The sequence below is a fragment of the Zosterops lateralis genome (assembly GCF_965231275.1).
Source record: "Zosterops lateralis genome assembly, chromosome: 1".
Classification (NCBI taxonomy): Eukaryota; Metazoa; Chordata; class Aves; order Passeriformes; family Zosteropidae; genus Zosterops; species Zosterops lateralis.
This window is the reverse complement of record NC_139762.1, coordinates 101,038,720-101,110,808: the sequence shown is the minus strand read 5'-3', so window position 1 is coordinate 101,110,808 and position 72,089 is coordinate 101,038,720. Positions and strand designations below refer to the sequence as shown.

General features: G+C 40.6%; 2 protein-coding genes across 2 annotated transcripts in view; one reads left to right on the top strand and one right to left on the bottom strand.

Annotated features, from left to right (window-relative positions):
- Window positions 1-13,842: 13,842 nt before the first annotated feature.
- On the top strand, window positions 13,843-38,888 carry VAPA (VAMP associated protein A). Its single transcript, XM_083857281.1, has 6 exons — window positions 13,843-13,972; window positions 30,508-30,660; window positions 33,235-33,338; window positions 34,532-34,612; window positions 36,932-37,108; window positions 38,062-38,888. Exons 1-6 carry the CDS (start codon window positions 13,897-13,899, stop codon window positions 38,218-38,220), a joined length of 750 nt encoding a protein of 249 aa, XP_083713407.1. The 5' UTR covers window positions 13,843-13,896; the 3' UTR covers window positions 38,221-38,888.
- A 14,692-nt stretch (window positions 38,889-53,580) lies between these two features.
- Window positions 53,581-72,089, bottom strand: part of APCDD1 (APC down-regulated 1) — a gene marked incomplete at its 5' end in the record, with an annotated part of 24,818 nt that continues 6,309 nt past the window's right edge. The window contains 4 exons of the mRNA XM_083873066.1: window positions 53,581-54,951; window positions 56,971-57,292; window positions 66,633-67,164; window positions 68,762-68,945. Coding sequence (XP_083729192.1) covers window positions 54,503-54,951; window positions 56,971-57,292; window positions 66,633-67,164; window positions 68,762-68,945 — 1,487 coding nt within the window. The 3' untranslated portion in view covers window positions 53,581-54,502. The remainder of the gene's footprint in view (window positions 54,952-56,970; window positions 57,293-66,632; window positions 67,165-68,761; window positions 68,946-72,089) is intronic.

Sequence of the window (72,089 nt, the reverse complement as noted above, 5' to 3'; positions counted from 1 at the left end):
ATTGTGTAATGGGGTTCTTGGCCACCAGTAAGGTCCTCTTTTGATCTATTGTTTTTTGCCAGCTGGACCAGGGATAAAATCATTGCGTGATATAAATGCTCTCTCACTGTCCAAAAGTAAGACTTTCCACTAAAAATTATAAAAATCAATAGCTAGCCACATTTAGCAGGTTAAAGATGAGAAAGAAAAAGTAATAGCATGATGTGGCATAATACAGCTTTTTTCATATCTGGTGCTTTTCTTGTGTTTCACTTAAGAGGAGTCCTTATTGCAAAATGCCTGTATTTCTGATACTACCAAGTGAGTCTTGATGCAGATTAGTTTGCCTTATCACCTAACACTGCTGTGTATTTTGTTCAAATAGGAAGACATGCTCTTGATACTCATTCATAATCATTTTGTTTTCAAGATATAGCTGTAGAATTGTTTTGTAACATAGACATTGTGAAAACCTGAAGATAGTACACTGACAGAACTTGAAATGTTAGAGACCTGTACAAACTTGCATCTAGTGTCACACCAATTAAGTTTTTAATAAGATACCATTACTTAGTGTGGAGAATAGAATTTTGGGGCTTCTGTATTAAGCATTTAACAGCTTGGGAAGGATTTCTTTTTTCTGGCTGTTAAATTACTAATTTTTTATCCCTGAGACAGCCTGAAAGACTTAAAAAAAAAAAAAAAGTGCTTTCTTTGAAAAGTACTGACCTTGTTTTCTTAAAACCTTCCTGAGAACCTGAGCTTTCTCTCTTCCACCATCTGTCAAAAGTTTTTTGAGACACGTCTTATTTATGATTAAACACTCAACTGTTCTGTTTCCTACACTGGAATTTTAGAAAACAAAAATGCCTTTCCCCTGAAGTCCATTTAATTTACATTTATTTTACTTAGTCAGTGCTACTCCTGCTCCCTCCACAACAGTAAAATACATGTTTAAATAAGAAGATAAATACCTAACAACTAAATCTTTATTCCCCTACATCAAGTAGAGTACCCTGGGGAAATGATCTGTTACAGACTAAAACAGAAATGATCCCTATGCTTCAGATTACATATTGACAAGAACCAATCAATAAGGAAGTCAGCTTACATGTCTGAGAGATGCCCTTGAGGAAAATGAACATCACATTCCTTCCTCTTGGTCAATATAACATGACTTGGGGGGCAAGCAATAGCATTGGTGTTGCCAACTAAAAGTAAATTAAAAAAAATTTAGGACAATAACAACAGTTTCTCTTCACTTGTTTAATAGGGCTGAAATGTAGGTTAATCACCTTATAAAAGAAATCCCTGTTACCTGTCATCTTCAAAGACACTGGCAGCTTTGCTGATAAATATGTGTTCTCACAGGGGTTTAGCAAAAGAGGGAGCAATGGATGCAGCCTGGATGACACAATGCATTTCTGTATTCTAGCTCTGCAAAAAAAACCCCATATCATCACCAAACCTATAGAATCACTACCAATATCCAAGTTGTTGTGCGTGTTCACTCATCACGTGGGACAATTTTGCATCATAGAGATTTACCAAAAAAACCACAAAATGTGTAGAAGTAATCTAATAAGAGCTCTCCGAAAGAAGGACATTCCAAATAAAGATGTAGATTTTCTGTGCTATTTCTTGAGACAGTCAGAAACACAAATGAGAATTAAATAGCTTTTCTGGCAGCATTCCATTTAGAGATACTGTTTGTCCTATGAGTTTTGCCACACTCTGTAAGTCATTCCTGATTCTCAAGAAAAATTTGCTTTCAAGGTGGCAACCTGAACTGCCTGCTGGCACCCAACCAGCTCTCCTCCTACACTACAGCCTTTGATACCAGGATGGTTCTCTCCATAATTTCAGTAGAGAAGGGACAGAAGTCGTGAGATATGCTGGAAATATGAACTCATATTGATGTAGCAAAAGATTTCAACAGATTAACTTGTTTTCTTATGATAAAGATACCAGAAAAGGAAACAATTTTTTAATATATGTAAGTTTTTCACCACAGTATTTTTTTTTTCCTGCAATGTTTTAGGTGATGAAATTTCTGGAGGAGAAGTAGGTTTCTTGGAATGAGAATGAAGCCAGAATGTCTTGTTGATTACAAAATTCAGAAGAGGGAAAATAATATTTAGAACTGAAAAGAAGGGACAAACAACATGAAGATGTCCTATCCTGTGAGGATGGTGGGTGACATGGTGGGTGACAACTCCTCTAAGGTAATAAGAAACAAAAGCTATGTCTGAAGTACAAAATCTAGATTGGGGGTAAAAAGAGTATCACAGTGTAAATGGCCAGAGTACATATACACTCATTTCGTGGCACAGCCATGCCACCTTAACACCATTGTTACTTGAGAACTCTAGCTAATAAATAAGCATAAACAAACACAAGATTACAGTAGGTCAGGTGCCTGTGCACCACCTATTAAAAATTGATACCATATCTTTACCTGTGGGTATGCCTGAATCCACCAAGTGCAAAGTCCATGGAATAAAAGATGATACCCATTCATGCAGTCTGTGACACACCAGTTACTGAGTTGGAACTTTGGACAAAGGGCTTTGGCAAGTACATTCCAGTACATTTATTCATACACCCTGCCTGCATGGTTTAGCTTTCCATGATGTTTGATGTTTCCATGCTGTTTGAATGACGTCTTGGAATGATGGGTGATTTTGCACAAACTGTTTCAGAGAAGACTAAAGAAGAAAGGATGAGGTGGTCATAAACATATCCAAGTAGGTTTACATTGACTGATTTAACCACAGCATGAAGTATGTCCTTAAGTAGTTGCTGCTGGCAATGTAAAGGCTTTACAATAACACACCATCCATCACTGAAAGGTAAAATGGAGGGATTTTAAATTTAATTCTCTAAGAAGGAAATGCATGCCTTAGAAAATCTGCAAGGCTTGAGTCATCAAGTCATCACTGTCAGTGGGCAGTCTTTCAGACACTTCACCTTATCTCACTGTGACTCACACACCAGGGAAAGATGCACACCAAGGCAAAAAAATTGCACTCTCCCCTGTGTGATAGACACAGCTGAAAAAATTACAGGGCCTGAAGCAACTACTAGATTAGAAGGAGAGCTGCCATCTGAGAAGCCTGTTTCTCATCACATCCATGACAGCAAGGTAAGGATGTCTGGGAGCCACAAGTTTCAAAGCTCTAAGGAAGTGGTTATTTAGCTCTTTGGCAAAATGACTCAGCCCAGGTCTCTGGTAGTGCAGGACAGCCTGAAGTTATTGAGGCAGCTTTCTGACAGGTCTGCTTTCGAAGACAGCTAGCTTTCCTGGTGAAATGGCACCAGGATTCCCATGAGAAGTCCTCATTTTCCAAGAAGTTCAAGGAAATACATGATCCCCACCATTTTCAACCAGCTTTGGAAATTTTCCTTCCATTCAGTGGGACCTCCAAGCCATAACAAAATCCTGGATGTTAAATAAGTCCAATGTATATTTTAAGCCAGGCAGCCACAGGCAGGAAGTCAGAGTTCAGGAACTTGTGATTTTCTACTGGTATCTTCAGATCATTCTGGAAACGTAACGAGGCCATGTGTCAAGCTAGGCCATCTGATTTTATACACAACCATGTCATAGAAAGTGTGTGATGAGGAGATTGAAAAACTCCATCAAATTTTGTAGTTGTGACCATTTTAAACATAACCATTACTATAATGTCACAGTTGTCATTTGCTTGCATCTTTTATACTCAGAGCAGGTCTGTGGAGACCATGCATCAGTAACAAAACACTTCACTAAGTAAAAATATTGGACGTTCAATCTTAATGGGGGCTAAGCCAATAAGATTACTCTTTAAGCCATTTTCACATTCTGAGTTGGGTTTACAAGCCTGGAGTGCAATCTTCAGCAAATCTCAGGAGGATTGATCTGGATAACTTTAATGAAGAGCAAAGTATGGAACTCTATCATTATTTTTACAAAGTCACACTTTAATTCTGAGAATTAAACTCTTCTTTAAAAACCATCATGAATTTGGGAAAGCTAGTGTATTCCACTAACATCATCTGTGATATTTCTTTACCATTTTTTCCCTTTATATTTACTTAAAAAATGAAATGAAGTTTTCAATCTTACTTTGGTCTCTTAGAGTGAACTGGATAGAATGTGAAAATGGCCTAAGGAGTAATCTTATTAGGGCCTAGCCACCTCTAAGATTGAATGTCCAATATTTTGACTTGGTTAAAAGTTTGTTACTGATGCTTAGTCTAACAGCTCTCTCTGTCACAATTGTATAGTCTCTGAATAGCCAACAGGAGCAAAATGCAATGATTTCTTTTTCGCCTTTGATGCGATTTCATGTAGGGGCTAGTTTTTGGATAATAAAGTAGTTTTTACTAAGCTATTGTGAAAAGTTGGATTTTTTTTCTGTTATCATAATGAAGTGCTTTTTTTTTTTTTTTCACTCTCACTGTATGTATGAGAGAATGTTCATCAGTGAAAACAAAACACATTTAAATTTTCAGGCTTCAATGCTCCCAAAGGGTATGACAAAAAATGGTGAAAATACTGTTGGAGCCATTTATCTTCATTCTGAAATAATATTGTTGGTGCACAGGGGAGATTTCAGATGACTGGTAAAAAAGTGAATATGGCACACTGTAAAGAATAAATGCAAGGGGTTTGGATAATTATAAGCATCATATAGACCCTGGGCAAAATACTAATGAAAACAGATTATAATGACAGAAATAAATAGAAATTAATTCATAGGTAGTATCTTATGTAATGTTAATAAATACATTTTTGTGTGGGAAATAGATGCATTCAAGCAACAAGATGAGACTGAAATGCAGTTGCTTAAGATAGATGTATTGAGTTAATACACATGGGTTACTTTAAGTCATTTGATGTAGCCCTGCATGATAATCTGGTTAAAAAAATGCAGTACTATACAAAATCAATTTACCTATATCAAATGCTTTGGGAACCAATTAGCGGCCACATCAGCATGTTTCTACTCTCTTCTAATGGGTTATTTAACAGCTTCAAAAGAGCTAATACAGCTCAATATCTTTATCAGTGATCTGGAAGAAAACATAAGCTCTGCTGATAACTTTGCAAATTACAGCAGAATTGGTGGAAAGGAAAGAATGAAGAGAACAAAATGACATAAAGGTACTGAAGATATCTGGTATATTGAAGGAATCTGGTGCTTCAGATCTTAAGCATTAAGCCACTATTTAAAAATAGAATGAATCTCAATGTGGAAGATATACTAGCTGCTATCTTCAAATGTGGGATCCTCTGAAGCTCCTGCTGCTGGCCCAGAGAAGGAGAGTGATTAATGAATAGAGACTACACTCTGATCCACTGGAGCTTCCCATTATCCTCATTTCTATTACTTGTCTTACTCATGGAAGGAAAAAATGCAAGGAATGGCCTGGTATAGGAAAAAAAATCACATTCCAGATTTGCAGTGGCTAACTCTGGTTTTCTAATAGATTGCTATTAATTTATATTAATTTCTTTTTTCTTATACTAGGGAAAAAGGACGGAAAACCCACCAGCCTCCTTTGAAGAGAAAAGTAGGGGAAGTTTGCTGGCCTGGCTGAAAGCTGGTGAGAACACAGAGGCAGGAACAATGTGAATTAGGAGAGAGAGAGAGGGAAAAAACCCCACAAAATAGGACAGAATTAGTTGTGGGGTGATGGACTGGGAGCAGAAGAGTCTCTCTCTCACTGTAATGTGTTTCCCACTGAAGAGAGAATCAAAGACAGGAAACGTGGAACTAAAATAGAGACTGCACAGTTAAAGTCTGTATTAAAGGCATGATCACCAAATATTTACAAACATTTAACTTTATGAGTTGAACAGTGAAAGTCTATTTATGGTTTTGTCTGCAACAGGTATGTAGGCACAGGGCCAAGGTAGCAGGTGAATGGGTACAGTCTCCTAACCTTCCTTGCTCATGCTTGGTGTTGAAGGAGGAGAATGGGAAATATTCAGTTGTAGGTGGAAAACCCTGCACATGGTTGCAGTGTCCATAGCATAGGTAGAACTCTGTTGAAGGACAGAAGGGACTGGGTTTCCCACAGGGAAGGGGAGCATCAGAAAAAGATGACAGATTGCTGGCTGGTGAGTGCACGTGGGTGGAAAGGTCCCACATGAGCTAATGCAGGTCAGAGCATTGTTTGCTACATGGGGCTTTCTGCAGGCCTTTTTAGCAACTTCCAAAATGCTGTCAGGTATTCCTGATTGGCCTCTGCTAAGTGTTCATACCTCTTTTAAGATGACCCACCAAAGTACCAGAACAAAGTCTGAAAGACACAGCCCTGTTTTTGTGCAGTGTATCAATTACATATTGAAATCTAACAGGTCTTCATGGATATCATTTGTACAATTAAGCGATAAATAATTCAGTGTTTGGCAGTCAAAGACTCCATCCATAATAATACGCAGACTTTTTTCCCTTTTTTTTTCCCAGAATGCAAAGTAAATATTTCATAAATGATCTCTCAGGTAGAATGTTTGAGCTCCTGTGCAGACACAGAACTCATCTGCCACAAACAAGCCAGAGTGGGAGATGATTTTAGAAACCTTGTGTCTTTACTCCTAGACATAATAAATTAGTCAAAAGCAAAAAGTTTTCATGTGTGTATCAGCCCCACATTAGTAGGGGCTTCCTGCATCCATTAAAGAAGCATTAAGAGCCCTCGCCTGTTTCCTGCCACAAGACAAGGGAAACAGGGAAAGAATTTCCAGGAGATGCCACAATCCACAAAATCAGAGTGGCTATGGATGCCCACAGGAGCTGTGATCTTGCAAGTATCCAAGGTCTTAACTTTATATAGAACTTCATGTATCCAGTATTCCTCTCAATTGCATAGAAGTGCAATTGCAGAGGCAGACCTTTAGCTGGAATAAGTGCTTGTGATTTAACTGATCATTCAGAGTGGAGAAAAATCCTTATATTATTTGGTAACAGACTATGGGAAAATGGATATTTCCTCATCAGTCACTACGCACATGATTGAATTCACTGACAGCTTTAATGTCTCTCCTTCTTTTGTTCTACTCATTTTCAGGCTCTCAGATAATTTGATCTTTTGGCAGAGACAAACATTTCATTCTCATGTTCATGATACCTATTTATTTTTAAAGTGTTGTTAACATAGTTTCAGCTGTCTTGCTCTGTCTGGCCCTGCCTAATTGATGTAAAAAATAGCCGTCTAAAATGTTCTTCCTTGAGAAAAGTTGCTAATTCCCCCCTAGAGATTTTCTCCTTGTGTCTGCCTTCAGTCAATTCCACTCAATTTTGTAAGAAAAATCTAGCACTGCACCTTCAGAGTGTGTTTACTTTCTCTTGTAAAACCATTGCAAACTAATGTGCCCTGGGAAAAGGAGTTGGATTCTTCCCATTTGCAAATACCATTAACAAAATTGTGGACCAAATTCCATATGCAGCTCCAAATTACACACTCAATTAGGGCCTGATCCAATGCTTATGAAAGTCACTTGGAAAATTCCCTCTGATTTTAATGGGCTATAGCCCAGACCTTGGGAAGTGGACATTTCCACTGCAGATGATCAGTTTAATCTTTGAGCATGCTAGAATTCATGCAATGATAGACTCATAGGGCTGGAAGGGACTTCAGAGGTCACATCTCAAGGCAAGATCAGCTAAATTTACATCTCCCAACAGATGTCTAACCTGTTCTTGAAGGTCAGTGACTGGAACACCATAGATGATTGTGCTTCCAGGCAATCTTTTTTGTTAATTATCGTTACTCTTAAAAAGTCCTTCATACCTGCTCGTAATCAATTCTTGCTCTGATCTACACTCATTACTTCCTGTTTTATTCAAAGTAAATGAGAGAAGTCTATTTTTTCTCTTTGCAATAGCTTTGGATGTATTAGAAGACTATTACTGAATACATGAGACCATCTTTTCTTCCCTAGGCTAAACAACCTTGGTATTTCAATCTGTTCTTATGTTTCAACCCATCTGTTTTCTGGATTTTAGTCAATACAGGTCCTTTCTTCTGGACTCCCTTCACTTATACAACATATTTTCTGACTATTGTGCCCAAAACCAGACAAATCCCTTCAGCACAGGTTTTATCAGAGCTTTGTAAAGTGGAAGCAGTTCATGTGTCAGGCACAGTCTCAGCACAGTGCTTGTCTTTCACACGTTGATATGGCACTATTTGCTCACATTTACCTTGTGACACATTAGAACTGAAACTGGGCATAACTCAAAAAAATAATTTGAGGGCTTCCTGGGACTGCTGGGGAGATGCTGAGGGCAGAAGTAGCAATGCAGAGCTGCCACAGAGCAAATGAGAGGGGGAATTTGAATCCCAGTTGCCATAGGAGTTCTTCAAGCTGATATTCAGAAAGATCATGATATTGTTTGCAAAAATATCAGTTTGAGATGACCACAGGGCACTACCATGCTGGTTCTGCAGAATTACTTCTCAGGTAAGACTCTAATTAGAGTCTTTTAAGAGTCTTTAAGGAGGTTTTAAGACTTCTCTTCTGGAAGCAAGTTTCAGCTGTATACTTACATTTGTATACTTAGCTACAATTTTGATTTTTGGATACTTTTTAGGAAATTCTTTGATGATTTTTAGATATGCATCATCAGCAAACAACAGTCAACACACATAGACATAGAGTCTGTATTTTGTACATTGAATTGTCTCATTACATCCCTCATGAATGAGTATGAATGTAAGAATCAATTATTGAAACAGTATTCAAAACTCCACTTCCTTAAACACTTTTTCCCTCATCAAAGGACTAATGGCTTTTAACACATTTGAAATTGTCTGAGGAATCCTTCAGTTCTTTAAATTGTACTTTAAACCACAAAGACAAGACAACACTTCTGTCTTGCTCTTACAGAAGTTAATGGTCCAGAGAAATTTTGTGTTCAGTAGAACAGAATTGTGTCCAAAATATGAAAAGCACATTAAATTTCGTGCTATAGTTATTTATGAGAACGCCGTTATGTGTTATTGGCTTCTTTCTTCATGAATATTCAACACGTATTGTGTGTTTTTATAGTCATTTACTGGGGTAAAGAAATACACTGTAATTGAACCAAGCTGAAGATATTCAACTAAGATCTACTTTTCCATTCTGTGGCAACATTTGAATAGTGTCATAAAACTTCAATAATGGCATGGATTGTGACTTAACCTTTGATTTACAATACAAGTGGGCCTCAAATTATATATGGACCTCTAGCAGTCAAAGAAATGATGACTAGAGCTGCTGTAAAAACAGCTTTGTATTTCAGAAGAAAAACAGCAGCACCAATTTCCTTAAAAAGAAATTGGAACATATTCTTAGCTTTATATCTTTGCATTTTGCAATATTCACTGACTTAGCACAGGATGCATGAGATACTACACCGAGTGAGACCCAGAATTTTCCCACGAACACAACAAGTAATGCAGCACTTGGTTACTCTTTCTGACAGTCTCAGTAACACCAAGAACTGGCAAAGAAGGTTGTGATGTTGTTTTATTGCAAGACATTTTCAAGTTCAGAATTGGTGGGACTGACCAAAAAACCTGCACAATAAACAGTGGAAAAAGCTATTAAGACACTGAATCTATTCTATTATTTCTCAGGTACAGAGAGTGCTTATTTAATATTTAATAGCAAACAGTTTTGAAAGATGCCAAACTATCTTGAAACTGAAATATTATAACAATAATACTGAATTTTCAGAATGAAAAATATCAAGATCTACAAATACACTGGACAAATGTTGACCTCAGATTAAAAAAATATTATCCTTTTGCAAGCAGTGATGAATACACTAAAGGCACTTCTGGAATGACAATATTATCTCACTGAAAACAGTGACAGGAGTTCTATTGACTGCAATAGACCCAAGGTTTCATTCCTGAGCTGTGCTGTGAGGTGATAAAATGAAATAAATCAGATGTTGGAGAAGCTTGTCAGATATTGCTGATCAACAGCACAGGTGTTGTTTTAATATAAAAAATTACATCAGTCTGGATGAAATAGAAGCATTAGATCAGAAATGATACTAAATGCAATAAAACAGATCAATGCATTATTAAGCTTCAAAATGTGTTCAAACAACAACAAAGACCACATTGAAAAAACAGTGGAAATAGAGTTGGGAATTGAAGTATGGCTTTACTGGGGTCCTTTGCAGCCTTGGTGATGATGTGACACCCTCCCACAGCTTGGGGCTGTCCTTCATTCACTGCCTCTCACTATGCTGTTGGTAAGTATCAACTTAGTCTTCCCCCAACCCCTGATGTCAGTCCCATCTACTGCACAGCCATGTCTAAGAAGGTGTTTGCATGGGAAAAGCTGTAGGTCCTGGTATCATATTCAGGAGAGATCCAAACTTCTGGTTTTGCTCAATTCTTCTTAAACAAGAAGTGTGTACAAGAATTAGACGAGATACCTTGTCTTCTAAATTTCAATAGCAGAAGCTTCTTTTGCATTTGTACTCTTTACTGTTATTTTTTACCTCATTAAAAGGAGAAAAGACAGAAACTTTTGTGGCATTTAGCATTTTGCAGCCATTTCTCATGTATTGATTTTTTGCAATCTGAGACCCAGTTCTTCTGGTACATGAGCAGCAGGTAATTCTGGAGGCTGAATTACTGTTTCTGAGAAGGGTGCACTATGGCTTGATCTTTGCTTGATTCATGAAGAGAAACAGAGAAAGAGTGGAGATAACAGAGTTAACATTCTTCTTCTGTGTTAACATAAAAGGAGAAAAACCTCTGTTTTCCAGTTTATCTTCCAGATCCCAAGGGTAAGAATGCATAAACAGAGTGGAACACTGGTTTTGTTAACAAAGCCCAGCAGACCACCAGATAACAACCTTAAATATTACACTGTAAATAAAATATGTAATTTAAGATGCTGTTTTATGTGCATCATAAAGTAAGTCTGGAAAATACCTGCAGCCAGAGTAGTTGCAGAGCTCTAGTGATATTTTCACACATAGGTCATGTAACTCCACCTATTGAAGCCAATTCCAATCAGGTAAACCTGCTCTGAGGTGCTTTTCTAGAGCACTTTTTACTTGTTACTTCTTCAGTCAGTGATGGTAATAAAAGTCATGTGGGTTTTGGTGTTGGCAAGAGGGGTGTGGAAAAAAATAAGTAGACAGGAATGATGGTGGCAGGCCTGGAGGAGGGGCAGGCAGCTGAAATAGAGTGTGGAGGCTCCAGGGCAGAATTTGAATCTAAATTACCCAGAGGGTCTCCCCAGCCCAAGGGCCCCTCAGTCCTTCCTCCATGGTTTGGTATTCACCACAGTAATTATGTGATCTGCAAGCATTACCATGAAGATCTGATTTTGAATGAAAACCATTTGAGTCCTCTCAATGTATTTATTATCAGAACATATTTTTCAAGTGAGTTATTATGTCCCTATACGTGTTCCTAGCATACCTACACCAGATTTTGCAAGAGTCCTTCTGACTAAATTTCCATTACCTGTACTCCAACCTTGCATGAATACAAATATATATCCTACAGCCAAATTCTTCAGAAGCAGATTTAGGATGCAGAAATCGTCAAGGTTTGGATGGATTTTACTGTCTAACTGTTTTTTCTTGTTTGTTTGTTACTAGTGCATTCAAATACCCCAGGATGCACCATCTGCTTGAAAGTATGGTACTAATGAAAAGGCCCACTGTGACAACACTGTATCTGACAAAAAGTGTTAGCAAGGAGGATGGCAAACAACTCATGTTCCTGCCCACTAATAAATAATGGCTCTTATTTTTCATGCAGGTTTTGCAAGAGCTCAACCTCTCTCAACTTTTCACAGAATTGCAGAATTGTTAGAGTTGGAAGAGACATCTGGAGACCATCTGGTCCAGGCCCCCTCCTAATGCAGGGTCACCTAAAGCAGGTGACACAGGAATGCATCCAGGTGGGGTTTGAATGTATCCAGAGAGGGAGACTCCATAACCCCTCTGTTCCAGTGCTCGGTGACCCTTAACATAAAAAAGTTCTTCTTCATGTTGAGATGGAATTTCTTGTGTTTCAGTTTATGGCCACTGCTCCTTGTCCTGTCTCTGGGTGCCATGGAAAAAATTTGGCACCATCCTCTTGACACCCACCTTTGAGATACTTACATGTTTAATGAGATCCCTTTCAGTCTTTTCTCTAGACGAAACAGGCCCATTTATTCCCTGTTAATGTTCCTAAGGCTTAATGTAACGACAGTTTTCCTACTTTAGTGGTTTTGGCTGTTTTCAAAGGTAGAAGGTCAGATCCCAAGTCCATTTAGACAGGACCACAGCAATCCCAGCGAGGGTACCCGGCACCAACTGGGAACTGCCTCGCCCATGAACAGCACTGACCTGTGTCAGAACCACCAATGCCGCCGGGACCCACCACCCAGGCTCGCTCTCCCTTCTCCACTTTAGAGGGAATTTAGGTCAAGCCGCTGCCCCTGAGGCCCGAGGGGAGGGCGCCCACTGCTCTCCCTGCAAGACTACAACTCCCGGCAGGCCCCGCTTCCGCCGCGTGGCACGCCGGGTGCATCAGTTGCCTGGGCCCGGCTGCCCAAAGCGCCGAGCCGGCGGCGTCCGTCCCGCTCCCGCCCCAACTGTGTGTGTGTGTGTTCTTGGGAAGGAGAGGAGCGGGGCTGCTGCTTCTCCCCGCTCCGCTCCAGCCACCGCTGCTTGTGGTGCCGAGCTGCGGCGCGGGGGAGGACAGACTGGATCGATGAGCCGAGACCGGTGGTGGTGTGAGGTTCAACAAGACCAAGCGCCGGGCCCTGCACTTGTGTCACACCAACCCCTGCAGCGCTGCAGACTGCGGGGAAGACTGGCTGGAAAGGCGCCCAGCAGAACGGGGTCTGGGGATGCTGGTCAACAGCAGCTGAACGTGACCCAGCGTGTGTCTAGGTGGCCAAGAAGGCCAATGGCATCCTGGCCTTTATCAAGCATCATGTGCCCCGCAGGAGCAGGGCAGTGATTTCACCCCTATATATAGCCTTGGTGAGACTACACTTGGGAACTGTGCCCAATTCTGGGCCCCTCGATTCAGGAAAAACATTCAGGTGCTGGAGCATGTCCAGATAAAGGCGACGATGCTGGGGAAGGGTCTGGAGCACACGTCCTGTGAGGAGAGGCTGAGGGAGCTGAGGGTGCTCAGCCTGGAGAAGGGGCGGCCCAGGAGGGTCCATGTCTCTCCACAACTGCCTGAAAGGAGGATGGGGCGAGGTGGGGGCCGGTCCTTTCTCCCAGGCAATTAGCAATAGGCTGAGAGTACAAAACCCCAACTTCCACCAGGAGAAGTTTAGGTTGGACACTAGGACTAATTTCTTTACAGAAGGAGTGATTAGGTGTTGGAATGTGATGCCCAGGGAGGCGGTGGAGTCACGGTCCCTGGAGGTGTTAAAGAAAGACTGGAGGCGGCCCCGAGTGCGGTGCTCTGCCTTACAGGGGCTGTCCGGCCACAGGTTGGCCGCGATGACCTCGGAGCTCTTTTCCCGGCTGACTGGGATCCGGACTGGCTCTAGCCGTGGAGCGGGAAGGCAGGCGGTGCGGGCGCGTCCCTGTGTTTCCGTGCCCGTGTATGTCCCGCTCTCTGTGTCTATCTCTGGGACGGCCGCATGCGCACAAGGCAGGCCGGGCCGGGGGGGGCGCGCCGCCGCCGTCGTGCCCGCGCAGGGGGCGGCGCTGCCGGGGCGGGGAGGGCGCGGGGCCGCGCTCGGGGGCGCGCAGCGGCAGCGGCAGTGCCCGCCCTCGGCCCGCGCCCCGCCGGCAGCGCCCGCAGAGCCGCGCCGAGACACCGCCCGCCCGCCGAGAGGGAGCGGCGGCACCGCCGGCCCCCTCCGCCCCTCCTCCCTCTCCTCCGCCTTCTCCTCCGCCTCCTCCGCCCTCCCCCCTGCCCCTCCTCCCGCCGGAGCCAGCGAGCGAGATGGCGGCCGCCGGGGCTCTGGCGAAGCACGAGCAGATCCTGGTGCTCGATCCGCCTACCGACCTCAAATTCAAAGGTGAGGAGGGGGGAGCCCGGCGCGGCGGCGGGGAGCGGGGCGGCGGCGGCGGGGCGTCCCGTTCCGTTCCGCCCGGGCGCCGGGCCCCTCCGGGCGCCGCGTTCCCGCTGCCTCCCGCGGGCGGGCCGCGTTCCCGGGCGCTGCCCGCCCGCCCGCCGGGGGATGGGGGGCGCCGCCGAGCCGGCCAGCGGGATCGCCGCCGCCATCTTGGGATCCCGCGGGATCCGCCGTGCCGGTGGGATCGGCCGCCCCCTCCCTGCCCCGGCCCGGCCCCCGCCCGGCCCGCCGTGTCCCCGCCGCGCCCGCAGGCCCGGCCCCGGGGCAGCGCCGCCCGGGAACGCGGGTGCCGCTCTCCGCTCGCTGGCGGCGCGGGCTCCCTCTGGCAGCGGCGGGCAGGAGAGGCCCTGGGGCGGGCGGTGGGAGCGTTGCGAGGTTCCGAGCTTCACGGGGCTGCCCCAACGCCCGGCTTTGTCCCGCTTTCCCTCTCAGGCGCGTTGGGGCCCCGGTGTCCGGGCGGAGCCGGCGCGGCTCTGCACCGTCAGTGCCCGGCACCGCGCCCTCGCCCCGGCAAAGCGCTCCCCGCCCTTTCCCCAGAGCTGTCATGGCTCAGACGGGCTATCAGAGCCTGAACAGGGAGCTCGCCTCTTCCCCGGGAATGAGGGACACGGAATGCGTGCCTTTCGGAAGTTTTATGTGTGTTGCGTGCCGACCGCATGGCTGTGACTGCTGACGTGCCGCTGTCAAAATAGGTCCCCGCTAGTGCTGGTGTCGTGTGTGACCGTGGTTTTCTCTCCCCATGAATTAGATAGTTGTGAAAGGAGAGGAGCTGTCAGAAATGAGGGATCGTTGAAAGGCGAGGGCATGAAGAAAAGCATGACAGAACTTGTAGTTTTTGTGATGATATGTTACACCTGTAAAGGGCATTGAGAAAAATCTCAGAACCTTTCAGATTTGGAATCATCATTATTAGTTTTTTAAAATAGTTAATATTATGTGAACTTACATTTTAAAACGTTGTGACTGGTGTCAGCACATGTACGTGCCTAATATGTACAGTCTTCTGTTTTCCACTTTTAGTAGGCTCATTTTTCATTGTTTTAGAGGACAGAGTGGAATTTATGATGTTGTAAAAATCTTCCACGGACAACTAGAACAAATGAATGTTTGTATCAGAAAAGAACACTGTATTCCCACAAAATACCTTTGGTCAGGCCTAGCATTTAGATAAATTAGAAAACTATACTTGTTTTATTGATCTGTCAAATCAATTAAACCTCAACATCTTATTACGCATGTGAATTTCTTGATAGCTTCAATTTTAATTTTTTTTTAAATTGCACTTTTTATGCAGAGTCAAAACCCTTGCAGGAACTTGGCAGTTTCACTTCGGGTTTGTGTTGTTAAAATGCTGCTGGTCTGGCTGCGCTCACATTTCAGTGTGCTGTGTTCAGAACAGGTTGATGCAAGAACAGGTTGGGGGAAAATACATTATTTTAATTTTTTTTTTTAAATTAGAAAAATACCGTGTCTAATTCAAAGCCTGCAAATGTCAAGATGTCTTTGAGCTGGCACCAAGCCGTGTTGGTGTGATATGAAACAGTGTGTTGATAGAATAAATACTAGATTAGGAAATTCTGTCTGTGTGAAGCTGTTGTCAGTCAGTGATCTTCATTGTGCTGTGTGCTTATGCACTTAGAGCATGAAATGTGCATTCTTTAGGCATAAACTTTGGTTTCAGGCTAATGCATATATTAGGAAAATTTCTGTAGAGCAGACTAAGCAAAAACAAAATATGAAGCATAATGAGACTGCAGCACTCTCTATTACTGTACTATTGAAGTAATATACTATAGAAAGTGCTATCAATTGAGAGAGCATGGAATGCACTCTCAAGAAATATGTTCTGTTTATTACTTAGAGGTGTTTAGAATGGTTTGTGGGCCATAAACTAATCCAGTTCTAAAGTACTCTGTTGAAGAAGACAATATTGGCAGTAGGGAATTCTGAGTGTCACCTTTTGAAAAGTAATTGGTTAGTAAGAAAGAGAATATATGACTGAGAATAAATGTAGCATAGTGTAGGAAAAGCATAAAACTTTGTTAAAAGAATAAAATGACATTTTTTCAGTGCAGCAAGTTATTCAAAGTTATTTTATTGGTACAATCATATTTTTTATTATTATTAATACTGTTGATGCATATGTAACAAATCTTGTTTAAGTCTAAACATGTGAATTGAACAAATCGTTTTGTTGGTTTTCTTGCCTCAGAAAGTTATAATGGATTTGCTGACCTTTAGGGTAACGGTGAAATAGTGTGCCCCTTTACAACTATTTCATTAAAATATCCATAGTACTTATCTTAAGAAGTTGTTAACAAGGCTTTAAATTCGTCATTGCCTGATGAAATTGCTTTTTAAATTAATATAACCTAATTCACTCTGTCAGCAAAAATAAGGTCTGTAATACATTTATCCTTGAATTTTATTCAGCATGATTCAAGGGGAGCTCTAAAGAACATGTCCTGTGATAGCTAACACATTACATAGTTCCCTTAGTGTCCAAGATTGCAATCCTGTTTTTATAGTGCTTGTAGTCCTAGAAATTTCAGGCATTAATAGTGTTTGGGTCATGGTTAATTCCCTCTGTCCCCCTTTGGTAGGTAGATTTCTTTGGATTCTGAAATTATCAAGAATATCTTAAGAAAAACCACAAAACAAATAAGTATTTTTCATAGTGTGCAAATGTGACAAGGGGAAAACCCGTACATAAAAGTGATGAAACCAAGAGGCAGTTGATAAACTACGTAATATCGCTTTCAGACACTCAGTATGGAGCACTGAGAATTTGCCTGGTTGCAAAATTCTGGTCTTGTACCCAGGTTCTTCAGCCATATTGCTCCTGCAGGTTGGCTTTCTTTTGTATTCTAATGTATTTAGTTTAATTTCTGAAATCTGAAGTTGGAGTTTATTTAGGATTGGATAGGAAGAGTTGAAACACAATGACGCTTAAATGCAACCCATTTGGAAAGTGGAACATCTGCTTCTTACTGAAGTCTTCTTCATGTGACTCACACATGTAATCGTTGTTGGTAGCTCTAGTTTAGTGAAGATAATGGGAATCTGGAGTTGGTGTCCTGTGAGTAAATATGGTTTTTTAATTTTTTTTGTGAGATGTCATGTAGTTTAATAGCAACATTTGAAGTTTTAAGTTCAAAAATTTGTAGCATTTTTATGGGAACTCCTTCTTCCTTAAGCTGAAGAAGCCAGTTTTGAAATTTTAAGTAACATGGATTTAAATTGGTCTTGGTCTGTGGTCCTTTAAAAAAACCCAAACTTTAAAAACCTTCTCCAAATGTTTAAATCAGCCATAAGACATGCTTCTGCAACACCTAATTGAAAATCAACACTAGTTGATTTGATGAGCTTTGCAAGATTAGTAGACAGTGTTCAGAATTTGAATTTCATGTGATTCAGAAGTGTCTGACTAGCAACACAAGATTATAAAAATGCCTGAATAGTCTAAATTTATATTCTTTATTCAAGTTCTTGTTTACAAGTGTGTGAAGTCCAGTTATGTTATATTTGTAAAAACATCTCAAAATAATGAGCCACTCTTTTCCTTTAGCAGAAAGGAAAAAAATTGAAATGTGTCTGTGTGCAGTAGAATTTCTTTTTGATGGGTTGAGTTACTAGGAGAGATCAGTGTGACAGAGAATGTTTGATTTCTGATTGTTGATCTGAACCGTAGTCTAGAATAGTCAGTGTGTAAAATCAGCTGGTGTATGTTCAAATGACTTTTCATGGGAGGTAGAGAGCACTTCACTCAAGTATTGCGGCTTATTCTGAAATGCAGATTTCGACAACCTTTTAAATAATACAGAAATATTGCTGTAGATTATTTTGTAATCATTACACTGCTATTGGTAACACCGAAAGCCATGGGATATGTGTTGCTGCAAATCGAGAAGGTGGAATTTAGAGGCAAAAATAGCTCAATGTTAAATGCATCCCTTGCCCTCAAGGTCTGTTGCCAGAATTGGCCTATGATGCCTTTTGGTGTAGGCAGAGTTTGAAGTCCTCAAATGTGATCTTACTGCCTTACTTGTGTTTATCTTGATTATGTCAAATTTTATGCCTGTTTTCACTCTTTTCAAAGTACCAGTAAATTTATGATGTCCTGATTTTCTAAGATAGGTTAGAAAAAACGGTAATTGGGATGTCAATTTTCTGGTATATTCATTCAGGAACACTTTTGAAACTAAACAGTGGGAGTGTAGAGGGGGAAAAACTGGTTGTAAGTGATTACTAATATAGTTGTGACTTTCTGATACTTTGAAATGGTTCCATTTAAGTTAATATTTTTGCTGGCTGAGAATTGCATAATGGCAATAAAATGACTCAGTATACTAACACACAGTCTGACTTTTTTTCTTTTAAATACAAGAACGGTTCTTGGCCTTGTTTGCTCTTCCTGTATGTATAGTTCTATCCATTGTTTCATGGCTCAAATATAATATTTGTTAGTATTTTAATTTCTTTAAATTATACGTATTAATGAAAATCAAAGCACAGGATGATTTATGGGAATGTGTTGAGGAAAAAAAAGGAAGATAATGTTTTTTACCTGGTGTTGCTTATTAGGTGGTATTATGTTATACAATCGTCTCTACCGCTGTGCTAGACTGCATTTAAAACGGCCTCGTAAAAAGGGAGTTATATTGATCTGTGAAGTCAGGTGGATTATAGTGTTGGATTATATTTTGGCAGAACTAGTTTGTAGTTTGTTTTAAGATTCAGTTATGGAATATTTTCCAGTGGTGATAGAGGTATACAGCAGTGAAGATTTAGAAGCTTTGTCCTTTACCTGAATTTTATAGGGCTCTGTCTTACTTAATATTGCTGTTGCTTCACTAAACAGTGAAACACTATCCAAACCTCACATCTTGTCCTTCTAGTGTGTACCAATGATTATTGGTATAAAAGCTTCACCTTTGCATTGTAATTACTATAAAGTGCCTACTCATGCTGCTTGTTGATAGCATAAGCAGGTGTTCTAGATCACCACAAGACATTTTTATTAATATTATAAAAACATTCTGTATTATGCATGAACAGTGTACTGTTGTTCAAGGCCAGGTAGAAAAGTAGAAAATTTGAGAGGAGTTGTTTTATTGCATCTGTAAATAGGTCTGAATATTTAGTGCACTGACTGTCCATTGTGGAAATAGAAATTGTTCCTGGTTTGGCCTGACCATGGACTGCGAACATTTTACTTTCTGATCAACTTCGTCTTTGGGAGATATTTGTTAACCAAATACTTGTGACCATCAGTCACTAAAGGGTTTTACATGCTTCCCTTACGAGCCATGAATTCAGGTAGAAAAGGTTTCTGAAGAGAACTTGCTGTATTAGAAGTGGAAAACCAACTGCGACTAATTACATAAGTATTGCACTTTCCAGTTTGGAAGTTGTCAATTTACAAGGCTTGTGGTGTCAGATGAACCTGATAAGTGAGTGTAAGTTAATTTCTTTAAAAAGAAAAAAAAAAATCAGCAAAATGACTCTACGAAGATAATTTCTGATGTGGTATTTTCAAAAATAAAAATACATTAACACAAGTTAGAATTTTACTGATTTTGTTCTTATTAAGGTGGTAAGACTTTACTTGGGATGTGGTTATCTTGGCCTCTGGCTTCTCTTGCCTTTTAGTGTTGTTTTGGATTGTGTAAGGTTATTTCCTGGTATTTAAAATTATTTAGCAATGTAGATGTCATATTTCATTTTAGTATTTGAAAGTATTTAGAAATAGATGGTTATGTAAAGGAAAATAGATATTTTTCAGTTCATTTCTATATGAACAAGGTCTTGTGAATTAAGATAGTTTGCTGAATATTATCCTGCTGAATAGTATCCTGCATGTGTTTACTAACAAAAAAGAGGAAGAAAATAAAAAGAGAAATAGATGTTTGCATGAAATTTAAAAAAATAGTCATATCAGACTTTTCTCCCCTTTGTTTCTCAAAATGTGGTTTTACTTGGATTAAAAACTTACTCTGACACTTCAATGCTTGAATTGATCTGGCCTCAATAGTAAGCAAAGCCTTAGAGGAAAGAATAAAGACATTGGGGTAGATAGAACATGGAATAAACTGCAGTGTCCCAGATGGATGTGGCAGTCTGATCTGAGACCTTCTCTATCTGTGATATTAGGGATTGCCCTGACCCAAGTGCAGGACCTTGCTCCTGGCCTTGATGACCCTCATGAGATTCCCATGGGCCCACCCTTCACTCCTGTCAAGGTCCCAGTGGATGACATCCCTTCCCTCCAGTGAATCCACTGCATCGCTCCCTTGGTGTCCCGTGCAGACTTGCCAAGGGTGATGTCACTGCCACTGTCAGTGTCATTGATGAAGACACTGAATAATGTTGGTCCCAACATGCATCCCTGAGGGATACAGATACCACTTGTTGCTGATTTTCGCTTGAACATTCCAGCATTGACGCAGACAATTCCTTGTCCATCTACTGGTCCATGCATCAAACCCCTGTCTGTCTGATTTAGGGGTAAGAATTTTGGGAGGGACCATATTGAAGGCTGTACAATGTCCAGGTAGGTGACATGTAGCTCTTCTCTTGTCCATTGATGTCCCTATGGAAGGCCACTAGATCAGTCAGGCATGATCTGCCCAAGATAAAGCCGTGTTGGCTGTCACTAACTCCTTGTTTTCGATACATTTTGATATATTTTTGAGGAAAGTCTGTTCCATTTTTCCCTAATGACATTGGTATGGGGTGAGAGTGTGCTGGTACAGCTCACCGAGTAGGCAAGGTTAGGAGATGTGATGAATGCAAAAAAAATTTGGATGTGTGCTAATAATAAAACATTTTCTTAGAAGTGATGAAAAAGAAATAAAACTAGTGACTAGTACTTAATCATGGGTTTATTGTGAATGTGACAAGTCATGAAGTGGTGCATATACAGGACTGTAATTTTGTAGTGAGGAAAGCATTAATGTCAAGGTTTTTGGCTTTGATGAAGCTTCATCTGAATGCATCCCTGGCAACACCTAGTCAGATAAAATGAACCCAAATGGGAATGATGCAAAGACAACTTTATTAACACAAGTGAAGCAGAATAGCTTTAGCTTGTTAATCTTAGCAAAATGAAGACTGAAAGGGGATCTGATTGCCATCTATAAATACATCAGCAAGGTACGCACCGGGGAAAAGAAAATCTATCTAGACGAAAGGATAGGATTGGTGGAAAAATGAATTTGCTTCAAGTGGCTATGGATGTATTTGGATCATTAGAAATTTAGCTGAATCTGAATCATGTCAGTCTGAACCAATCTTCTAAAAATTATGTGGGCAAAAATAGTTTTAAACTCATCAGATACCATCTTACAAAATTATTAGTTTTGTGTGGATTTCAGGAAGCTTCTCCTAGGTCATGAGTTGACAATGTTCTTGAAAGTTTGGTAGGACATTCATGGTACACAGTTATGTACTTAAGCTAGAGCAGATATGTTGTGTTACATTCCAAGACATTAGAAAAGCTTGACTGAGATATGTTTAATTTTTTTTTCCTTTTGTAAAAAGGGATATTCATGAATTTAAAAATCATATACATGGGAGTAACTGCTTCATATGTGAAATAAACCTAATAATTCTAGTCCATAGGGGTATTACATTAATTTAACACGTTATCATGTTTAACACTGTTAAGGCCAGTAAACATAGTGGACCCTCTGAAAGTAAAAACTGTTTGCATTTTAAATTTGAATGTCCGCTAGCTGTCTACCAGGCGTGTTCTGGGTTATAGCTCAGGTTGGAACTCAGCTGCTCCTGTGGAAGTGACCTGACTGGTCCTGAGAAGCGTGGCTGCATTAGCTCTGCTCAGAACTGCGTGTGAAGTTGATGAGGAAGTGGAGTTTGTGGTCCTGCCTGATCGACAAGACCCACTAAATGCAACTTCTGTTCGAAGCAGGCGTTTGTTTACATGAATGACTGTAGGAAATGATTGTACTTGGCTTTCAGTGGCTTGGGAAATGGAGACATACAGCCTGTGCTTCCAGAGACTGAAAAGTCACCCTGGAACTGCAGTGATCTGTTGTTGTTTTGGGGAGGCAGTCCAGTGTCAGCCAGACCTGTCTGTAGGAGATTTTAATGTCTGATATACAAGTGTTTTGACCAGGCTCTGTGTTATGAGCTGAGGTTGGATGCCATGTAGCAGTCCAACAGATAAAACTGTTTTTGTTTTTTGGGGTTTTTTAAAAGAATTTCCTGGGCTTTTGTCCATGCTAGGAGACTTGCGAATTTGATTGATTTTTGAAGTTACTTTGTTACAATGTTGGGATACAGCTTGCAGGGAAACCAGTGAGAACCACAAGAGCTTTGGTGGTCTGTGCAATGTTTGTGTCTGGTCTCTTGTACCCAGTTCTTGGAGCACGCTGGGAAAAGTGCAAGGCAAGAGCTTTTGATCAGGTCTTCTGTGGGAAGACTGATTTTCTGTGTGCCACTACAGCTGTCATCTGAGATGATTACAAGTGTTCTGATTACTACTATACAGTTTGAAGAGTATCTTGTGTGTTGCAATGCAGATCAGTTAGGTGTATCCAGTGGGAGATTTCTTATAGGAGGATGCAAATGGATTTTAAGATGCTGGATATTTGAATATTTTAAGCAGCACATCTGGGTTTTTCAGCATCACTGAAGCCATTTGTAAGCTATAGCAGGTTAAATACAAAGCAAGTTTAAAGGGAAAACGGAAAGGGAAAAGTTGCTTGTTTATTTATTTCTGTTGATCAAATATGTTAGTATTCTGGAAATCTAAGAACCTCTGTAAATATCAAACTCATTAGTTATCCCATCTTATGCAAGCAAAGAGAATAGTTGCTCCAGCAGGAAGGGTTTATAGCATAGCCCTTACTGAACTAAATCTATACTGAAAGATTGTGTGTATATATCAGTTGCTTCAGGACTTTGGGGGGATAATTTGATGGTTTAAATGTTCAAGTTTAGCACCATTGAAATATTTCTGCTGTTCTTGTTTTTTCAGCAGTGCTTTGGCATGAATAATACTTTATGATTAGATCCTGAAGACTTTATCCTAGTAGAATTAAGAGCTACCAATTTTAGTATGCTCTAATATGTCTTCGGCAAAAATAACATAATCAAGTAAAGCTAAATTGCAAGTAAGAAATTCACAATATTATGGAGGTTAAGTTCAAGTTACTAACATCCGTTTGATGTTAGTAACCAGACAGTTCTTTAGTAATGGCATCCTTTCAATAGGAAAAATACCAAGAAAGGACATATATGACTTGGGCCTAGATTTCTAGATTTTAAAGCTTAAGCTAAACACCACCAGTAAGATCTTTGTATGAAGCTATTCTGTGTTAGAGCATCTTCTTACTAGTTATTGTTGTTAAGGCTAAAGAAATCATTGCCCATATTTAATGTTAAATGCAGGACAATCTACCTTTAGCCTACATTTATCTAATATATAAAGAAAATAATGTTCTCTTGACCAGAATTCCTGGTAATGATCTGTGACTGTACCCTTGAGATAGATGCTTACTGCATTTTTACTGTGGTTTCTTGGCTACTAACAATATTTCAGTCACAAGCTGGGGTGAATAAGGAGTTTTGATCCAAAAAAACCCCAAAAAAACCCAACAACAAAAACGTAATGAAATGTTTTGTCTGCTTTGAAATGTCACTGTGTTGTATTTTTGTCTTTTCTCTGACAGAAAGGCAGGCAAAAGGTTTCAGCTCCCATTTCTCTTACAGCAGCCCCCAGTAATGTGTGCCAGCATCTGCACAAGCACCTCTAATAAGCTGTGTAGCCGTATGCAGGCTCTGTCCCTTTGACAGAGGAAGATGAACTATTTTAGGATTAAGAAATGGGCATTGTCTCAGCATTTTTTAGAAAGAAAAATCTTACGATAGACACATCAGCAGCATGAATGCTGACAGCGTGTCATCGTGGAGAGCTCAGATAAAATCTGATGTTACCCCTTGTTAACAGTGGTAGCCTGGAATCAGCCCTCAGGAATTGTGGACATTGAGGTGTGTCAGCTTTCTTATAAAGCCTCTTTTGCATTCTGTATTTTACATTCAGGTTGATGATAAAATATAACTATTTCTCAAGTGCCAGGGTAGAATAAGAAATGAAAGATTCTGTAATGCTGTTCTAATATATGAATATCTTCCTGAGAGCCATGGTTATTTGTAGGTATAATTAATCTCTCACCTTCATCCAGTGATTATTCCTGATCACTCGTACCCATGTTTAAGTATTAATCCATAAAACCTAAGCTATTATGCTTCATAGACCATGAATAATTTTAATGTAGGTGATTTGTTAGAGTTAGGATTTTTCTTCTAGCTGGAGAAGATATTTGAATGGTCATGGCTCTGGTATTTCAAGAGGAAGGATTTATTTATGTTCATTGGCAATGCATGTTATATATTCAGATTTTTTTTCATAGAGGTCTGAATATTGATTTCTTCTAACGATTTATGGAAATAAACAACATTCCCTCTCTTTTGTGTTAGCTATGTCATCTATGCTTTTTTTCAGGAAGTACTATAAAATTTGATTTTGATCAATAAAGTGCTTTGTATATATTTAATATTAATTTTCTTATCTGATAGTCAAGGTAGTTTTGACTTGATACAGAACACAAGTATATCTCATTTTTAGATGTCTTTCCTTCAGTACCTCTGGTGGAAGATGATCTGGTCAAGGAATACTTAAGTAAGCCAGACATAGTAAGTCCAAGGACTCTGGTGGAATGCACACGAGTGCTGAGGGAGCTGGCAGATGGACAAACAAGCTGACAGGAACCTTGTGAAGTTCAACAGAAAGTGCAAAGTCCTGCAGGAGGGGAGGAACAGCCATCCAAGCAGCAGTGCAGGCTGGGATCTGACCAGCTGGGAAAGTGGCTTTGCAGAAATGGCCCTGAGTGTCCTGGTGGCCACCAAGCTGATCGTGAGCCAGCAATGTGCCCTTGCTATAGAGAAGGCCAGTGGTGTCCCAGCTGCATTAGGAGAAATGTTGCCAGCAGGTTGAGGGAGGTGATCCTCCCCCTCTGCTCAGCACTGGAGTGCTGGGTCCGGTTCTGGGCTCCCCAGTACAGGAGAGACATTGATGTAATGGAGAGAGTCCAGAGAAGGGCCACAAAGATGATAGACTGGAGCATTTTCCTTGTGAGGAAAAGATAAAAGAGCTGGGGCTTCTCCAGCCTGGAAAACTGAAGGCTTGAGAGAATCTTGCTGATGTATAAAATACCTGAAGGGAGAGTGCAAAGAGGATGGAGATGGGTGCCCATGAGCAGACCAGAGGCAATGGACACATCTTGAAACACAAGAGCTTCCCTCTGAACATGAGAAAACACATTTTTACTCTGAGGGTGACCAAGTAGTGACACAGGTTGTCCGGGGAGGCTGTAGAGTCTCTGTCCTTGGATATATTCAGGAACTTCCTGACCAGGGCACTGGGCAGCTCTGGGTATCCCTGCTGGAGCAGGGAGTTTGGCCCGTATGACCTCTAGAGGTCCCTTCCAGCCACCACCATTCAGTGATTGTTATGGCAAATGATGGGAAAGAAAAACAATTAAATTTTGGCCTTATTGAAAAGTTTTGTATTACATCATACAAACAGAGATTACATGGAGCTTTTTAAATTTAACTTTTCTTTACTCCATTGTTAAATTTTATTCTGGCAGAATGAGTATCTGAAGATCTTACTCTTTCCTCACAGGTCTATCCAAAAAGTCAGTTTTCTTGGTCTCAAAAATTTGTCTTGCTTGGTTTACAATATCACTATTAGTTTTTATTCTGCTGACTTAATTTATTACTCATTTATTAGGCTCAAACTGTCAAATGCAGTAAATGAGTTTTCCTTGTCTGCCCAACCTGACCCAATTGTGCACCCAAAGAAAACTACCTTGTCCGAGTTTTAGTTAAGGTGCATTTGAAGTGTTCTGTATGTTTCAAGTGCTCTTGGAAATTCAAAGGTGATGCAGCAGCTATGAAAAAACTGCATTCCATTTAAAGCATATAATCCCCATAGTTTTTGAAGTTAATGCTGTAACATATTTTAAGGAGTTTGAATTCCTTTTGCCAGTCTGTTTACTTTTTAATGTGTACTTATATTGTTTTTAGATGTGGCTGAATGTATCACTTTGCTGTGCCAATTTACAGCTTAAATAAACTTCAATTCAATGCATAAACTAGTGTTTTTTGGCAGACACAGCTTAGATACTGGCTTTTGCAACAGCTACAGTTCATTGTCTTAAATTGAAAAGGGCAATATGCTTAACATTTAAGCTGTTTCATAAAATGCTGTTGATTTTGTTTAATAATTCATGTTCATTTTTGTGCGACTCTACAAGTGATCTGCCTTCTAATTATCGAAGATTTTGTGTACTTTAATAAAATTATAATTTCTTCTTACCCAATTTTAGGTAGAGGTGGTATTTTAAGACAGGCTTTTTGTGTACATTATGACAACCTTACTGATTTTGAATGGAGCTTCTTGCTGACCAAACCTGCCCCCTTCTCAGAAGTGCTTTGTTCACTCTGTACTGCCAACAGCTGGAGATACTGCCATGGATCTCACTTTCCTGGGAATACCAAGCCTGTGGAAGTTTATCTAAGCTCTTCCTTTGCACACTAAGAAGGTCTATTCACATCATCATTTTTTCCTTGATGTTTGACCATTTCATATGGTAGAAAAATGGATTTTAAAGGTGGGACAGTGAAGGAGACCTGAATCTGAAGTGAAAATGACATCGCTGATGAAAAACATCTCTGTATATGTCCTACCTGTCCAGTAATAGGAATATTTTGGTTTTACTGCAGCATAACTGGCAAGCTTGTGGCAAGCTGGGAAACTTGGCACTGTTTCAGCAGTAGAAACTGGCTCTGCAGAATCTGTGGCATTTCTTCCTGCCCACTAGTTGCTGTATTCCAAGCTGTGTAGTTGCCAGAGGCAACCCTGGCGTTAATGTTGTGGTGACTGCACTGCAGGATAGCTGAAATAGAAACTCAGCACGTAAAGTTTTTTGGATATGTCTGGTATTTCTGAGTGTGATTAGGCAGGTGTCTGTCTTTCTTTTCTGAGGCCCTCGTAAGTCAAAGTGACGGGAAAACTTGTGGCATGGATTGTCACTGCTCCATTCAAAACCAGTTGGAACAAACTGGCACTCTCAAAGCCTTCATTCCAGGAAGATGCTGTAATTGGTGTCTTGAAACTACTGAGAGAGTTGTTAAATTAACTGTCCCCTCTAAAGTAGCTCTTGACTTCCAGAGGTTATTAGATTGAGATTACAGGTTTATAAAGCAGTGACCTCTTGTCATTAGACATCATGTTACATTGGTATATAGCCTGAGGATTTTATTAGTTGAATTACCACAGCTACTGTGTGTACACTTAGACATAAGCCTGTCTGAGATTTAAGTGCTTAAATAAAAATCTGCTTGGACCTGAGTGTCATGCAAGCAGCAGGTGCTATGCTATTTTTGAGATTATAATGCTGCCCTGGTGTAGCTGAATATTTACTGAGATGAAGTGGGTGTGCATTTGTCCATTTTGATGCATGAGCAGAATGTTTGTATCCATCTTTGCCGGTTCTTTTCCTTGTTTACGTGCAGTCTATGTAGTATGATCCAAACATTTCTCCTTTCTGGTTCTTCTGCCACTGCCCCACATTGTTCCTCAAGAATGGTGGTAGTTTAGGCTTTGGCACTTAGGCTGCTACTGCCAGCTTGTACTTTGTTTTCCCACTCCTCCAAAGGTAGTGGTGTTTGCATAATACTGAACTCTAGAATCTTCTTCAGGTGTTGCAGTTTTTTTTTTTTTTTGAAGGGTATGTCATCCTAACATAGATCATGTGGCTCCTCTGAAACATACTAGATTTTTTTTTTTTAAATTTACTATCCTTCTGTCTATTCCTGCTTAGATCCATGCTGTTAGTTTGCCACTAAACTACCAAACAGCTGGGATCTGCAGGAACAGTGAAATTCAGTCATCTTTTCCTTTTGTGCACCAATTTGTTACTGCCTGTTTATTGAATCTGATGGTTGCAAGTCTTGAGAGACTTTATAGAGCTATTTTCTTTAAAGCTTTTAGAAAGCAGGTGAAAGGTAAAGCTGTCATAAGCATCCTCTAGACCTTGAAAAAGATTTCAGTCACCTCTGAAATGTCTGATTTTAAAAAATGTCTCTGAGCTAAAAGCCTTTTTTTTGTGAAGCATCCAGGAAATGCAAAGAAGGTCACTGCATTCATGTACCTGAGAAAGAAAAGCAGATTTCTTTTAATTATCTGAGGTGTTGAGATTGACAGTAAATATCAGAGTAATTTGAAGAATGTTTTGAATCCTGTCTCATTATTGCACACTATAAAAAGGCAGGCATGAGGAGACCTTTCATGTCTCAAAAGAAACAGAACATCTTTTATTTTAGTTGAAGAACCAGTTTATCATTAGTTTATAAATTCACTGTTGCTTTTTCTTGCAATAAGGTGGTTTTGAATAGTATAGCTCCTTTTCTTGATGACTGTGCTTTTCAAAATGAACCTCTGAACTGTGTCTTTTTCCCCTTTGTGCAGACTGTCCTTAGTAAAAGTAGTTGAGAAGACTGAGAAGCAGAGCTCCTCAGGTTGCCTAGAGTTGCAATTAAAATAGTAACTCACAAGTTTGAAAGTCAGATTCAAAGCGCTGTTTGCCTCTGGGCACTGCAAAAGCAGTGGTTATTAGATGACTAATAGCTTAGGTGGTTGTTAGTAAAACTCCCTGAATAACTTCCTCAGAAATGTGTGTGTAGCTTGAAAAAAATATATGTTTTGTATATTATAAGTGTATCACTAGTCTTGGAATGAGAAGAGTATTCAGCTGCCTGGTTTTAGTTCAGTTTGTGGTGTGGGTGATGGGAGGTTTTTTTTTTGAATTTCCTCTGTAGGTAAAGACAGCTGGATCCTGCAATAACCATCAAAAGATGAGTGGCAGGAAACTTTCAAGTAATTTTGTAAATCTTAGTGGCTGTGTCAAATTTGCCTGGATTGAGAGGATGACTTATTTCTTCCACCATATAAAAGTCAGATCAGAAGTGAAATTTCAGACAAATAATACCAGTTCCTATTTTGTCAGAAGAACCTCAGTGAATGTAAGCCTAGTTCACATGTATCTTTGTCTACATCTCAGTATTCTGGTTCTCAGTGATTCTCTCTGTAGCCTTTATGGATTTGTGTCTTTGTGTTTTGTGTTAGAACTGTTTAAGGCTCTCTCAAAATCAAGTATTTGGAATGAGTTAGAGAAATAAAGGCATCAGCCAAATAGTGAGCCCTCTAGTGTAGTAACGTTTGATAGTGGGCAGAGCTATTTCCTTCAGAGAAGTGCAGACACCTCTATGGAATAAGGTGTTCAGAAGATAATTGACTTCCTATGTCTCGTGCAATTAATACTTTTATTGTGCCTTACCACTTGTTCTTATCACTTACATTTTTCAATTTAATCTGGAGTTTGCTTTTGTTGTAGTTTTTTGATGGAAAAGTTGTTGTGTTTTCAATACTGATAAAAATTACTTTGTAGTAATTTAATGTGTAGTTTTAAAGAAGTATAAAGAAGGTTCTTAATGTTCACATGGAATATTCTTGAATAAATTTTGTGTTCATATGAAATACCATTTTTCTAGAGCCCTTTCAGTCTTCCTTTCCAATGACACAAACATTAATAAGGGACACATAATTAATAAGGGAGATTAACACTGCTTAGAATGCTCTGAACCTTATTTTTCGTGCTCTTACTGTATGGCATTGCATGAAGGTGATCTCTGCTGGAAGATGTGCTTTTACAGTGTGATATGGAAATTATGCCTCTTGTCCAGACTTGGAAGGAATTCCTATCCTGAAGGTTTAACATAAATACAGTTTAGAGAGAGAGTACACTGCATTGAATACATAAATATAGCAACTACAACAGCAACTCTTGCTTTTCTGGTGTTCAGTAATAAACGGAGTATCATCTCTCCTGCTTATTTTGTGTTGAAAATAGGAGATTGATGCCTTGTTCTGTCAAATCTATAGGAGCTCAGAAGCCAACAAAAGTTGAAATCTCAAGAGCAGTGACTGTATTTTAGTCTCAGTGTTTCCTTTCTTTAAACAATTGAAAGAATGTGTTGCTTCTATTCCTGAAGAACAATTCAGGATGTGACCAGTACCTCCTAGGTATTTCAACTGTTAAGAATGATTTGGTAAAAACAGCATGTATGTCTATGAACCACTTGCCAGCAGCCTGAGTCTTTTGTAGTATTTAAGAGTTCTCGACTGCTGTAATGTATATTGTTATAACTAAGGTGATAGAGCACTCTTTGCATGTAGCACGGAATATGTGCCTAACAGGTGTATGATTTAACCTGCTCCTAGCAGTTTGTTGACAACAAGATATATTTTAGGTGTTACTTGTACTATATGAACAGATTTCTTCTCCAGAGATACATGTGTATTTAGAAAAGACCAACCTTTTTTCCAGGTCCCTTTACAGATGTAGTAACTACAAATCTTAAACTACGGAATCCATCAGATAGAAAAGTATGCTTCAAAGTGAAGACCACAGCACCTCGTCGATACTGCGTGAGGCCAAACAGTGGAATTATTGACCCAGGATCATCTGTAATTGTTTCAGGTAAAAACAAATATACACAGTTGTGGGTTAAGTGTTTTTAAGGCATTTGATGCCGTTCCCTAATGCTTGATCTTAAAGACTGTTCGAAGTACGTCAGCTTTTTAAAACTTTCTTATTTTTAAATAAAAAGGATTCTCCTCATTAGTGCAATGGCAACTTGATATAGAGCTTCAGTGATGCATGAAAAAAATCCTCCCTATAGAAATACTTGCCTTCGTCACATTTATCTGTGGTTCTCTGAAAGGAGGAAAAGCAAGTTGAAAATGGGCAGTGACATTAACAGTACCTTTGCCTACTATATTCGTGTTTATATCCTGAAGTAGAGCATTTCTTGGCTGCTCTGATGTGCTTAATGTGTAACATTTCATAGTTCATTGCATTTAAGAAAAAATTAGTTTACGATTGTATCTAGTTGCTTTTCTCAAGAAAATGGGAAGACTAGATACTAGTCTTGAGTTTTGGTAAATTATTTTTGTAGGTCATTCTCCTGACCATTTTGTGGTAGAATCTTTAGAATTAGAGGAATTCAGGTTATAGAGATCAGAAGCAATACAGGTGTGAACTCCCAAATCTCCTAGGTCTAGAAAACTGATTATTTTAGAACCCTTGGAGATCTCTGCAGCAAAGCAAAAGGTAAATAATGGAGGAATTCTCAGAACTTTTCAGATTCACATTCTTACACCCTTTGGGAAGTTTAAAAGAAGCTGGAGAACTATCTTCAAGTGATACATTCAAATGATGCAAAGAACCCAAGAAAAGTTTATGATTGATTAAAACTTTAGAATAACTTTCCTTGGAGGAGTTTTCTAATCTAATAGGATCTGTAGAAAAACCTTATTATTGCATACCATGGGCAGTCTAGCATGTGGTACATGTGGTACTCTGATTTGGGGATGAAAGATCACCTTACTGAGAATTGATTTAAGATTCAAGGAGTCAAAAACTTCTTTATTTCTATCTTCAACTACAACTTAGAGCCGTTTTACCTTAGCGTTGTGTGTTGGATCTGGTATCTGAGATTTTTCCAGTGGATAGTTTGATATCACAATCAAGATCTTGCTGGCGTTTTTCTTCAGGGAATTGAATAGATTGAGGGATTACATCCTGTGTGTTTTCATAGTTACAAATCATCTTTTAAAGCTTTAAATATTTTGGATTTTTTTAAAGGAGTCAGTACTGGAGCTGTAAACGATATTGTGTCTTCAGGATCTCCAGTAAAGAGAAACAATGTCACACAGCTTTAGTCTTCAGTTGGCATAGCAGGAAGTCTTTGATGTGCCTATTTCTGTATTACTGGGTTCTCGTGCAGTTATTCATCTACAGTGACCTCAAGATGTTTTCAAGTTCAGTTGTTTAGTTGCAGTGATTCCACAGTGCTTTTCAGAGCTAGGTTCTCTTCCCCAAAGTCTCAGCTTCATCTTTTTGTTTTTAGGCATGTAATTTCTTTAGGGTCATTTGCCAAGATACATGTGCAGATTATTTTTCTAATGACCCACTTTATCTCATTAGTTTCTCAACTGAATGTTTTCAGTGCTGAGTCATCTTTCATATAATTAAAAATAGATTCCTTTCATATTGTTGTGCAGAGAGAAATAACTATAGGATACTGTGGGCTGAAGTTCTTATGTTCAAAACTGAATGTTGAGGTAGTGTTAGCTGACTTCAGCCTGTTTAATGCATCATGCTAATTCAGAGCCAAGCCAGTTTTTAAATTCATTGTTGGAGATGTGATTTGACAGTCATTGTAAGGAAGTCCACTGGCATTTTATAATCATTTATTGCTTTTCAATTATGAATCACCAAGTAACCTTCTTCAGCCATGTTTTTAAATTTTTTTCCAAAAATACTAAATCCATAAGAGCTGTTTTTCTTTACCTTGATACCCTAAATTTACTATTTATTATCCTGTCATGTGTTGTTTGTTAACTTGTTAACAGCAATTGCTTCTTGTTGTTGTTGTTTTTTTTTTTTCATAATATAGCATGTTACTCTTGTTCCTTCTCAGCTTGTTACTGTTACTTATTAATGTTTTTCCTTCTGCTTTTGCATTTTTCTACTATATCAGTATCTCTACCATAGTTTTTTCATTGCTATAAAATAGGTACATATACAGATAACAGTTACAGGGCTCCATGTAATTTTTCTTACATTTTCCTGCTTCTCTTAATTTTGTGAAAAGATATACTGAACTGGAATTCCCATTCTATGGAAGACACGTATATGTACACTGCCAAATAATTTACCTTTCCAGTTCACTGAGTCCTCATCCTCTGGTAGATCAAGTTGCAAGCCTGCTGCCACATACACATATTTAGGTGTAATTTTTTTGGTAACTTTTACAGGATCTATTTGTTCATATTTTTATATGAAATGTCTTCTCCTGTAATAATTACAGAAATAATCATGTCAGCCACACCAGACTCTGACCTCTCAGTCCCTTTTTCTACAGTGTTTCCACTGTCTTTGCATTTTAACTTTCAGTGTCTGTTCAATGAGGAATAAATCTAAAGTGGATAGCATGCTTGTGTAGTGATTAGCTGAAGAATCACAGTGTTGTTTTTTCCTTTGGAACAGTAATGCTGCAGCCTTTTGACTATGACCCAAATGAGAAGAGTAAACATAAGTTTATGGTACAAACAACCTATGCACCACCAAATATTACAGATATGGAGGCAGTGGTAAGTAAAGTGGAGTAAAATGGCTGGTTTTTCTTAAAAAATCAGGCTTAACTATAAATGATCAATGTTTTTGCAGTTTCTTTTTGAAGAAAATTTGGGTTTTCTCTGAACAAGTGTGACTTCAAATGTCACAGAGTTTTTAATAAGAGATACAAGGTCAGTTCTTAGAACTTGCCTGTAGTGATTAACCTAGAGGTTATTGAAAGGAAATAGCAGCGAGTCTAAGGTAAGGTCAGTTCAGTGTTAAAATATGGGCATATTATCCCTTTATATGCAGCTAATTTGAAAGGGATAAACAGATTGAATTTGAAGGAATCAAGAGTATATTCAAGCAGCAAGCCTGAAGCTGTATGAAAATGGATTCACCTGGTATAAAAAGTGTTTAAGTGAAATGTTGAATGGGATTATAATGAATTAAAACATTTTCAAGATTAAGATGTGTCTTGAAAGATACCTACAAGATACCAAGTAGCTAAACACAGCACAAATGATAGATTTATTTCCTGTTTTAATACAACATGTTGTAGCTTTAGTTCTTAGGCTGGGTTGGTCTGATGCAAGATCCAGAAAGAAGATGCGTAGGTTTGTGCTTGTTCAGAAGTGAGGTGGCTGTTTCTGATTTTACTGGCTGGCAGCAATGGGAATGAAGCCCTCAGTTTTCAGAATGTGCCTTTTAGGGTGTGTGTGGACTCACATAAGTATGTCCTAAGGTGGAGGTCAGCGTTGCACATGCTTCTAACTCTACAAACTATTTGAAGGGATGCCTGGGTTCACACAGGTACGTTTGATGTTCACTCAGGGCAGAGGAGAGGGGAAACAAAGGATAAAGATGAGATTTTATAAATTGCTGAAATCCAAGACACCTTTTCAGGTTTGCACTCTATCCCTTAGTCATTGTGTTTTAAGAAACCACTGCATTGTCCACTCCCTGTTTCATACAAGCCTCTGACGGATCCATCCTTTCATTCAGTTTACTCTTTTTCATTTCCAGACTTGAATAGCCATTTCTAGCTTTTGTTACTTCACAGCAGCGAGTGTGAACAAAAAGCATTGTTCATAAGCAAGTCTGAAAATTGCAGGGAGGGTAAGCACAGTATTCAAATGTATAGGAAGCTAGTGCTAAAGAGCACTGAACTGTTGAGATGTTTGCATGATTCCAGCATGTTAAATGACTGAATTAATTGTTTTCTTAGTGGAAAGAAGCGAAACCTGATGAGTTAATGGACTCCAAATTGAGATGTGTGTTTGAAATGCCCAACGAAAATGATAAACTGGTAAGTAAGGAATAAGAAACTGTCATACACTGACTGGTAGGATCTCACAGAAATTTCAGGGTTTTTTTAACCTATTTGATTTAGTAATTAAATGAATTGATGGAATTTGTAGTAAATTAGACAGGAGGGGTGTTCAGTATATACATTTTTAAAGATTCATAGAATGATGGAACAGCCCAGGTTTAAAGGGACCTTGAAATACCATCTGGTCCAAGATCTTGTCCTAAAGGGAACACTCTGTCCAACCACATCTTAAAAAACTCCAGCAATGGAGAGCAGTGCCAAAAAGCTATCTTTTTGTTATTTTTCTACTTTTTAGTTTTCAGATGCAATCTCAGTTTAATCTTGGGGGGAAGGGGATGTAGGGATTGCTTTGTGGTCTGGGTTTTTTTTGGTTGGTTGGTTTGTTGTTTTTCCTTTTTTTTTGGTAAAGGATAATTTATGAGATGAAAGTGTAAGCTTCTTAAATGTGTGTTAAACAGTAAAAATGTAAAAGTTGAGTATTTATTATTGAGGCACTTAGTTATCTACTTTCTGGCTTTAATTTTATGAAGTGTGTAATGTAGTGAGAGAAATGTAATGGGTTATACAAAACTGCCTCCTTTTATACTTTCTCCTAAGAAACTGTCCCTAGGGACAGAGGAGCTTGCTCTTTAATTAAAAAAGTCAGCACTTCACAGCCACTCTTAAAGGGCTTTAGGCCCTTTTAGGGTCAACTCTTTTAGACCATTTTCCTTAAAATGCAAGATCTCTCCATGCTGATGTGTAAGAAATCAAGGAAGGCAGGCCAGAAAATGGTATGGCTGAGCAAGGGTCTGCTCCTTGCACTGAGGAATAAGAGGGCAATGAACAGCCAGTGGAATCTGGGACACATGACTTGGGAAGTACAGGGGTATGGTTTAGGGGTGTGTAGGGGTGGGATCAGGAAAACTAAGGCACAGATGAAATAGGATGTGGCAAAGATGTGAAAAGTAATGAGAAGGGACTCTGTAAGTATGGAATATGTCAGAAAAGAAAGGACAAGGAGAGTGAACCCCCCTGATAAATAAGAAAGGGGAATTGGTGACAACAAATAGAGAGAAGGCTGAGGTACTCACTGAGTTCTTTGCCTCAACCTTCACTCGCAGTCAGGCTTGCCATGTCTTGGAGGTTCTCATGGTTGAAAAGCTGGATATGAATCTACAGTGTGTGCTCACAGCCCAGAAAGCCAATTGCATCTGGGGCTGCATCACAAGAAATGTGGCCAGCAGATCAAGGGAAGAGATTCTCCCTCCCTCTACTCTGCCCTTGTTAGACCCCTTCTGAAGTCCTGAGTGCAGCTCTGGATTTCCCAGCATAAGAGGCATGTGGACCTGTTGGAGCAAGTCCAGAGGTGCTAAGAGGGCTGGAGCACCTCTCCTGTGAAGACAGGCAGAGAGAACTGGGGTCATTCAGCCTGGAGAGGAGAAGGCTTCATGGACACGTCATTGCAGCAACTTTTAACACAGGCAGATACTGATAGCACAAGGGGGAATGGTTTTGAACTAAAAGAGGAAAGATTTGGGTTAGATGTTTGGAGGAGATTCTTTACTCAGAAGGTAGTGAGGCACTGGAACAGGTTGCCCAGAAAAATTGTGGATGCCCCATCCCTGAAGGTGTTGGATAAGGCTTTGAGCAATCTGATCTGGTGAAAATTGTCCCTGCTGGTAGTGGGAGGGAGGGGTTGGAACTAAATCTTCTTTGAGGTTCCTTCCAACCCAAACTACTCTATGATTGTGTGATTTTGAGCAGAGCTGTGGGAATTAGATTGTTAATTTTAATATTGTTATTTTCACAGCTTTTTGTGACTTTTCAAAATTAGTAATGTGTATTTCAGATGCTGTGAGACTTAAATTTGATGTTTCTGCAGCACTTTATTTTCCTTCACTAAAAGGTATTAAAAGTGCAAACCATTTGTGTCATAGGACATCCTTCATAGGAGTTTGTGACATGACCTGTTTTGGTTTTAGTTTGTTTTGTTTCTTGCTTTTATTCCCCCTCCAAGTTCAGATGCTCTTTGATGCATTTTATGCCCTCTTTTGGGTGCCTCCTGGGTCAGTGTTAAGCAGCTAAAGTATTAATTTGTGTCTCAATAGAGTGTAGTACCAGGTAAATAGTACAATTGTCTCTTGATTTTTTAATACTTGAGCTAATCAGAATTGAACTGTCAGTGTGTCTGTTCAGCTTACTGTAAATATAAACTTGATTGAACTATATTAGTAGTTTAATAGTTTCACTTTTAGGCTGTGGATAATTTTTCCCTAGGTAAGTAAATTCTCAAATCATTCTTGATGTTTGTAGAATGATATAGATGCAAGCAAATCCGCCCCAGTACTGAACACATCGAAGCAGGATGGACCGATGCCAAAACCACATAGTGTTTCACTTAATGATACTGAAACAAGGAAGCTCGTGGAGGAGTGCAAAAGACTTCAGGCAGAGATTCTGAAGCTGACAGATGAAAATCGGCACCTGAGAGTAAGTTCTGTGTCCATGTCTATGCTGAAGTGGTTTCACTCTTCTTGATTAAAAGGTCTGGTTTGTAATTAGGCCAAAAAATGTATATTCCAGCAAGTAGATAAAGCTGTTGGAATGTCAAGATTGATTCATAATATGACTTTACTGTCCTGTATATAATGTATATTTTGAACTTGTCAGTGATTGATACCTTGTGATTGTCATGGATGAGACATTAAAGCTGCATAATTTTCTTAAATGAAGTGGTCCTGTTCAAGGTAATCTTAGTTAAGTCTAAGTCAAAGCTACTGAATTAGTAGCTTTTTAAAAGTGCTTTATCTATCATTAATAATGAGTAAGTGAGATCAAAAGCAGTAACATTTTGTATTACAAACAGCTAGTGAACAAGAGCAATTTTTTGACCAGAGGAGGTAAGCAAACACTACTTTCTTGTACATTTATGTAAAGGTGTAATTTCAGTGACCTGTAACTAGTCAATACATGACTTTACATGTCTTTTCTATATATTTGCTTTTGGAACAGTTCTGACAATTTCACTGGCCATGGTAGCCTTTTAAATAACTATGAAATAATATGATATCTCCACACCTGTTATTCTGATGACATTGACAGTAAACAAAGCAGATGTTTCTCCTTAACAATAAGGAATTACTACTAATTAATTTTAACACATATTAAGAGCAGAATGCTTCATTGGACTTAGCAAGATTTTTGCTATGTTTTTTAAGCAGAGACACTAGTGAAGAGAGAGTAGTGAATTATTTAAGTCCTTATTTAAGATACGGTTTTCAATGTTCATGTTTTGGATTTTCATGTGATGTAATGTTGTTTATGTTGAGGGCTTTTTTTAACTTTATTTAAATATTCACCAGTAAATATGGCCTTTTGAGTTGTTTTTACTATCCTAGTGATGTATTTGTTTTTTTTCCATCTGTGTTTTTTCCTCCCCTCAGGATGAAGGCTTGAGGCTCAGAAAGGTAGCGCACTCGGATAAATCTGGATCGCCCACAGCTTTGGCCCTCAGAGATAATGGCTCTAATTCTCTTCCTTCACTTCTTGTTGTAATTGCAGCCATTTTCATTGGATTCTTTCTAGGGAAGTTCATCTTGTAGAAAGAATGATTGAGAGAAGCATGCAAATCTGCAGCTTCCTTTTTTTTTGTTTTGTTTTGTTTTGGTTTTTTTTTTTTTTTTGTTTTCTCTTGGCCAGAAAAAGGTTTGTTTACCTACCACATCATGGGTAGTACGGCCCGAGCAGCCGTTCTTGTGTACAGCATCATAACAGGCTTTGCCTTTAATGATCTCGCACGGTTAGAAAACACAATCTGAAAAGACAAACTGTTCAGCTGCTGGACAAAATTGTACATTCAGTCATCAATAGCAGGTATCAGTTGCACAGTCAGTCCTTTAAGAAAATTCATAAATAAAGAATTGTTCTTTCTTTCTGTGGTTTTAATAAGAATTCAAAAATTGTTCAGAGTCTTGTAAATGTTATTTTAATAATCCTTTAAAATTTTATCTGTTGCTGTTACCTCTTGACAAATGATTTATTAGATTGCTAATCCCACTCATTCAGGAATATGACAAGAGGTATTCTGGGGGAAATGGTGCCTCTTACTGTGTAAATTTTCTCCTTACCTTACTTTGCTAATATCATGGCAGAATTTCTTTCTTATTCCTTGTGAGGCATTGTTGAGAGTTCTTCATCCTTAACAGTCCTGTCCCATAATATTTAACATGACAAAAGAAATAAAATTGTTAACAGATTTTTCTGCTGGGTAGCCTGTTTGTGTGTGTCGTGCTTTTAGAGGGGATTCTTAACAAGTTCATTGTTCATGGTAATTTGCTACTTGTAACAAATGGCTATTTTGAAGTTTATTTGCTTAAGTCTCTGGCTTTGACTGTTGTAATTGAAGCTTGGGAAGAAAAAAAAAGTTTCCATTCCATTTGTTTTAAAAAATGAACTGTTTTCTGGCTGCTTTCAGCTACTGAGAGGATGGTTATCAAACTTGTTTTGGGACAGAATAATTTGGATATCCAGCAGGTGCAAATGCCAGACATGAATGTTTTCAATATATTAATAATTTGCTTGGATTGTGCAGGAGTGTAATAATCAACCTTCTGTTCCATCTTTGGATCTTCTGGGTGTCTTCCAGGAGTCAACATTATTCTTTGATTTCTTAAGGGTACTTAATTCACATATATTAACTTACTCAGTTTATAATTCTGTCTTAGCAGATAATAAAAAATGCAAGTTGAATCGTTCAGACACCCGTAGTGAATTCCATGATGCAGAAGAGTTGATATTTGCTGAGTTGCTCACCTTTTGCTCAGTTGCTCACCTTTGGGAAATAAAAATCATTTTATGCAACTCTTGGCAGATCTACCTGTTTTAACCATGTATAGCTAAGTTTTAAAAAATGCATTTTTGGGGTCTGAAATGCTTCCCTGCACTTAATCTTATGTCTTGCCTCATCTCTGAATATGTCATAAAAACAAACAGTAGTATTGAAACAAAATATTATCTGTACTTCTGAGTAAGCATAATCCAATACAGGGAATTACTTGTAAACTTGAAAAATTGTGGAAGAGGTATACTCCTGTAAGCAAAATTGTGTATGCTCTTGGACAGCTTGACTTGATGTGGTGCAGCTAAGTGTGTTAGACCTTGGTATATGCACACCTTATGTAGCTGAGAAAAATGTTCTGGGAAAGATGTTTGTTATCTTGGTTGCCTTTGATTTCTAGTGCTTTTTATTTTTTTAAAAAAACAAAACAACTACATCATGTTCTGTCATAGCTCTCTGTGACAAACTTTTTTTTATAAAATCTTGCACATGTACAAGGAAGATGATGGAGAAAATGCAAATACTGCTTATCTTTTTCACTTAAGCATGCAAGCACTGATGTTTCCAATTACTTGTTCCAGTGTCTGCATTCAAGTCTCCTTCCATCCTGGTGACTGGAAAAAACTATGTTAAGGTTTTGATTATTTTGGTTCCGCTGGTTCAGAATGGTGTATTTCTTCTGACTTTTTTCTCTAACAGAACATTTCCACATCAAATTTTCATAGCCTGTTCCAAACTGATTATGTGGAAAATAACGAAAGCAATACTGTGCGGGATGTAGTTTGCTTCAGACAGAGCAGTCATTCCTGTGTTGAAGGGAGAAAAACCAAACAAAACCCTCTGGAAGATCTTAAAATGTTTACAGCGTGATGTGTGGAGGTTTTCAAAGGTGCTAGCACTCAGAGGACTTTAAACCAGAAAAAGAAGTCATTGCTTAATGCAGCTGACTCAGGTTTTGATATCTGGCAGCAGAAATATGGTAAAAGTAATGATAAAATCAGAATGAAATAAGTTTTTTTCATAAATAAGAAAACTGTTGATGGTAAAATTTTGGTCATGGTTTAAATGATGTTTTCAAGGTGAAAGTGTACAGCACTCTTGTAACCAGAGTTCTCAGTAATGCTTTAAGGAGACTGTCTTGGTTTCCCGTAATCCCTTCATAGCTGTATATAAAATGTAATGCTAAAACTATTTTGCTCTCAGGAGTCACTTTGGATGAGATCAGCTGTATTCAGTGAATTATGTAATATGGATTAAATTGTTTGTCTTTGTTCCTGAAATGGTTAGAACTTCTTGCTTTGTCTATCTGCTTACTTGTGTATGTAAGCACAGGGAAATAGTCTCTCCACCTGCTCCTGGTGAGATGAGCAGAAGGTGATGCCCATAAAGTCGTGTGAGGGTAAATGCCTAACTTCAGTTAAATACATGTTGCAGGTTGCTCTTCTGATTTCTCAAAAGAGCAAGATGATACAAGTATACAGTATCAAAGTAGTTATTTAAAACTTTTTATGAATATAGCACTTTAAAAAAGGGTAGTATGGTTCAGGGGAAAAAAAAAATAAACCTAGTTAGTTAACTACAAGATACAACTTCTGTAGTAATTCTGGGCACCAAATTTAACCCACTTAAAAATATATATATATATATATATATATCAAGTTCATTTAAGAAAAAAAGTTATTTGTATCAGTGCACAAGTTATTTGTGCATTTCTACTCATTCTCTAACAGCTGTTGACAAACACTATTGCCCAGTCTTGCATGTTTCTGCTGCTATGTTTGAAGCCAGCTTACTTAAAAGAAGCAACCAAACATTAGCTTGGAACTTCATTATCCTCCTGGGAGGGGGGAGGGTGGAGGGAGGAGTTGAAAGGTGACATTTTGCCAAAGGGGAAAAGACAAAGTCAATAAGCAAAACTTATCTTTCAGGCCTTCTTCAAAGTTATTAAAGGTTGAAGTGTTAATAAACTATTAAAAATGTAGCGGTGTCCTTCTTATTTTGGAACTTCTCCGTGACTCCATTCTGTGGACTGCTGCTAGTGAAGAGATGTATCTGGTCCCATGGGCGCTTTTCCTGTTCTGCTCTAGGTTTTGCTGGTAAATGGCAAGAAGCTGCTTTGGATGAAGAGTCAGTGCTGGAGTGAAGAACAATTGCCTGGATCCAGGCAGCACTGAGGGTGCTGATGGGTCTGTCAGATTTATAAGAATCTTCTTGACAAATAATTTTCCTTTTGGGAGTCCCCAGGTTATCTGTGGTTGACTTGCTGGAGCAATCACTTTTTTCAATCTGTAACAAAAGATGGAATGAGAAGTACGGAGTTACACAGCAACCCTAATAAATATTTGCTCTTAATACTGAAATGCCCTGCTTTCCAAGTTTGCAGGCAGGATTGAAATCCCTTAGCTTGCCTTTTAGCCACGTTGCTGTGAAGGTAATAGTTCACTGCCTTGCTGCTGCTCTGGTTCCTGTGGAACGGCTTTGTGGGGCGTGTCCTGGAAGGCCCATCTATGTGTAGCACTCACCACTGCTGCTAGAGAGCCTCTGTCTTTGCTGATTCTGAGCTTCTCTGGTAGCTTTAGAGTGGTGGCACATTGGAGTGTTGGACAAGAGGGGGAGCTAAATGCAGGAGTCAGTTTTCACAAGGGTTTGAGCTCCTTCCTGTGGGAAGTACTGAAACTAATGATAAAATGAAGTAGGTTATTTCTTGTCCAAATGTTTTTCCCAGGGGCACTCAAATAGTGTAACCAAGTGTCTGATTGAAGTTGGTCTGTTGTGTTTTTCTGTTCCAATGTGTGTTAGGTACGTTGAAGAACTGCTGATTCTAAACAGAGGTAGTGCTGGTGTTGTCACCTCCTGTTTGCTGTGTATGTGACAAATGATCATGTAGAACAGAGGTCTCGTGCAAAGACAAAAAGCTGATTCTTACCTTTTATATGGCGCTGTCATTACTGGCAGGGGGAAGTTAAGTCAGTGCCTGTACCTCATTTGCTGGGAAAGGTTTATGTGTTTGTGTGAACTAAATCTGGAAACTGCTTTGGATGAAATTATTGTTTCATCCCCTACAAATTATGTTTTAACTGATTCCTGGTGTAAGCATCTCTGCCACACTGCAGTGCCATTTAATTTAAAACTTGGTACCAGTTTATGTAATGTAGGTAGCACTGCCAGCAGGGTATTAAATCCCTGTTTGTACCGCAGCTACTCTCTTACTGGCAGTGGTAGAAGGCTGATGTCCTCTCTCTTCCTTAGAAAAGTCTTAAAAGGATGTTTGTGGTAACCGAGCACAGAGGTTTGAGACAGACAGCCATAATTACAGTGAAGCAGTCTGAGCTCAAACACTTGAAATAAGTGAAACAGTAATTGAAGGGTGGCTGAAATAGTTATTGTTACCTTTTGAATTGGTTGATAAGAAAAAAAGCATTGGGAAATATTTAGTGTTGTTGTTGTTGTTGTTTTATTATTATTATTTTTTTTTAAGATAGACTGTTGATTATCCAAGTTCTGCAAGGGAAAAAAATGCCAATAATCAACCAACCAATTGCCATAGTCTAGGAATAATTATTTCAGGGATAATATGGAACGTTTTTACTAATATTAGTGCAGGCTCACATGCAAATGTGAATTTAGAGAGACTGCTATTGGGGTTCAGTATCTAGGCTTTTCTCACAGTTGGTAGTAATTCAATAGATGTCTTTGGGAGTGTCTCGGTCTGCCTTGTCAGGATGGGTTATCCTGGCTTTTGAGATTGGGAAACTGAGGCATGAGCGTTGAGGCAAATGACTAGGTAGTTTAAGCACAGCCCTTATTCTCTAGCATACATTCTGTCCTGTTTCCCATCAAGTATTCCTTGAGCCATGTCCAAGTCTCTTTTTGTTTGTTGGATTTCAAAAATGCTGCTTTGTGTTGCTTAGACATCTGTAATAGTATTTTGAAGCAGCTTCCTAAAGACTTAGCTGTTGCTTTGTCTGTTCCTGAAGCCAAGTGTTGAACAGACAGAAAATTTAACTGTTAGGTGTTTAAAAGTGGAATGTACTCACTGGGATTATAATGCCTGACCTCAGCCAAAGATAGTCGAGGAGGGAAGAAAGGAAAAAACATGCTAAACATTTGGGTGTGTTGTGTTTGTAGTCTTGAAACATAAAAGTCAGTCTCTGTTGCAAAAAACTTTCATGGATCCAGTGTCGTTTGCACTTAACAAGTAAAAGAAAGCAAACTGTCCTAAATTGTGTGCAGCTGCCCTGTTAGCAGGGGTATATATTGCTGCAATGGGTTTCCGTGGGAAGGCTTAGGTAGCAGGGGGGGCTGCAGAGGTGGCTTCTGTGAGAAGTTGCCAGAAGCTTCCCTGGTGTCCTACAGAGCCAATGCCAGCTGGCTCCAAGGTGGACCTAACAGTGGCCAAGGCCGAGTCTATCAGTGATGGTGGTAGTGACTTTGGGATAACATGGCTACAAGGGGGAAAAAGGTACTGTAAAAGAGCAAATTGCAGCCAGAGAGTGAGAATATGTGAGAGAAATCCCTCTAGACAGCAGGGTCAGTGAAGAAGGAGGGGAAGGAGCTGCTCCAGGCACCAGTGCTGAGACTACCCTGCAGCCCATGGGGCAGCCCGTGGTGAGGCAGCTGTGCCCATACAGCCCATAGGGGTTCACGGGGAACATGCAGAAATGCACCTGCAGCCCATGGAGGACCCCACACTGGAGCACGTGGATGCTGGAAGAGGCTGTGACCTTGTGGGAAACCTGCAGTGGAGCAGGCTCCTGGCAGGACCTATGGATCCATGGAGAGAGGAGCCAGTGCTGAAGGTTTTCTGGCAGCACTTGTGACCATGCTGGAGCAGTCTGCTCGTGGAGGACTACACCCTATGGAAGGGACCCATGTTGGAGCAGTTTGTGAAGAGCTGCAGCCAATGGAAAGGACTCACATTAGAGAAGTTTGCGAAAGACTCTCTCGTATGGGAGGGATGCCATGCTGGAACAGGGAAAGAGTGTGTGAGTTGTTCCTTGAAGAAGGAGTGGCAGAGACAATGTGTGATGAACCAATCACGACCTCCATTCCCCATCCCCCTGCACTGTTTGGAGAGAGAGGAAATCGGGAACAAAATCAAGCCTGAGAAGAAGAGGGGGGTGGAGGGAAGGTGTTTTAAAATTTGGTTTTCTTTTTCATAATCCTACGCTGATGTGATTGGCAATAAAGTCATTTGCCCAAATAGTCTGTTTTGCCCATGATGGTAATTAGTGAATGATTTCTACCTGTCTTTATCTTAACCCATGAGCCTTTAATTGTATTTTGTCTCTGAGGGGAGTGATAGTGCAGCTTTGGTATCTGACATACAGCCGTGGTCAACTCACCACAATTGCTCTGCCTATGGAAGTGGAGAAGTATTTTTCCTTTGCTGCTTTGATAGCCCAAACACAGATGATACAGACAACTACTTCAGAAGAGCCAAGCACTTCTTTTTTAAAACCTAAACATGTTTTACTCTTGAAAGCAAAGATGCTCCAGAATCCATCTGACTCAGAGGTTAAGCCCACTGAAGTGTTTTCACTCAGTATTAGTAAATGTTGCTACTACTGCTTTTCAGACTGCAGTAGACTTCTGCACTGGTATGAAGGTTGGTCTGATGAATATTAATAATGAGAATAGAGTAATTATCTCAGTTTCTTAATGGTTGGGAGACATTATTTTAAACCCTTGTGTAGTTTACAGAGCCGTGTTGTGGAAAGGCTTAGGAAGAAAGTGTACAGAAAACAAAACCTGAACCTTGGGTCCAGCCCTCTGGAACAAACTGCAATCAGAAGTTCTAAAGAGTGCAGCTTTGATAATGAAGTGAGTGGTTCTTAGAAGAAGTTTATGTAGTGGCTGTTTTTCACTGCTTGCCTTAATCTCCTCTGGTTAGTTTAAAATGTTGAAGTGATAAATATGAGATACATGTCCCATATCTCAGGAAGGGTTGGTGTCAGGTGAAGAAAATGGGATTATGGTGGGAAGAGATGGCCATAACAAAAGTGAGGCGGACTGCTTCAGAAGTGTCTTTGTGATGGCTTTATAGTCCCAGGATGCCTGGACTCTTAGAAAGGTCTGTATGTGCTACCTTCTCTCCAGACATATGCTGGAAACTGCTGTGCCTTTTCTGGGCATGGGAATTTCTGTCCAATTTTAGGGTATAAAGTCTCAAACATGGTGGTTTCCCTTGTAAACAGGAGAATGCCAGGAGAAGGATTTTCATTTTATTCATGCCCAGGATTGTCTAACCTCAGATTTCCAGTGCAGCCTTCAGCTTTATGGCAGTGCATTCTGACTGCATTGAATACCTTGAAATACTTTAGCCCTTGGGCCTCTCATTTCACGTCCCAGCTTCAAGAAAATGAGAACAGATTGCCTTCCTGATTAGGTGAAATAATCTCTTCATCCTGCCTCCACAGGAACCAGGTTACAATGGCAAAGAAAGGTCAGCGCATTTGTGGAAAAACCTGACTTAAAAGAGACAAAGAGACAAGATTTATGTGATTGCAGCATTTTTATGCCGCTGTTCCCTGTGTGAATTTGAAATCTAGTTCAAGCCGTATTTGATAGAGAGGTATGTGTTTCACAGATACCAATTACCTCCAATTAAAGGAAGATTAGAGCTTGGATGAAAGACATTTAGATTGAGTCTCCCAGCCTGGACAAGCCTGTGTGGCAAACTGGAAAGATACCTGTTCTTGCTGCTGTTGGACCAGTTAGTGCTGGCACCCTTGCCAAGCTGTGGGCATGGGCACAGATCAAACACCCTGGCAGCTGCTGGTGGTGGCCCTGCTCTTGTTAGCAATGAGAGATGAGTGGGCTGCAAGGGAGCAGGTTGGTGGGAACAATGGGGCAAGGGCTGTCATCAGATTAAGCTCATGGAGGGGGTGTGGAGGTGGGAGTGCTTGATCTGCCAGGGAGGTGGAATGGCTGACCCAAGAAACCTGCTAAGAAATGGGCTGAGAAACGCTAAAAATTGGAGGAAAGTATAATCCTGCATGTTATGCATCTTCTCTGCTCTGCTCAGGCACTTCAGAAACACTAATGGTTCAATGATTGCAAACAGATGGGAGGAGTCTGCTGTTCAGAGTAGCCAAAACCAAGCTCAAAGGTTCTTGTAGACCAGAGCTTTTTTAATAAATTGTGAGTTTCTAAATCCACTTCGTGAGGTGTGTAGAAGTTGCATGTGGGGAAATAGAGATTTAGAAATAAAGCAGCTAATCGAAAGTAAACCAGCAGTGTATGGAAGGGGCCTCCTGATTTCCTTGGCTACTACTCAGGGAGAGCAGCCAGGAGCAGTGGTGTGTGACCGTAGTCCTCTGGTACTCTGCACACACAACACAGTGTTAGGTGAGCCACACTAGCATTAACTGCCCTATGGAGATGATGAGGGGGTTATGCAAAACCATCTTGTATGGCTGTGTATGTTTGTATTTACATCTGAGTCGTGAACACCTGTCTGTCTGAAGTGCCTGTATGTGGGCTGGTGGTTACAGCAGGCTGGCTTTCTAGAGAGCTTTGTATTGCAGCATACATTTGTAATTGTTTCAGTTGTCTCTAATCCATTTCCTTCCTTCAGCTGCTGCTAATTCTTGAGTTACCTTAGAATTGCTGATTTTGAGGATGGCTGTATACAAAAACACTTCCTTCCTTCTTGCCAAATTGGAGCCACCTCATCCGAAACCCCTCTGAAATGCACTCTGCAAGTGTTGAGACTTTTGAAGACAAACATGAGGCTTAAGCAGAAGGCTCACACAAGGCGAATTTCCAACATCCAGGAGCAATTGCTACTGCTTTCATGAAGTGCACAGGTCTCTGCTGTAAAGGCAAAAGCAATTTTATATTTAAGAAATTTAAATATAGATTTTTTTTACTTTTACAGGAGGTCATTCCCAGTCTCATGGCCTCATGGCCTGTAAGTCCTGTATGCTCCCTTCTGTGTCCATGGATAGTTACCTCCTAGTCATGGGAACTAAAGCACTTGCTTTTATAACAGGGTGAGACAATAATAATGTAAGATTTAACATTATAGTGTATCTGTCAAAATGCTGTTGTTTCTCCCTGCCCCCGCCCCTTAAGTGTATTTGAGAGTTTGTGTAGCTCTTAGTTTTAGTTGACTGAGCAATACTTATTAAAAATTTTGGTAATTCCCTGGATAAAATACTTTCATATGAGCTGTGTATATATCATTACAATTTTTGGTTGCTACCTATATATACATTTCTTGACAGATTTGGAATATGGACAGATGGTCATATATTGAGGCACTGCAAGGCTGGCAGTTTAGTAACAGTATTTTCCTTCTATGGAAAATGCATAAACGCAGAACTGATTGGTACAGCTTAGACCATGTCACCATTTCCCCTCTATATCCTTGCAGAGCGTGGAGAAGTGTTTAGTGCATTGGTTCAGCAAGTTTTGCTCTGATTGTGTGGCACTGGGCATGCAAGAGAGGTTTCAATGAAGGCTGCAGGGGCAAAGCTTCGTTTTGGCATCCCCTAGCTTTTGAGAGCGTAAATTTACATTTTTCTGACTGTAATTCCTGATTTCTTTTATCGCTACTGCTCCCAGGGACGGCGCGCCTCTCTGGTAAGGAGACAGCATCATGTATCATGCGGAATGAAATTGTAGTGTTAGTCTGATCCTCAGGGAAGACTTGTGAACTGGCTTTACAAGATGGATGTTTTATTTTCTGTACGCTAAAACCACGGCCTCCGCAGAGAAACTGGCTTCGTTACTCATTCAGGTTTTTGAGAGTTTTTTGCTGCTTGTGCTCGGTAAAGCGGACAGAGCCTCACTTGGCTCCCGCCGCCAGAGGGCGCTGTGCCCCCGGCCCGCCGCTCCCGGGCCCCGCTCCCGCCTCCCGGGCATCCCGGGCATCCCGGGCTCCTCCTCACCCGCTCCCGCCCTCCGGGAAAGCGGCGGGGTGTCTGGGGGCTGGCGTATCTCTTGTTCGTAGTGTTGAAACTGTTGTTTGTAGTGTTTGCTGGAAGATGCGATTGTTTCCAGAAATGCCTTAGAGAGCCCTGGAATGGCTTGGGTTGGAGGGGACCTTAAAGATCATCCGCTTCCAGGTTGCTCAGAGCCCCATCCAGCCTGGCCGTGAACACTTCCAGGCACGGGGCATCCTCAGCTTCTCCGGCAGCCTGTCCCAGTGCCTCACCACCTCACAGTAAAGAATTTCTTCCTAATATCCAGTCTAAATCAACCCTCCTTCAGTTTAAAGCCATTGGCCCTTCTCCTATTGCAGCAGGCCTTGCTAAAAAACTGTGTACCCATCGTTCTTATAGACCCCTTTTAGATACTGAAGCACAGTCATAAAGTGTCCCTGGAGTGTTCTCTGAACTGAACAGCGTCAAATCTCTCAGCCTCTCCTGACAGGAGAAGTGCTCCAGCCCTGATCATCTCCATGGCTCTTGCCTGGACCTGCTCCAACAAGTCCATGCCTTTCTTGGGCTGAGGACTCCGGTGCTGGATGCAGCACTCCAGATGCAGGTGGGGTCTCATACTGAACAGTTAATAATGCTGATGCCCATTCATAATATTGATTATTTTTTTGGTCTTTGGTTGGTGCTAAGAGCAAAGGGATTCAGTAGTTGGGCAGTTATTTAAAGAAATTAATAATGCATGTGTCTGTCCAGCAAGCATCTGTCCTTTAGATGAAAGTACATACATCTGATTCTGTTATTTTTTACTGTGTGTTAATCTAGGGGATCTAATGCCCAACATTCCCAGGTATAAACTTTCTCCCAGTGTTTTTCATTTATTTATTTGAAGACAACACCACCCTGTGCAGCTTGCTTTCTCATTTTCCAACAGAAAGTCTTGGAAATGGCAGCAGATAAGGAGCACTGTGGTTCCCATGGGAAAGGATGTTTGCCTGCTTTGAGGCAATGATCACGGGCAGTCCCCATTATTGGATGACATGCAGGAATTAATTACTGGCCTCAGCGCTTGGGTAGTACCTTAGGTAGAATCCATCCCATGGACTGGTCCTATACCCTGGAACAGATTTGTGAAGAATATGGATGGGCAGTGGGCGCCTGATAAATAATTGCTCAGGCCAACAAGCACTTCTGCCTCGGCTGTTAGGAGTACCCATGGTATAATTCCTCAGAACTGTGTTTGTCTCTGCCTGATTCAGAAGTGGAGTTTCTTATTTTTATTTATTGCTGGTAGCAAATGGCAGTGAAAAAAATCCAGAGTGATTGCACTAGATGAGAAGACTAGAAGGCCAAAAATACTTGTAGAAAGAGGAAAAATTATGGAAAATTAATGAAACTGAACCAGAATGAGTGGTGCTGTTTTTTGTTACCTGTCCTTCCATGTTCTGTCAGGACTGAGTAAATTATGCCAAGTAGAATATTGCAAAATTTTGAAAAAAAATAACTGAATTATCCATACTCACTGCTTTGTGAGGAAGGGAGGCCATTTCAGAGGCTGTGGCCACTGCACTTGCAGTACCTTGTAATTTTGGGCATACTTCCTGAAAGCAGAACTCATCTTTCAGGGATCTCCTGAGTCACTTAGAAAAACTCAGGAACTGGTGAACTCCAAAACTTTTGATAGTGGTGGTGGAAGGCGCAAAGACTGCATTTCACCTCTTCCTGTGTGTAAGGCAGGAGTGAAACTGCAGAGCACTGAGCAAAGATACTTCTGTTATCCTGTGTCTCGCTTTCCCTCCATGGTTTGTTTCAGGTTTTTCTTTCTTTCTAAGAAGTGTCCTTTCCAATCCCTCCCTGCTCCTTGCCCCAGGCTGTGGCCCTTAAAGCAACTGGGGTACAATAGCAGAGCAGCAATACTGGTTTGTTTGTTTACATCTCACTTATGAAAAATACTTGGTTTCTTTTGAACCATACCCTTTGTCCTGACACAGCTGTTCTGATCACACTCTCCTTGCAAGCCAACACTGACTGGGCACCTCCAGCCATGATTTTATTCAGAAAACCTGAAGATGTGCTGTGAACCCCAATTCCCCTACCTGTATCCATCAGAACTGTTCCTAGTGACAGACATGTTCTGAAACAAAATGTTTTCTTGTGTGCCTAGTAAAAATTGAACTTTTCTGTCCACAAGTTACTCAACAGTCAGGTTTTTGGCTGTTTCTTTCCAAGACACCTAACTTTTTTTTTTTACACTTAGAGAGTCAACAGAACAGCAAACTAACATGTAGAGGAGGCAAAGAAATCCTTAATTTTACAGTTAGGCTTTTTTTATTTCAATCAATAGTTTAACAAGTGCTTAAACTTCCCCAGCAGTTTACTCTGGAACATAGTTGAGACGAGAAATATCTTCTATAACTTTACAAAAATAAAACCTTTTTTTTTTTTTTCTTTTAAAATCCTGCACTTTAGGCAAGCACGCTCCGACTCAACCAAGACTGACATTATATCCTAAAATACAGACTTCTGTTCATAGAAATGACATTCTACCCCAGGACAGCAGGCACAATAGGTAAATGGTATAGAAACAGAGCAAGAACACTTGTTTTGACTTTTCTGATCCCTTTTGTCCTATTTCTTAAATAGAGGCTCTTAAAACAAGAATTTCTTTAGGTTGCCATTTCTTCTGTGAGGTGGATCCTTGAGTAGAATACTACTGAGGGAAAAGTTTTCACCTGTCTTGGCAACACTGGCAGGAGCTGAAGATACCAACATTAATGGATTCTTTTTTTATAACCTTCTGCATTTCAGCAAGGGACAAATCACCTGGTTTGCAGACCTTCCACTGCTAAACCACTTGCAGCTTAACTTCTTTAGCAGCCAGGGCTGCCAGAACATGAGGTCAGGTTGGAGAAATAAAATGAATGGAATATATTGTGTTACATATGTATGTGGTGCTGTGCAGCAGTTAATTTAGTGAGTGATGAAACCAAAAGAGGGGATAAGCTTAGCTCCTCGTTCTGTGCCGGCAAGCAAGGAGAAGCCTCACAGAAAATACAGACTAGCACATAAACTATGCACTCTGAAGACTTACAGCTTTGTCCAACTTGACTTCTATCGGCTAAAAGAAAAATTAAAAATATATATAGGCACATGGAGGGAAGCTGGTGCAGCAAATGCTAAGAACCCAGATCATAAAAGTATGTTTCTGGTCAACACTACAAATAAACTACAGAAGTCCCCAATCACATTTCATGTAATGCATTGTGAAGATCTTTTAAAAATACTTTCTTTTAAAATGTCTTTAAATAACAGGGGAAAAAAGCATTTATTGTACAATTTGTACAGTGAGTCACATTTTCATGTAGTCTAACCATAAACCTTGGAAAACCTAGACCTTTGCAAGTCTGCAATTCAAAACACAGCTGAGACATGAATATGCTTTTAGAGGTTATAACTAGACAGATCTTTCTCTTGAAACTGTTGCAACTTTTTTGACATTAGACAATTTACAGAGGAGCCACAAGGCACTAACAAACTATAGATGATTGTCCCAATCAATATAGAAAATTGTGCTGTGGAACAGTTCCTTTGGTCTTTGCTTTCATCCTGCATCACAAGCATGTGCAGATTTCAGCTGGGATCGAGCTGTGTGTGGCACTTACACAGTCAAGTGACATAGTCTGACAACTTCTAACCATGGATATTTTTTGAGAGATTAGACCACATAGGAATGGTTGATGGTGGTGAAAGCAGCTTGTCTTGTGTGATCTAAGGAATGCCACACAATACCCATCCTTTTAAAGAAAAACTAGTGTGAATTCACTCCTGCTGCTAGATCTCAAACAGAAGTCAGAAATGAAGCAGGCACTTAGGGGACTTGTTTGACTGTAGCAGCTCAGTAACCCAGTTAGAGATATGCTGGTGTCACTCTGCTGACTACAAAACTCAATCTAGAGAAAACCAAACTCCATACTCCATGCTAGAAACTCCTCTACTCGATCAGAGGCTTCCTGCCTCCTTCTTTGACCCCCTAGTTAAAACTGTGCTCCCCACCAACAACTGATCCAGAGCTGGCTCTTCCAGTAGGTTTGACTGCACGGAGCAGAAAACCATCAAGAAATGCTGATCAGAACAGCTGTTGTTTATAGGGCTAATTCACCACGATGAGTTGGCTTTCAGATCCTTCCAACAGGCTGAAGAGGGATCTGACATCAGATGGATAGATAAACACTTTCTCTGGTGACTACTGAGCCAACCTGAGCTCCATTCCTGACTCTTAAGTAACAGTTTTTTGTGACTTTTCATTTGTCTGAGGAAAAAAAGTGAAAGATGTGGTCTGACTCAGCAGTGTGTCTACCTATGATACCACTCCTTCCCTCTGTCTTCCTGCTGTCTCAAAACTAGGTGAACTGCTTCAGTTCCAACTCTGAGGAAAATCCCATCCATGATTTCAAGGAATGTGTTTGCTATAGTCATCAGTATGAAGACTCACTATGTAAAGTTGAAAGACCTTCATTCAAAACATACTTTTCCTAGGATACTGAAAATAATACATTAGAAGTTCTTTTTCTGACACAGCACTGGGCTGGGCAGCTAGCACCTGCTTATACTGTGAAGAAACACTACAACTTTACTCCTTATGTTTCTTAGAGATGTTCCTGCTCCTCCTGCGAACCAAAACGTGAACATTAGTAAAAGCCACACCCCAAATGCAAGTTTAAGCTATGCCCTCAGTTCACTCCCCATTACAGCAGGGGAGCACGGTTTGTCTATGAACTTCTAACTCCTTGCTGGCCTTAAACATCTCCCCTACTGCTTCCAGAGTCTGCTCTGATTTGCATCAGTGCACAAAAGGATATATTCACCACTGAGGGAAACCTGAGAGTTTCCAGGGCAGGCTCTAGTTGACAAATGCTCTCTGAGGGCTGTGTCTGTCCATCTTCCCAGTAGCGTCTCCCCAAACCAATGCTGATTTAAGCTCTATGAAACCCTGTCATGTGTTGGGACAGTTCAGCAAGGAGAAAAGGAAGGATATGGTTGCATTAGGGCATCTCTTGCTCCTCCCTCTGTCAGACTGGGCTGGTGTTCCTCCATCTGAGTGTGTGTTTCCTGCTGCTTTCTTGCTCCACAAGGGACCATGGTGTGCTTGCTGCTGCAACCCTTTACCCTGTTCTTACCTGAGGTCACATGACTAAAAAGATGCTGCTAAATAGATCTGCAGAACACATTAGATCCCACTTGCTTTACTTTGCCCAACCAGCTGACCCAAGTATTGCGCATGGAATACGTAAGGCCTCAGGAATATGGAAAGAGAAGTCTTTCCTGCAGCCTTGTATTGGCAGCTTACCTGCACTCTGTGCCTCCAACAGGAAAATTGCTGCTGCTGGCTGGCTTTGAAGGGGCTTGGTTGTAACGACTCACTAGATAGAAAGGGAGGCCTCGAAGCAATTACACAGCTAAGTTAATTGAATGAGAAAATACTAAACCACTGGTTATTTTTACAACTTAATGATTGTAAAAACCGCTTAAATTACTTGGAGTATTTTTTTAATTAGGGGTATCAACCATTTAGCACTTTTTGAACAGAGGGCTGTTGATTTGCTGATTCTTTCTGTATTATGAGCTGTGAGATAATGGTAAGATAAAGCTTTGTGGGTTTCCTCCTTATATACATATCTACATCAGAGCTGTGAAGTCAGAGGGGGAAGCTGCTATCACAGTACTGGCACAACACCGAGCCCTTCCCCAGAGCTAAATTCTGATGAGAAACTGGGCGTTGGGGATAGGAGTACCACAACAAGTAAGATGGCAGAGATGACTGAAGCAGGATCATAGAGTTCATCCTAGCAGTTAAAAAAACAACAAAAAAACCCAAAAACTGAGACCCACTCCCTCCCCCTAGAAGTCTGCAGTCCTAAAGTGCAATTACTTTTGTGCAGTCGTGTCAGGCCAGGGATCAGACTGGATGAAGTTCAAAGCACAAACTTCAAACGAGTGCCGTTCGGGATTCGAGGAGGAAGAGGGAAGTAAGGAAAAGAACAACAGTTCTCAGGCATTCAAGTGCATCAAGAAAATAAATGTCCTTTTCTGTCTCAAGAAAAACAACCCCCAGTCTGGTGGAATCCTGGCTTTGTAGTCATGAAAAATAAGTTTTCCTCGCTTCTAGCTGAGAATGTCCCAATATGACACAGTACAAATAAACAACAAAGCAAGAGCTGGGGTGCTGGGATATTTTTCCAGTGCCCCACTGCTATACAGCCTGATTTTATTCTCTTCTGGTGACTCTTCAGATCTGGGTACTGATGAGGCGCACTGAATTAAAGGCATCTGGTAGGAAGTGGCTCTTTTCTCAGGTCGGTCGGGGCTGGAGCCGTCACTGGGTCTCTGTCCATTGTACAGCAGGTACCTGCCTAGGGCATCCTGCTCCATCTTGAAGATTTCGTACTCGGTGTGAGGTAGGCGGATGCCGAGCGCGATACAGCCGTTGGTGTGGGTGACGTCCTGCTGAACCCCAACCTGCCAGGATCCCTGTGCTCCACACTCATTCCCATTGAAGACGTTGAGCAGTGAGGCTGTGGATATATCCATGGGAGTGACCTTCATGTGATTCACTGTGAGAGAGGAAGAGGGGAGCTGTTAGCAGAGGGACAAAGACAAAAGCAAAACCAACATGCAGATTGGGGCACACCCGTTAAATCAAAATTATCTCCCCTTGTTCCTTCTTAAATTATTTTTTTCGCATTACAGGTGTGGCTAGCAAATCTATAACCATCATTTTATGTCTTTGTCTTTGTGCAAAAATTGCTCTTTGCACAGAACAACCCCCCTCCAACTCAGCTGAAGAAAACCTGACGGCCACGTATCTCAGCCAGAGATTAAGCAGAGCCTTTCATAAATTCCAGACAATCCTTTACAGATAAAGCCTGGTTCGTTATACTAGGAGATAAGGAAAAGAGGAAACAATAACATTTTACTCATGTTTTATTACCATCTGTATTAATTCGTAAGTGGAGCATTTATGACATATTTTTCATCATTTCTTAACAATCGTTAAGTATCCCATAAACCTAATAAAAGAATTAGTTCCCACTGGGAAATATGAAAAACACCACAGTTGCACTATCATCCTATACTGCCTGTCCTTTTTTGCATGAATTATAAAATATAGATGACCTACAGAAAGATTTTTTTCTCATCTCTAAACATTGTCTGCAGCTCGCAGTATCAAATATAGAACTGCTGCAGCTTCTTTAGTTCTAACTTGCTTGTATTTCAAAGGAGTTTAAGGTGTATAAAGTTTCATTTTCCAACCAAGTTAAAAAAGATGGGAAAAGCCAAAATGAATGAGCCTGCAGAAGCCAAACAGAGATTTTTCCTGGAGTGTGTTTGACACTGTAGATCAAGAAAAGGGGATCTCAATGGATTGGTGCTGATGAAAACAGAGGCAAATAACCATCCCAAATGCCTCCCAACATACCAAATTCCCAGATTCTCTTGCAGATCATTTTATAGTAAGATTTGTTGGGAGCTTCTCCTGAGCTTTTATAAACAGCCATTTGACTCAATGGCTCTACAGTTCACATTATTTACTCTAAAAGGTAAATACCTGGTGTAAAAGGTAATTTACAGAAATTGACCCTGAAAGTTTTACCTAAGCCAAATTAGTGACCTTGATCTGTAGGTAAGTTGGGACAACATAAACCGGAAATGCAAGCAGAAACTGGATTTCATGCCAGGAGCTAAGCTGGACACACTCTAAAATGCCAAAGCTCTGACAGGCAAGGGTATCTCCCACCTCCTACAAAAATCTCAGATTAGTAAATTATTTCTTCTAGTTGGATGCTTTTCTAAATTAGACCCATGCAAGGTGCTTTACACTTCTAATATGGTAACTGAAATAAGGAGAAGAGCCTCCAGAGGGCTTGAGGCTACCAGAGGCTCCGCTGGGGCTGGTGCCATGGTGGGATGTTGTGTTTTGGAGATGTTTGTTTGTGTGAGTGGTTCAGGCCCCTGAGTTCTTTTTAAGCAGGGTGCCATGGGGCTGTTTGCACTGGGAAGCTTCTCAGCTGTGGGTGGCATCACCACTGAGAGCTGCTTTCCAAAGTACTCAATGGGTTTGGGTTGGATACATCTTGTCTTCGTTCTGGTGTCTTTTATCAGAGCTGTCTTTAGAGACACCCTTACTTGCTTGAGGGGGCCCTTGAGAGCACATGAAAAGATGCATGTTGCTGTGTCTGTCTTCCACAGAAAATTATTTTTACTGCTTCAGATCTGAAATGCCTTCTGAAGATGCATTTTTCTTTCTACTGAAGGAGCCCTAGGACACAGATCTAACCACTTCTCTTAGAGGCCTGATATCTGGCCACTGGATTTCAAGATCACTAAGTAATGTGAAGTCTTATTTTCTTTTGTGCACTTAAAGACCTCTGCCTCAAATGAGTATTGCTTCAGTGGTGTGAAATGCCATGCAGCTGTATAGTTTGGCTGGGTATTCATGCATTGCCTGCAAACTTCCCAAGAAATGACAAACTCCTGAAAATCACAGAATGAAATCATCAGCAACCAAGTCATTATGAGCAAACTGCTTTGGTCCATAACTACCTCTCCCCCATTGTATCAAACTACTCTACCTTTGAACACAAACTCCGTGCCACCCATGACTTTGGACGAGTGGACTCCCCGGCTGTAGCGCCCCTTGGCATAGATGGTGAATGTGGGGTGCTTGCAGATGGGGTCAGAGTAGTGGTAGTAGTGGCCCTCCCAGGTGTTGTTGTTGTCATGGAAGATGAAGTGCCGAGTCAGGAAGAGCACCTCCGGCCGCACCTCACAGCGCTGGCTCACCCACTCCCCGTGCAGCCCGATGGTCAGGTCTGCCTTGGGGGGCAGGATGGGCGGGTGGTGCTCGTCCGAGCGGTAGATGATCCTGCACGCGATGCACGAGCGGTCCTGGTTCTGAAACAAAGCAGAGAAACACTCAGTAAGCATCACCTGGCATACAGGGCAATGCATCAGGCCAGCCCTGCATGCTGAAGTGACACCAGCTCCACATTTTAAGGAATGCATTGTCATTTCTGATCTTATTGGTGGTATCGTTTGGTTTTGTGTGTGTGACATTGCACAGCACAAGAGCACGTAAGAGTTTATTTCCCTTGACTGCATTTATCTGAAATTAACATTCTAGTTCAGGATCTAGAAAAGGCTGACTTTATCCTTCAAATCATACCAGAAGCTAGCAGATGGTAACTTACTATGATAGGGATTTTGCAAAGCTTGTGTCAGAAATCAATACATTTGCTGAGGTCCTATTTATCCATCTTTAAGTTGATAATTTTAAGTATTGTAGATAAACATGGGTATCATAATGACTTCTTTCTTTCTGGATGGCACCTTGGGAGAACAGTACCAAGTGCTTTTTAAATTCTCTCAGCCTTTGGGCCTTAACACAAGTTTGAGAAGTGTGTGATATGACCAGTTGCTGCTGGACATGGTGAAAGCTTTATGGCCCTCTCCAGCAGGAATAGGGTCCGTGGTGCATGCCGAGCTCCAGGGTGGCTCACCACGGCCATGCAGCAGTCTCAAGCAGTCAAGTACCCCTGGCCCCAAATGTGAGTACCTAGGGTGTCCTAGGAGGGGTCTGCAGAGTACAAGTCTGAGGCAGGAGTGGAGGCAATTTCAGGCTGAGGCCTCCGCCTCCTGTGTGACACCATTTATAGTTACTCTGCACATAGACCATTATTCTACATCCCAGGGACATAGAACAGCAGCCATTTCATTGATTTCACTATTGCTGAGAAGATTTGGGATGACTATCTGGTCTGGGATGATGCAAATATAAAACCTGTTTAATATGTGTAAAAGAAATATATTGTGGGGTTTGTATGTTGATTCTCTAAAGCTACCTATGGTAATTTATTGGAGGAATTCAGGACGCTAATGAAGATTGTGTGAATGTCACCCTTAAAGTGAGCCAGAGCTGAAGGCAGTGAGTGGAGAAATGCTGACTTCATAGCAGCTCACATAGACTTCAAAGTAAGAGCAGTGAATATGAGCATTTACGTTATAAAGGGTTCTCAGAGAGGCCTCAGAAAAGAAGGCTGGAAAGGTGTACAAAGAAAAAGTATTTCTGAAAATCTTTCAGATGGCTGCAGTTTTAGCTTTAGCTCTTAACTTGATGCATCTCAGGAAAACACTTCACAGCTTGAATGTGGTGGATGTGACTAACCCCCCAGTGCATCCCCCTCTCTCCAGGAAGGATCAAGGAGTGTCATTGAGAGATGAAGGCACAAGGTATCTGTGTTGGTTGATCTGAACCAGTGCTGGCCAACAGCCCTGCTCTGAGGAGGAAGGAGGTTGGACTTGGTGATCTCCCAAGGGTCTTTCCACACCAAAACACATGGCCTTCTGGAGATCACATGTCAGCATGCTCTTAAAGAGGATGTAGTCCTTTCCCACTATGGAGCTTGTTGCCAAATTTTAAGACATGCTTTTTTTTCAGCTAAATTCTGCAAGCAGGTGCAAGGTCCATTAGTACCTTAGTGAAATACAAAGAATATTTAAGAGAGTAATTTAACAGTAACTGGTGAAGTTAGTGCAGATATATATATAAAAAGTATCTTTCAATTGTAATAGAAATAATGCTTTTTCTTCCTGGGTCAGGATGCCAATGCCTTTTAACCACATATTTCTGTCTTGCCATAGGGCAGACTGGCTGCACTGTTCCCTGACACATTAAGGGCACTAGTGACAGTAACTTTATGGTTGTGATTGCCCCACTCACAAAAAGTCAAGTCAGAAAGCAAGAAAAAGACAGTGCTATAAAACTAAACATAGTGCTGTAAAACTCAACATATATAAGTTGAATCCATCAATAGTAGGAGAGAATTTCTGCTACAGTCTCTTCTCTACTGAAGTGAATTTGAAAGCTTCTATCACCTCCCAGAGGAGACCTGGCAGAACAGTATACTGGTTTGGTTTAAATTCACATTTTCCTCCCAGGAATCCATCGTCCAAAAAGTTTTTGAGCCAATGCAATTTAACCTGGGAACCAGTGATTTCTGTTGCTTTTGTTCAAAATCTGAAGAAAACCAAACAACAACTCAGCCTGTTTTCTTTTTTTGGTCACCAGCGGCCACCATTACACTGCGAGCAGAAGTGAGTCGTTTGGCAAACTCTAGGAAGGTCCTTGTTAACTCTCTGTTACTTGTCTGTGGTTCACCTAGCTCTTTACCACAGCGGTCCTGAACTACTGTAACTCTGTGCAGCCCTTCTAATTCTGAAGGCTTTGCACCAGCTGTGAAGGTCTGGCCAGTGGGCTGCTAAGGAATGTCCAACCTGATGGCCCTCTGGTCAGTGACAGTGTGCCCAAGAAAGGGGCTGAGGTAACCAGGCGCTTTTTGCATCGAATGGTGAGCGCAGCAGGGAGAGGGTGGGGTGGTGAGGGAGGAAGCAGAAACATCCCTTTCACAGCTGTGAGACACCAGCTGGCTCTGGCTCCTCACATGGATGTATACTGAATGCATTGCTTTCTTGAGACCGGCATTTGAATCTAAGCCCACATAAACCTTTTTTGCTGTGATAACTATCTTTCACAACGTTACAAACTTCTTAGTGGAAGAATATGCCACGTATAAACTCCCTCAGTCCGATTTTTGCCCAAGTAATGGGCAAGGGAAAAAGCTAGCTCTAGCTCTGTTATGAGGCAATTTGACTTAATTATGGAGTAATTTATGTTTAACAATTGACTGTATATTTTGCTCTTGCTTTTTTTAGGTCAACCATTCTTGGCTTTTAATTACATTATCTGAAGCTTTGCAAATCACTCCCTTTCCATGTGTTTCAGGGAAAGATTATTTTCTAAAAGCATTCAAAGAAAATAGGGAACAGAGACAGAGGATGTTTGAGTCCAACCACAATTAAGAACTCTCTAATAAAAAGCTCATTGGGGCACGTCATAAACTAAAAAGCAATAAAACAAGCAGAGGACAGGATGAACATCAGTTCTACGTTTTGATTATCTTAGGTGCACAGTGCAATATTTTTAATAGTGGGGCTTTGCTAGAAGGACTAGGCCCTGAAATAGCTGGAAGATCCCTTCCTATGATGGGTGGCACCTTGCAGCTCTGCAATGCCAAAGCCATAGTGCCACCATTCCTCATCCTTCCAGGTGTTTCTTTAAAGCAAATTTCTGAACTAATCCACAAAGCCATGTGTGCCAAAACAAGCCTGAATCTCTGGCTGAAAACTCAGTTCTTGTAGCTGGGGAGAAAATGGCTTAGAATCTGAAAATTCCCACCAACATTTTTTTTTTTAATCACACTCTCCTGCTGTCTCAGCTGAAGTGGTAATGAGGCCAAAGAGCTCTGGAAGCCAAGCAAGGGGGATTCTAATTTAAAAAAGCAAGCAAGGATGAAGTTCCTTAATCTTTTTCCCAATTGCTATGGATAGTCAGAAACATAAACCCTCCCAGCACAGTTTAACTTTCTCTTAAGTTCTGTGGAATCCTATGGCTGCCCAGGACTAATTATCTGACCTTGGCTATGCCACATAGGACATAACTGGGTCTGTCACATTGTACCCAGCATATCCTTGCTGCAGGGAGATGTGAGATGAGGGATCAGACACTGGATTTCCTCAAGCACAGGCTCAGGCTTGAACTGTGTGTGCAGTACAGACCTAACCAGTATCCTGGGATGTGGCAGAGACTAACAGCCATAAAAGCTGGGGTAGGAAACCCCTGCCATATGAATGCACATATTACCATGATGGGAAGAGTTGAAGAAGAAGAGGGGAAAGAAAGCCACACTCAGCTGTGGTCTTGCACACCCCTGGATACCACGTGTCACTGGCAGGACTAGGTGGAACTGGACTGGTCAGGATTTTTCAAATCTCACCACCCAAGAAAACACAGTATCAGGTGTTACTAACGTGACTAGTGCTCCCAGGACGAGTACAAATGGAAATTCTTGGGAGAACATCAATTCAAGAAAATGTTTCCAGCTCAACAAAAAAAGTTGGATGGCTTTGCTTCACATTGCCAAGGAGCCAAGTCCAAAGGAAGGACACATTTATGAATTGCTCAGGATAGTATCAGGCTTGCTCCTCCACCACTGCAGATAACTGCAGACCAAGACAACACTTTAAAAAACGACCACAAATTCTCTCCAGTATAAAAGTGATAATTTGCAGGCTTTGCATGACCTCATACGAAGCTGAGTTGACTAATGTGCATTAGCCTGGCTCTGGGGAGTTGACAAGCACGGCTGACACAGTTATAACTCAGCCTGCCAAATGGAATGAAGAAAAACGAAGATTTAAAACTTTAATTAAAAATCTTGAGGCAAGTAAAATGCTGGAGAGAGCAGTAACTCCTTTGCAGATTTGTCAGATGAATATTTCTTTTGGTGGGGAACAGAGGTGCTGCAGCAGGAAGGAGGGTGAAGATACACTCAGATTTATCTGCAAATGTGTACCATATATTCTAAGATATTGAGGAATGGTTTTTATTAACTGCTCTTATGAAGGGAAAGATAGTGAAGGAATTTCAAGGCACTACCATTACACAACTGTCTGATCCATGATGTTGATTCTGTTGCACAACCCTGCATAAATCTGAAATAAACAAAACCAACATGAAATGCAAAAGTCTTCTGGTTGTTCTTTTCTGGTACAAATGACTTTAGCCTGGGCAGCAAAAGACAAGAACAAAAAGAAAACCAGATTTCTCAGATGAATGTGCTTGCATGTCATCTGTCCCATTAAAATGACACTAAATTATGGTGACATGAATGTTATGAAGTTTTAACAAAAATAATTCCTGGAAAACCTGGAGAGACAGCTTGAATGTCCATTTTCAAGAATAAAATATTCCCAGATAATGCTGCCTTATGTATTTATTATGCCTTTAAAAAGTATCCTATATAGCCCTCTAAACCATGCAGTACTACCACTGAGTCTTCCCTGCCCTTTTACAAAAGATGAAGCCCCTGTGCTTAGATGCCAACCATAAGGAAGGTGTCAGTAGTTTAGATACATATGCTGAGTTGACCCCTGAAGGCCTGGGCTTTATTTTACTAGGCTAAATAGTAATTTTGAGCCCTGATGCTGCATTTGAGTTGGGACAGGTTTTTACTCTAGCTGCAGAGCAGACAGCGCTAAGTGCAGATGTGGGACCTTCAAAGACACAGGGCTACAGCTGAGACTACTGCTGAGCATGGCAAGGGACAACCTCAGCTAAAAGCTCCCTGCTTCCTCAGTTCTGTAGGACACCACACACACTGTTATTGTTCATAAACTTGGAATTAACCCATTTGAGCATTCTTCTGAATATTCCTACTTTGCTTGCCCTCATAATTTTCCCACCAAGAGCCCTTTTCGAGTAATAATGGACAAAAGGCACCCTTAAAGTGTTGCTTTAATCTAGAAGTCTAGTGACACTAGTCAGGCAAACAAAAGAGTTTTGTCTGCCAAAATTATACTTTTTGGTTGAGTTTTGTATATTTCTCTGAGGCATTTCACACTTTTAACATCTATTTATTAACTTATGATTGCATTTCCCTGGGAGCTTCACAAGTACATAGCACTCCCCTAGAGATTAAGTCACTGTGTGACTTAAGACATGAAAACTCAAATTTTTGAAAAGCACAGAAAACTTCGCACACTTTGTTCTTTCTTGGCTAAAAGAAAGCTCAAGCACCAGTCTCTATACATTGAATTGGTATCAGATGCAAATTCCAGGTGCTGCTGGAAGTCAGGTCCCAGAGATGAATAAAGTTGTAATAGAGAATTGATTCATTAGAGTCACATTTTAAAGGGAAAATATCTTATTGAAAGAGTGTGTCCAGCAACTGATTGAGCACGACAAAGAGTGAAGGTTATCCTAGCACTTTTTAGGTTTTTTGTGATGTTCCAGACCATGTCAGCCTTATTCCTAAGTAATGATCTAACCAGAATGACCGGTCATCACACTCCTGCTCTGATATTTCCCGTTACTCTGTCACATGATAAAATAGCACAAGGAGTTCTTTGTTTACAAAGCAATATTGCTGAGGCTATTACATGTGAAATAAGTCCCCCAGTACTACTATTATACACATTTTCTGTAGTTTAGAGCAGACATTTCTGAAGACATTTTCTGTCCTGCACAGAGAATGAAAATTGCATTTAAGCCTTCCTTCATGCTACAAGTCCCTGTATATTTTTGTGATATTACAACTAATCAGGCAGCCTCCTTGGTGCTGTCCTAATTGGGAACATTTTATGTAATATATGTGATGATGGCCAAGCAGTTCCCCCATCCTTCCCTTCCCACCCATGTGCTCTCTCATGCTGGCTGAAGAACCTCCACGTGGGATAGCCAGAATCACTTGATAAACTTGCAATGTCAAGAGACATCAAAGATGTTCATCTCCATTCATCATCAGCCAGTCCTAACTAGTATCTTGAGCCAGGTTAGAAAACAGCCAAGATAAATCTATACAGTGACATGTTCATCATTTGCACTCAAGAACTTCCACATAATTTCACAGAAGGAATTTGTTTAAGGTATGTTCTTATCTAAGAGAATTCGTAAAGCCTTAAGAGATGACATATTATATGTTTTTATAAGCTCCCTGATTCTATATGAGCACTTGAGATAGGGTAATCTGTGAATTTATTCAGATGTGTAGCTCAGCATAAAGCTGTCTGGTTTTTGGACAGCCCTTTTGATTTACCATCCCGTGGTGAAATCGCTGCAGGAATTTGGATAAGGTCCAATTCTATTTGTTTAAAGTCCTGATCATGTGGCTTTGGCATTCCTAACATATCCAGCAATCATTTGCTTTTAATTACCGTTCATTTCAACCACATAAGTAATGAATGTGGCTACCACATCCAACTTACAGGCTGTGTAAACTCTTGGGCTGGGTGGAACCGTCTTTTATATAGAGGCTTAACTATAAATTTAACTCAAAATGTGAATCCTCTTAACTTATTTTAGGCAGGCCTTTATGAGTCTAAAATATAAATAAATAAAAAGGAAATGAAAAAAGCCTTAAATGAAAGATTCCACACAATACACCTGATTCACTTCAGAAGCAATTTCCTGGCCTCCCCCCTCTTGGTATGACTGTAGAAACCTTAAAAAAACAAGTTGATTTAACGTTTCTATTTATTCATGGTGTCCAGTTTCCAGAGTAGTCTGTGACTTGTAGTTTTAAACTCAATTTAGCATTTAAACTCATTTTCAGCTGGGTCCCAGTGGAGCAACAATTAGAAAAGGAAAAGAGTTCAAAAAGGAAGGGTTATAACCTTTCAACGGTATGTTTGCCTGGACTTCAAGAAAGAAAAAAGAAAGAAAGCACTTCTGTTACTATTCTTCCTACATTTGGCAAACAGTAGGTCAGAGTGCCTGTAGAGAACCTGTTGGTATAGGGATCTTCATGCTTAGGTACAAACCAACAAACCCATATCCTGGAATCCTTCACAGCAGCTGAAGCAAAAGCACATTTTTTATGGTATTGCTATTTATATATCATACTGAAAGCCTAGTATCACCAGTTTCTCTTAGCTAACCTGCCTCAAGAAACACACTTCTCTTATGCAAAATTTGGTCCCTTGAATTTGAACATTGTATTTTAGAGCGACTATATCTAAGAGAGAAAAAGGGATGCTACAGCAGTGGAACAGACAGGCAGAAAAATCATTACCTAAAAATACAGCCGGCCTGGACAACAATCCTAATTTTCCAAGGCTGGCTGAAAGTACATCTGACTGTAATGAAATTACTACAAGGTGGAAATGTAGGCATTTACTATCTTATAGTATCTTATTTATCAGCCCAGAATAAGACACCAAGATTAGACCAGAAAAAATACGCAGCTACAGTGATTTAAATCAAGATTTTGTCTCTGCTTCAAGAGGTTGGAAAAAGATCTACAATTGTTTTCTAGAACAGACACAATACAGCTGGTGTCTGATAATTTCTATCTACAGATACCTGCAAGGAAGAGATCTAGGAAAGAACTCTCACTTTCAAATCAGTAAAGTGAAAGTTGATGTGGTTGTTTGAATCAATTAAAGGAAAACAAACAAAATATTTTGCAAAGGATTGTGCTGTGGTACATCTGCTGCTGCTGAAACTCTCTATTTTGGGAAGGCAAGTTTAAAAAGAGAACTTGAATTTGTCCTTGGTCACTTGAAGACAGCATAAGAATGACAGAAATTACCACAGTTTTCATACAACAAAACAGTCAGCTGTGGATTAAAATGATCCCTAGGCCAGGCTACAAAGCAATTAAAGGCAGATCACATAAGGACCTAACTTACTAAAATATTTTGTTCACAGGAGACAGGAACAACCCAGAGCAGATAGTTCTGAATGAAAGGGAAAACCAAAGCTTTTTCATCAAAACCCTCCCTTCTGCTATTGTGTTTCCTGCTATTGCTGATAAGCTGTAACTGATTTTTGAACCATCTGTGATGAGATGATTAAAAACGGTGGTAACCCATTAGCTGGAAGTGATGCTGTGGCAATGCCCAGCTGGAGCACACCGACGGCAGCAGCACATGGCACTCCTGGTTCCAATTGCTGCCTGCCTTTGAATTGTCACCAGGAAAGATCTATGACAGCATTCCTGCTACAGGCCATCAGTGCTTCCTGTTTGAGTTTTATTTAGCCTACTATGGGTTGATCAGTTCCCGATGAAGCTGAGGGCACTTTGAGGCCCCTTTGAACACTGAATTATCAAATGGAATTGGAGTCCCATTCAAAATTCACCTGTTTTTCATTTCATTAATGTCTGTGCCTGTCTGGATTCATGACCTGCGCAGTCCCTCTTTTTTATTATTTTCATGCTGCCCCTTCCATGTGTTTACCTTCCAATTTTCTTGTCTACTCTTCAGGTTATGGATCACCCAACTTCTATATGCTGATATTCATATTTGATTTCCTCTCTCCCTGTCCCGCCTCCAGCTACAGAAGTATCCACTGATGCCTGTTCTGCTATCCCAGTTCTATATGAAACCTTTCTCTCAGCTGCTAGCCTACAGCCATAGTCCCAGCCAACCACTCCCACTTCTGCCTACAAGTCTCTGATTCCATCTTCAGAGTGGCCTTTATTGAGTTCACTTTTCTTGCATATTTTCAGTAACTTCTGTTATCTTCTGTTAATTCAGGCTGTAATCAACCCCCTGTATTAGAAGCACATCTACATTTTCTATTACACCAGTGCACTTACTCAGAAGAACTGAGTGATTTGGGCTTTTTCACTCATATCTTAAAAAGAGGATCTATGCAACTCCCTCCCACACGTACCTTGGCATTTTGAAGAGGAGGTTGGTAGCTGGAGGGCCGATAATACCTCCTCTGAGTAGCATCAGTGTGAATGTCTCCAAGGAATAGCTCCTCCACCAGGTGGTCTAAATTGTGGTGCAGGTACTGCTTCTCCACACGGATCAGCTGGAGTTCGTGCATGGCAAAATTCAGAGCTTTGGTGCATTCACAGCCGTTCTCTTCTCTCAGCAAATCATAGCTCACATCCTGCTCCCAGGGACTATCTTCTGGGATAAATCCAGGACACGTCTGGTTCACCAGCTCACTTAATTTTTTGGCTACAGCTTCGTTGTGGCAGATGATCTGTATGTTGCGGAGCTGGTAGTCGGCTTCGGTGCCCCCGCGGATGATCCAGGACGCCTGCCGGAGGCGTATTTTGCCTCGTATGACCAAGGTGTAGATGGGGTTGGTGCAGCGATTGCCGCCATAATAGAACTGATAGGCCTTGAACGTGTTGTTGTGGTAGAACCTGTATGATCTCGTGATGAACTCTGGGCCCGCTCTAACCTCGCAGCTATGGGAGGAAAGAAAGTATGGAAACAAAATTTTAGCAAGGTGGCACATCATGTATACTACAGGCAATGAGACCCACGTGGGTCCACAGAGACACCTGGATGCTAATGTCCCTTCGGCAGGAATGGGAGTAAATAGGAACTAGGCATCTGTGGCCTGCTGATTATCCAACAATTCCCTCTGCTGCTATTAATACACTGCTTCATGGTCATCGTATCTAAAGGCTTTATCTTGTAGGCTTAAATACTTTGAATCATGTTTTGCTTTTGCCTTTTGTCTAGGGGACCACCATGTGACTCAATTTTCATTGAAAATAGAAGCAGCTTATCAAACATCTATTGCTCTCTTTTGCATGGTAGATTTAGCAAATGACTGCTCAAATCAGAAAGTGAAATGCCATATGTCCAGGGAAGAGCACAAAGAATTGGCTTATAAGCTGCTCTAGAAGCTTCTCTGTGTAACTCCATGATCTCTGGTCTGCTGTGGATATGCAGGATCATGTTCTGAGCTTTTCCATTCAAACATTTGACAGGGGTGGCAGTTAATGCAAACTTCTGACTGTTAATATCAAGCTTCTACTTGGCTTGAATTTGGACCGTGCAATATTCAAGTTTTCTGGGTTCTTTCTCTTTCTTCCCAATGCCACCTTCTTTTTTTTTCCCTTGAAGTGTAAATGGTCCTACTTCCTGTAGGAAGCCCTTCTGTGCCTTCAGACTTGTTCCCCTTGTCACCTCTACACTGCTTAATATAAACAGGACTGTTAGAATTGTTAAGGTTGGAAAAGATCTCCAAGACCATTGCGTCCAGCCATTACCTAGCACCACAATGTCCTCCACTAAACCACATCCCAAGTGCCACATCCACACGTCTTTTGAGCACTTCCAGAGATGTTAACTCCACCACTTCCCCAAGCAGCTTATTCCAATGCCTGACCACTCATACAGTGAAGAAATTTTTTCTTAGTATCTAATCTAAACCTCCCCTGGTGTAACTTGAGACCACTTCCTCTCATCCTGAAATGCACTCCTTTCTGTTAAAAAAAACCCCAGTCTTTCCTACTACAAGTCACTTCAATGAGCATGTGAATATTGCCTGCTGAGACACAGAAAGCAAAACAGCTCTCTGAAATACAAGTCATCAGGTCTAAAGAGTAACAGGACTAGAAATACAGCTTCTTAATTTTTTTTGCTGATAAAACCTGTGCTAGACACATGCTCTGAAAACAAGGACCCATTCAATGGATCTAACGCATGGATACAAATACAGTACAATGTTATGTTTAAATGAGCATCCATTTTGGCAGCTTGGTAGGCTCCTTCCTATTCAGAGAGATATAAAGATACTTCACAGCATGCTGTTTAAAATACAGATCACAAATTAATTCATCAAGACAGCTTTATAGCATGCTATTTTAATGTACATAATGCTGCTCCTTCTCCTTTTATGCATAAACATATAGAGAGCATCTGGAATTTAGAACATCACCATATTAAAGAAAATATTTCTGCTGTTGGAAGTGGGAATATTCATCCTTCCCTCTCTGCTTTTTTACCATCTTCTCTTCCCCATCCCTAGCATCTTGTTTTATCTTTCCTTACCCAGTAGAGACCCAGTGGCCCTCAATATTGGGAGGCATCTGCACAGTGATCCGGGCTCCATTGTGAAGATGTTTCAGCATGTGATGGCACTGTGACTCCTTGAAAGCCCTCCAGGCACTCTTCTCCAAGGACCGAGGGTGAGACCTGCTGTCCGGGTGAAGAAGAGCAGAACCTTCTCCCAGCCCTGTGACAGAAAGTGTAAATTATTCATGAGACTCTGCTGAGTAGGGTTTCAGTATGATACAGGATATTGTGACCATCTTGTGTTGAATGACGCTTGTTCATATCATTATGTCTCTGGGCAAATACTGTTTACATTTATTTTCTCATCTGAAAAAAAAAAAATATTATGGGGACCTCTTCTTTTCTGTCACACCACAAATAATCCACTACATAAATTTATTAAATAAACCGGGGCAAAGCGTTCAAACTGAAGTGTTGTGTTTCCCACACCCAGGAGATGTGGCTCTGAAACTGAACTTTATAGACACCTCTGTAATCTCTGGTCAGGACAATCAAAAACCTAGACTTTCAAACTTTCAGAAAGTTGCGTCCAGATCCGGACACAAACTTTGTGGTTTCAGCCCGCCTCTAATTTGAACGCTTCTATAATAAACTTGCAAATAAAGACTACTCTTTAAAGTCAAGGGAAAACAGATATTAAAAGCAAAGCCTCTGCACACAGGAAGCCTCTGTGATGACTGAGGTGGTCAATTAAAGGCAGATCCTTCTATTTTTATTTTAAAGGGGAAAAGGAATGTCAAAAGCTAACTTTATCTCCGGCACACAGTAATTTTGGTTTCTAGCAATGTATACATACAAAATCCACCAACATGCTCTCTACACAGTATTAATTGAACAAAATGAATACATAGCTTCAAAAGGAATGTGCCTTTACTCTTTTAGACACAGCCTGCTCTTAGATATGTTGGAAAACATGGATCAAAAGAAACCCCTGTATCTAGGGGTTAAAAGGTGAAAAATATGAACCTTACATAATGTGTTGGAAACTGTATTACATTGCCAGAAGGAATTTGAGCACCAGAAGGCTACAAAATGGATAAGGGGTGGGGTGAAGGGGCTGTTTGAGTGCCTGGGAAGTTGGGGCAGCCATTTCAGGAAAGGGATGTCTCACTGTAATATGCTTCCAGGGGTAGGGTCTGGGATTTATCCCTGTATTTTCTGCTGCCTTCTTAGCTGACCTGGATAAGAAATGAGGCTGATGGGGATCACCAATGAGAGCCACCCAGTATAGGATCCTATACGTTGCCATATTCCCCAGGCCCCATCTGACATTTGGGCACATGTCTGGTATTAGGTAGATACTTTCTTAAGCCTTTCCCATTAAAAAAAAAAAAAAAAAAAAAAAAAAAAAAGTGATTAATTATGTTGGCTAGATCTTGGCTAGGTCTTAGATCTTCTGGAAGAAACTTGGGTAACACCTGGGAAAATGGCATTGCCAAAATTATAAATACATGTCAACCATCTAAAACCAGCAATTCCTCAGCTAAAACCAGCAATTCCTCAGTTAAACAGAAGCAAAGACTTGTCCAGGAGACAGAGTAAAAAATGATCAGAAAGAATAAAATAAATACCTTAACCTAAACGGTGTTCACCATTGAATACCACCAGGATTTAATGAGATTAATGAATACAACCTCACAAAATCTTTTCTGGAATATCTGATAGCTTTGTTATGGTACAGGTTACAAACAATTCTTCAATGTGAATGAGAATTTATGGCCTTGCTTTCTAGGGTAATAAATACTAGGGATCCTTTGATATTTGAGCATGCTGCCTGAGATGCCCTTACAGATGCCTGATTTTCAGGGGTTCAGTATTTCTTCCTTTCTGGAGGTCAAAAAGTTCTCAGGTATTTCTACATTGCTGAGCAGAGTCACTCATGCTAACACCAAACAATGCCCATTCCGGAGCCAGAAATGCTGTAGCCATGCTTGAACTGACTACATCTTTGGAGAGGCAGGATTTTCTAGGTTGGGTATGTGCTTCATGTCCATGCAAGGTACATGGCAGAGGTTGTAGCCACCAGTGCTTTCAACATGGTATCTCCTGCAGACAAATTATCTCACACTGAAAAAAGGCTTTGAAAATTCGCATTTCCTTTTGAAGTTCTTGAACATTTGAAATCTTGAATCCTTTGATGAACCCTTCATCACAAGGAGGGTCTGAAATTGTTCAACTGGCTATTTCCAAGGCATATTTATTGTACCACTTACTGTTATGCAGTCATAATTTGCCTGGTTCATGTCACATGACTCATGAATACAGATGCATTTAGAAATGATTTATTCATTTAGACATACTTGGGGATTTAATTTCTTCAAGCAAAAAATCCTTCTGTGGGAGGACACCATCTTGTATGTGCACAAATCAAAGAAGAAAATGCAGTAACCACATCAGATATTCCCAATTATTCCCTGAAGGAAATAATGAAAAGAAGGAGTTTTTGAAAAAGAGTCAAACTTTATGTGGTATTATACAGTGTCTTTTCTTTGATACAGCTCAAAAGCAACTGTGTCTCAGCTCTCTATGTCACATGAAGGTAATCCTTCAAATCAAACTTGCAAATGATAAACTACAACAAGGAAACGGAAGGGAGATTTGCATGGACAGCCCTAGAAGAAAGAGGGTATTTGTTTGGGACTCTATCCATCCAACTGTGACAAAGGAAAGCAAGAACAAATTTAGGTAATCAAGAGAGGCATAAGAACATAATGAAGGCTGCAGAGACACAGAGAGAGATGTAGAAAGCACACACATAGAATGGTCTGAGTTGGAAGAGACCTTAAAAATTATCCAGTTCCACTTCCCCCTGACCATGGGGAGGGACACCTTCCACAGGACCAGATTGGTCAAGGCCCCATCGACCCTGGCCTTGAACACTTCCAGGAATGAGGCATCCAGAACTTTCCTAGGCAACTTATTCCACTGCCTCATCACCCTCACAGTAAACACTTTCTTCCTAAAGAAAGAAAGAAAGGATTAGATTTGGATCTAATCTAAACCTGGCCTTTTTCAGTTTAAAGCTGTTCCCCTTGTCCTATTACTACATGGCTTAGTAAAAACTCCCTCTCCAGGATCTCTTGCAGCATCTCTTTAGGTACTGGAAGGCTGCAGGAAGGTCTCCCCAGAACCTTCTCCTCTCCAGGTTGAACAGTCCCAGCTCTATCAGCCTGTTGCCATAGGAGAGGTGCTCCAGCCCTCTGAGCATCTTTGTGGCTTCCTTTGGACTTGCTTCAGCATGTCCATGTGCTTCTTATGCTGGGGACCCAGAATGGGAAGTGGGATTCAGTGGGACAGAATCCCC

What these genes read in the sequence shown, in the direction of transcription:
- VAPA (XM_083857281.1), top strand. Translation starts at nt 13,897, where the DNA reads ATGGCGGCCGCCGGGGCTCTGGCGAAGCACGAGCAGATCCTGGTGCTC. An exon ending in CCAACGAAAATGATAAACTG is followed by an intron (nt 34,613 to 36,931) that starts GTAAGTAAGGAA and finishes TGATGTTTGTAG; the next exon opens with AATGATATAGATGCAAGCAA. An exon ending in ATGAAAATCGGCACCTGAGA is followed by an intron (nt 37,109 to 38,061) that starts GTAAGTTCTGTG and finishes TCCTCCCCTCAG; the next exon opens with GATGAAGGCTTGAGGCTCAG.